Below are 72,089 nucleotides of genomic sequence, written 5' to 3'. Positions count from 1 at the left end.
GTGTCCAGTTCTGGGCACCACACTTTAAGAAGGATGCAGACAAACTGGAGAAGGTTCAGAGGAGGGCAACAAAGATGATCAGGGGACTGGAAACAAAGCCCTATGAAGAGAGACTCAAAGAACTGGGCATGTTTAGCCTTGAGAAGAGAAGACTGAGGGGATATATGATAGCACTCTTCAAGTATTTGAAAGGTTGTCACAGAGAAGAAGGCCAGGATCTCTTCTTGATCATCCCAGAGTGCAGGACACGGAATAATGGGCTCAAGTTACAGGAAGCCAGATTCCGGCTGAACATCAGGAAAAACTTCCTGACTGTAAGAGCAATACGACAATGGAACCGATTACCTGGGGAGGTGGTGGGCTCTCCCACACTGGAGGCCTTCAAGATGAGGCTGGACAGCCATTTGTCAGGGATGCTCTGACTTGGATTCCTGCATTGAGCAGGGGGTTGGACTCGATGGCCTTGTAGGCCCCTTCCAACCCTACTATTCTATGATTCTAAGGGAAGGGCATTTTCATACATGCAAAGAGTTCCAAGCCACCATTTTTGCATCTGCAACTCCACACTGCATGAGTTTTGGCAGAGTGTCGGGTTTGCCTCTGAGCAAATGGAACGTTAGAACAGTTCAGATTTTGAGAAAGAGCTGGGACACATGGGGCAGGACCTTTCTCAGGCTTCAGAAACACAGCTGGCCTTAGAGGTATCACAGGAGAGTGGGGGGCTCTTTCCCTTTCACCTCTTAAGTTAAGAGAATTTGCTGCCCCCCTTTTAAAGGGAAACTAACTTTCGTAGTTTCTCTTTGAACTTTTTGAAGGCTGTTTCCTTTGTAGTCTGTGAATCTCTAGAATTTGTATCTGTATGCTTCATTAGGGTAAATGAAATCAAAGCCTTGGAAATCATAGAATCATAGAATAGTAGGGTTGGAAGGGGCTTACAAGGCCATCGAGTCCAACCTCCTGCTCAGTGCAGGAATCCAAACCATTGCATCCCTGACAGATGGCTGTCTAGCCTCGTCTTGAATGCCTCCAGTGTGGGAGAGCCCACCACCTCCCTAGGTATTGGGTTCCATTGTCATATTGCTCTAACAGTTAGGACGTTTCTCCTGATGTTCAACTGGAATCCAGCTTCCTGTCACTTGAGCCTATTATTCCGTGTCCTGCACTCTGGAATGATGGAGAAGAGATCCTGGCCTTCCTCTCTGGGACAACCTTTCAAGTACTTGAAGAGTGCTATCAGATCTCCCCTCAGTCTTCTCTTCTCAAGGCTAAATATACCCAGTTCTTTCAGTCAAATGCAGCTTTTTGTCTGAGTGTTGAAATCAGAAATCAATGATTTGTGATTTCAATGATTTGTACACTGAGCTGATCACAAACAAACACACAATCTACAAGAACGGGAGTTTAAGGCTATGACAAGCCTCACAGTACTTTTTACGGCAAGTCTTTAACTGTCCAAAGTTCCAGTCCATGTGCAGAGTGCCTCTAACAAAGAAGGCTTTGGGCCATAAAGAAGGGATGTTTTTAACAAAAGCTTTGTGTCTCTTCATCAGTTCGAATGGGGAAGGTGTAACCTTACACCTCTTCTAGATTCCTCCACAGATAAGAACAGAGCAGTGCTGCTCAGCTTTCCAGCTGTGATGCTTTTCTTGGTTTTTTTTGTGCAAATCTCACTCTTTTGTCAGGTCCTCACAGACACCTTCCAGCCTCTCTGCTTGCTAAGGCTAAACCAGCCACGGCGAAGGGGGGTTAGGCAAGTCCCCCTTGGCTCTGCTCTGAGTAGGCTGACAGAGATAAGCTTACACAGACCCTGATATTTTGAGAACTTGCTCTGTCTTTGTTTCTTGATTTTGCCACAGTCTTTAAGATGTCAAACAAATCTCTTTCTTCAGAAGTTGCAACTTTTTCAACTGCTTTTGCTTCTTTTAACAAACTTGGATTCGGTGGCAGACAAACTGTTTCTGGAGGGCCCCCTCCCTCCCCCAACAACCTCTCCTCCCAACCTAACAGACTGAATAAGACCGGGGGAGCTCAGGGCACCTTGGGCAAGGTCTCCCAGTCTTCAAGCTCCTTCCGTGGGGCTTGAATCAGGGAGAACAGGGGCTTTGGGCTTCACCTCGGAGCATACCATCATGACTTTACAATATTGAACTTTATATTCAACCTTTTCTCGCCTTCAGTGCATTTTGGTTGGCACTTATCCAAATGCTGATAACCTCACTTTCCCTGAGGCAAATCTATCTCACTACTTGATTCAGACACCACCCGGGGTCTCTTGCCCCTGCGGTCCTTTGCCAGTAACACATTTACACATTTACACTTCTGTAACTAAGGGGGATTCTTTCCGCACCAATTCAACCAACCATCAATATAGGCGAATTGATCCCATTGCCCATTATTCACCACATTTTTATATACAGCATTTACAAGATTTACATCAAAGGATCCTATGTCTGGCCAACTAATTCCAAATGCTGCCCAGTCCAGTTGGCAAAAGAAGGTCAATTTACCCTTGGCCATCTTAATTCTAAAATCTCTTTTGAACTTCCTAAAGTTCCTGAGCATGCATCCCAAGGGAGTGGCAGAGCTTTTTAAATGGGAGCTACCCGACCCCATTGTGCCTACCTCTGTTTGAAACCATACACGGAGCCTGACAAACCTCCAACACTTACACGGAGTCTGACAAACCTCAGACGCTTACACAGAGTCTGAAAAACCTCAGACGCTCCGAAGGCAACTCAAACAGAAAGACAGAAGGGAAATCAAATACTTACTCTGCCCAGCACCCTAGTGCCGTCTCTTCAGACCCATTCAGCCTGGTTGACTCAATCAATGGAGTCCACGCCTGTAACCTCCTGGGTGTCTCTACCCCCATTCTCTGGTGCCGTGGCAGACCTCAAAGGCGGTCCGGCGCGCCCCACAGGCTCCTTCGCCGGTTCTGTCGTTTGACCCCGGGGTGGTCCAAGGGACTCCTGATGAAATCGCCAAATTGTTGCACAAAATGCTAGTTTCGCCCCCTGGAGGCTGGTCCAATTTGCCCCAAAGAGGAGAGTCAACTGCAGGCTGGGTCCAACTCGATTTTATTGTTTGCAAACAGTTCGACAAAGGAGCTCACGCTCAAAAGCAGAGTTGACCCTGGGCAACCCCCGCGCTACAGTTTTATCACTCAGTTTGCATTCCTCAGCCAGCGTGTTACTTTTGATTGGTTGCCAGCGGTTTGCCTAGCAACCTTATCTTAGGGTTACTGTCCGCTCATTCTAGGCATGCGCAGCTCTTACAATGCTGTGCCTGCTTAAGGCACATACAATGGCATTAGGTTACATCTTTTTACCACAATTCCCCCCTCAAGATGCTTTCTTCTTATAACACTTGATCTATTTCAGCCATCGCTAATCTCTGGTAATGTACAAACATTTCCCTGCTGACTACAGATTCTACCGTGTGTCTAACTAGGCTGCAATGCAGGGTAGTATGCAGGCTAATAAACACAAAATTAGCATAACTAAGCAGAAGATCATAAATTCAGTCTTTAACCAGTGAAAGTTTGGCAGCCACGAAGTCAGCCAGTCAGTACTCCACCCATTCCAGGTTTGTACTGGGACGTGAGTTACTTTTCTAATTCTGGTTGCGATATCTCTAAGGAGATCACCATTGTCGTCTATCTGTAAAATAAACAGTCTGTCCAACTGAACTTTTGACAAAGGCCCCCCTATGCTGCCAACACATAATCAAGTCCCATCCGATTTTGGGTGACAGCATTGCGGAGTTGGGTTAGCTGTGTGGCCGCTAAATCTATGGCCCTTGCAGTCTCATTTGCAAAGATCTCCACTATCGCCTGAAGCCAGATTATGCGGTTAGTGAGGTATGTGGGTTCTCTCCCCACCACGTTGGGTTCCCAAGTGGCAGGCCCATAATACCTCATTATCCTTTCTGCAGCCACTCGTCATTTCCCCATCTTTGTGTAGCAGGCAAGTCTTTCATGCTCAGGGATCTTTTATCTACCCCGTATAATCGGTGCAGCACTGAGGCCCTTTGAGGCAACAGTGTGAATGAGGGCCTTAATATCCCGGGATAGCACATGCCAGTCCAGTTGGCAGGCAACTGGGTATATGCATGAGTCCCACAGATCCAATAATGGCTGGTCAAAGCAGGCCAAGACTCGTCTGCTAGGCCATGTTTTTGGGGATCCAAATACTGATTATAATATCCCAAGTATAGGGTTGAATCTCCACGCGAGCTGAGAGTTCCATTCATATAGCAAGCTCTAGTATTTTGATCTTTTGTCTGATTTCGAATGCAATAGAACAAGGATTGGGAGCTACTATGAGGGATTGACCACTACACACATTTGTGGCCACTTATCACCCTTGAAACCTCGGGTCGAAGGGTGATAAAGTCTGCATATCCTGCACAAAAAGTTCTCTTTGAGGTGTGATTGTTGTGCCATGCACCTCCCTTTACTATATAATTCCTGCAGCTGCTATTTCCTACAAAGTGTGTATGTGTGTCAGGCCTGTTTTGCATGAAACACCATTCTCCTAACTGTGGCCGCACTTCCCATGATGGAGTTTGACTTAAGGTAAAGTCATCTTCCCAAGTAACATTGGTTTGTTTGTGTACTCTATAGTCAGTGTGTACTAATTCAGTCAGGTTTAGAGAATGAGGGATCCATGTGCCTACCTTTCCCTCATTCTCGGCCTGTATGCAAACCCAGCAGTTTGAGAGGTTCAAGTATCTGGCTACAGCTTCGGCTAGAAACAACATGCTGTTTTCTCCTGCAGCTAGGTTTAGCCTTAGGATTAACACTAACAGACACAGCTGTTGCATACTTAATCTTTGGTCCTCGTCTTATATAATTTTAATTTCAATTCTGTAATGGGATGACTGCCAGTTGTCTTTATCCCACTGCTTGCAGGCTTCTTCTTCCGAGAGGAGGTCAGCTTCCAGAGTGACCATGCTCTGGGAGCTGATGTCCTCACTTTGGTTGTACCTCTTTATTCGGGAACAATGAGTCCACCTGTCATTGCCGTTGAGCTTGACAGCCGTATGGGTTACCAGCAACACCTGGTATGGTCCCTCCTACTTCTCGGTTAGGGGCCCTTTTTCCACTTTTGGAGCAACACCTGGTCCCCCAGCTGGAGGTTATGGATCGGGGTGTCCAACGGGGTGTCTGGAATGGTGGAGCAAACCTGTGAAGGGATGACAAAACAGACTGCAAGGCAATAACATGTTCCCTAATTTCAGTTTTTCCTAAATCGACAGTGACTTGTTCCCTCCAACCTGCTGGCAAAACCCTGGGAGGCATTCCAAACATTAATTCAAAAGGCGACAATTTTATCCCTCTACGTGGAATGCTACGAATGCAAGTTAAAGCCAGTGGGAGTGCCTGGGGCCACTTTAAGTGAGGCTCAGTGCAAATTTTTGTTATCATTGCCTTTAACGTCCTATTCATGTGCTCCACCTGACCTGAACTCTGAGGCCTCCATGGGGTGTGGAGTCTCCATTCAATGCCTAAAGCTTTGGATATTTCTTGCACTATCTTTCCCACGAAGTGGCTCCCCTGATCTGATTCAATAGACTCAGGCAGCAGGAAACGGTGTATCAGTTTCTGGAGCAGGAAGCATGCCACTGTTGATGCTGTAGCTGTCCTTGTAGGGTAGGCCTCTACCCAGCCCGTTAGTTGGTCCACCAGTACTAGGGATGTACGAAAGTCACTTACCTTTAACGAAATTTGATTTGCGGTGGGGGGGAGGTGCTCCATCCCTCCCCCCCGAAATTCTGGCCGGGGGGGAGGTGCTCCGTCCTTCCACCCCCGAATCCTGGCCGGCCGGGCCGCCAATGGTGGCGGCCGTAGCCGCTGCCGTTTGCGTCCCTGCAGTCATCCGTGATAGGATACGAAAATGTTTACGTAGCCTATCACGGCTGAGTAAAAAAAAAAAAAAAGCGCGTACGCAAATGGCGGTGGACTACGTAGACTACGGCGAAAATAAGGGGAACGCAAATAGCGTAACGTCTACGCTATTTGCGTTCCCCTTATTTTCGCTGTAGTCTACGTAAATGTTTACATAGACTAGACGTGCCAAAATAAGGAACGCAAATGGCGGCGCCCATGGGCGCAGCCATTTGCATACGCGCCTTTTTTTTTTTACTCAGCCATGATAGGCTACATAAACATTTACGTAGCCTATCACGGTATTTTTTAAAAATCTAGCTGTGATAGGCTACGTAAATCTTTACGTAGCCTATCACATTTTATTGTTGTTGTTGTTTTTTTACTGGAAATGGCGGCGGCAGCAGCTGGTCGGAAGACTGGCCTCCGCAGCCGCCACTGCCAAACCGCTGCTGAACGGCCGCTGGAGCCGCCGCCACCAGGAGGATTCGCCCAAGGTAAGTCCCGTCCCGGGGGGGGCAGGCCATTTCGCCACCAATTTTGGGGGGCTGAATGCACTGGCATTCGGCCTCCCTGAGATTTGTGGTGAAATTCTCTGACATCCCTAGTACCAATAAATATCGGTGTCGGCCTGACCTCAGAAGTTCTGCGAAGTCAATCTGCCAGGCCTGTCCAGGATAATACGCCCACTGTCGTCCTCCCATTGGCAGTGGCGCTCGGGCCCCTTTTGGATTTACCTTCTGGCAGGTGGGGCATCTTGCTGCGACTCATTGGGCTTCTACATGCAGTCCTGGTGCTACAACCTGCCGAACTAGTAAGTCTCCCATTGCGGTGCCTCCCATGTGGGTCTTCGCATGAAGTTGTTTTACTACTTCTTCTGTCAGCCATCGGGGTAGCATGACTTTTCTGCCTGGGACTATCCACCACCCTTGGGGGTTTTTTGTGGCTTTATTTTCTTTGGCAGCTTTGTCATCAGCCTGGGTATATTTTGCTTTGTAATCTTCCAGGCGGAGGGATATCTCATGGGCTGGGCCTTGAAACACTGCTTCTCCTCCCATCTGCGCTGCTTCTTTGGCTGCCATGTCGGCCTTCGCTTTTCCCCTTCTCTGGCGCTCATCTGTGGCTTTGCCATGCGCTTTTACGTGCACCACGGCTACCTCCTTTGGCAGTTGGAGAACTTCCAGTAGTGCCACAATCTGTGGCCCATTTGCAAACTTCAGTCCAGAGGCCGTGATGAATCCACGTTCTTTCCACAGTAGTCCATGGGCATGTACAGTGGCAAAGGCATAGCGTGAGTCTGTAAAGATGTTCACTCTTTTATTCTTCCCCAATTCTAGCACGCGTGTCAAGGCAGTGAGCTCTGCTGCTTGCACTGACCAACTTGCAGGGAGTTTCTCTTTCCATATAGTCTCAGTCAGCGTTACCACGGTGCATCCTGTATGTCGTGTGCCATGGATTACATTGCTTGAGCCATCTACGAAGAATTCTTCTTCTGGATTTTCAAGCGGGTCATCTGTCAAGTCAGGTCGAATCAATACTACCTGAGTTAACACTTCTAGACAATCATGACCTGGGGGTCCTGGTTCTGGCAGAAGGATGGCTGGATTTAGGACAGTAGTATGTTTATAGGTGAGGCCTGGATTAGACGACAAAAAGATCTCATATCTAGATTGTCTGGAAGGGTTTAAGAACTTTCCTCCCTCTGCTCCGAGGATCTGGGGCACTCCATGTGGGCCATGTATCTCCATGTTGGCTCCCATGACAATCTTTTGAGCCTCCTCTACAAGGGTGGTGGTGGCCACAACAGCTCTCAGGAAAGCTGGCCATCCTTTTGCTACAGGGTCCAGGACCTTGGAGTAGTGGTCCACAGGCCTCCATGTCGAGCCCACTGGTTGAGTTAAGACTCCTGAGGCAACTCCCTTGTTCTCATGCACGTACAGTCTATAGGGCTTGTGCCCATTGGGAATCATGAGCGCTGGAGGCTGCGAGAGGGCAGTTTTCAATAGTTCAAATGCATGCTGGTTTTCTTTGGTCCATTTCCAACTTGCGAGGCCCTCTTTGGTAAGAGACTCATATAGGGGTTCAGCCTTTCCTGCATAATCAGGGATCCACATTCTGCAAAACCCCACTAGACCCAGAAAGGCTCGTAGCTCCTTTGGGCTTTTAGGAGCACGCATATTCTGTATAGCTTGAATTCGATCCTTGCTTAGGGCTCTTGGTCCCATTTCAGTCTCATAGCCTAAGAAGAAGACTTTTGGCTGGCATATTTGTAGGGATGGACGAAAGTCCCTTACCTAGTCCCGCAGCTTGCTTCGTGGTGGGGGGGAGGCGCTCCGTCCCTCCCCCTGAAATTCTGGGGGGGGAGGCGCCCCGTCCCTCCCCGCCGAAATTCTGGCCGGGGGGGAGGCGCCCTGTCCCTCCAGCTGTGAATCCTCCTGGCCGGCCGGGACGCAAATGGCGGCGGCTGTAGCCGCCGCCGTTTGCGTCCCTGCAGTCAGCCGTGATAGGCTACGTAAACATTTACGTAGCCTATCACGGTGTTTTTTGAAAATCTAGCCGTGATAGGCTATGTAAATCTTTACGTAGACTATCACGTTTGTGGGTGTGTGTTTTTTTTACTTGGAAATGGTGGCGTCGGCAGCCGGTCAGAAGACTGGCCGCCACCGCCACTGCCGCCACACCGCCACCGGGAGCAGCCGCTGCAAGGGACATTCGCGCAAGGTAGGTCCCATCCCGGGGGTGGCAAGGGGGTGGCGGAGAATTTCACCGCCAATTTCAGGGGTCCGAATGCATTGGCATTTGGCCTCCCTGAGACTCGGCGAGAAATTCTCTGCCATCCCTAAGGCTACGTAAGGATTTACGTAGCCTATCACAGCTGACTGCAGGGATGCAAACGGCGGCAGCTACGTCCGCCGCCATTTGCGTCCTGGCCGGCCAGGAGGATTTGCGGCTGAAGGGACAGGGCACCTCCCCCCCGGCCAGAATTTTGGTGGGGAGTGATGAGGTGCCTCCCCCCCGCCAAGAATTTTGGGGGGAGGAACGGAGCGCCTCCCCCCCACCACGAAGCAAGCTGCGGGACCAGGTAAGGGGCTTTCGTCCATCCCTATAACTGGATTTATGATATTCTGCTTAGTTATGCTAATGTTGTGTTTATTACGGAAAAGGTGGCTCCAGTATCTACCAGAGCCTCATAGTCTCTGCCACCTACCCTTATCTTTACCATGGGATTTTCCTGAGCATTTACTCATAGGGTGGTGGCTTTAGATCCCGGTCCCCTTCAGCTACATTCCTCAGAGGAGTCTGCCCTCAATTGGCATCCCTCCCCCTGGCTCTTCTCTTTCTGCCTTTTCAACAGGCAGTCTTTTTTCCAGTGACCCTTCTCTCAGCAATACACACACCCGTCAAACCTAGGGTGGCTCTTTCCCTTCTTCTGCCCCCCCTCTGGTCTCTGCTGAGGCTCTATGCGTCCTGCGCTGCCACCCAAGGCGGCTGCTACCATCGCCAACTGCTTTTTGCTGCACTTTGTCTCCCTTTTTTCTGCTACTTGCTCTTGATTGCCGTACACTTTATATGCAATCTCTACCAGCTCGGAGAGTGGCTTGCCCACGGCTCCTTCAGCTTTCTGTAGTTTCTTCCTTATATCTGGTGTTGTCTGCCCTATGAACATCGTATTTACAATACGCTGGTTTTCTGGAGCCTCAGGGTCTAGGTCACTAAACTTCCGAAATGCATCAAACAACCGTCCTAGGAACACAGAGGGATTTTCATCCTTCTCTTGGCAGACTTCATACAGCTTGGAAAAGTTAGTCACATGTGGCACAGCCTTCCCCAACACCTCCACTATTATTCCCAAATACTCCTGACTTCGCTGTCGGTCTCTGGGGTTGTTGGGACGCCACTCGGGGGCTACTTGGGGGCATAATTCACGGGGGTCCCTAGTAGTTCCCGCTACTCGCTCTTCAGCAATCCTATCAGCTGTGCCTTGCACTAGGCATCTTTCCTCGGATGTTAGCAGGGTTTGCAACATCATCTGCACGTCTGCCCATGTGGGTCAATGTGTCTGCTCCACAGATCAAAATAAACTTTGCATCTTATCAGGATCTTCCCTAAAGGAAGGATTTTGATTCTTCCAATTGAACAAATCAGCAGTGCTGAAGGGTACATACACAAATGCAGTCTGCCCTTGCCCCGTCATCACCTCTCGCATCGGGCACCTGTCTTGGGACTTGGTCAGAGGAGGAGTCAGCAGGGCACGAGGGAGTCACGTTGTATTCTTCATTATAGGACAGCAGCTGAGAGAGACTCTGCGGTGAGGACCCGGTTGGCCGGGGTTGTGGGGTTGTGGGTACCATTGGGGTGCTGTCTACTGGAGGCTGAGGTGGAACTGTGTGACCACAATCCTGCCCCCTCAAGCCTTGTGCTAAATCTATCTCATCATCTCCCTCTAAGATTGACCTCCCCTTCCCTCTTTTCTCTCTCTGAGGGTCTGCAGCCAGCATTTGTTTACACATCTCTCCTTTACATTGTTTCACCCAGGAGGGGTTGCTCAAAGCGCAACTCAACCATGAGTCTATGTAGGGATACTGATCCCAGTGTCCATCATTTACAACAGTATCGTGCACTTTTCTAATTGTGGCCTCATTAAAGGAGCCAATATCTGGCCAGTTGACTCCAAATGATGGCCATTCCAATTGACAGAATGTAACCAGCTTGCCTTTCGACATCTTAGTGCCATAATTATCTTTGGATTTACTAAAGTTCTTTAGCATGCATCCCAAGGGAGTGGCAGAGCTTTCTAAACGGGAGCTACCCGCCCCCATTTTGCCTACCTCTATTCGAAACCGTACATGGAGCCTGACAAACCTCAGACTCTCCGAAGGCAACTCAAACAGAAAGACACAAGGGAAACCAAATACTTACTCCACCCAGCACCCTGGCGCCGTCCCTTCGGACCCATTCGGCCTGGTTGACTCAGTCAATGGAGTCCGCGCCTTTAACCTCCCAGGTGTCTCGACCCCCATTCTCTGGTGCCATGGCAGATCTCAAAGGTGGTCCGGCACGCCCCACAGGCACCTTCGCCGGTCCTGTCATTTGACCACGGGGTGGTCCGAGGGGGGACTCCTGACTGCTCGCCAGATTGTTGCACAAAATGCTAGTTTCGCCCCCTGGAGGCTAGTCCAATTTGCCCCAAAGAGGAGAGTCAACTTCAGGCTGGGTCCAACTCGATTTTATTGTTTGCAAACAGTTCGACAAAGGAGCTCACGCTCAAAAGCAGAGTTGACCCTGGGTAACCCCCGCGCTACAGTTTTATCACTTAGCTTGCATTCCTCAGCCAGCGTGTTACTTTTGATTGGTTGCCAGCATTTTGCCTACCAACCTTATCTTAGGGTTACTGTCCACTCATTCCAGGCATGCGCAGCTCTTACAATGCTATGCCTGCTTGAGGCACATACAATGGCATTAGGTTACATCTTTTTACCACACACGTGCGGGAATGAGGTGGTCTACAGGGCAGTTGTGAGGGGGCTCTCGCAGGCGGGGTTCTCTCGCACTGCCCTGCAGGCCTGCACAGAGTTTGAGGCCTTGAAGGCCCATTTTTTCGAGGCCCTGGAGCAGCACTCAAGGCCGCCTCCTCCTGCAGCGGAGCCGCCTACTATAGGGAGCTGCATGTGCCATGGGTGCGTGCTGGGCAGCCAAGCCCCACTGACAGGCGCAGTGCAGGTCAGCCATGGGGTGTTTCCACAACTGTGTTTTTGGGGCTGCACCTATGGAATGTGTTGCAGGTGGGTGTCCCGGAAGGAGCAGGTCGTGGTCATCCCAGGAGTCGGGTTGGTGATGAGCCCAGGCAGGGCAATGATGGCCTGGGTTAAGCCGTGGGGCTGACTTTAGCTAAGCACGGTGATGTAAAAAGCCACTTGCCCACGTTTGACACAGTGGCACCCCTGGCCTGTGCAGACCCGGCGGCGCACCCCACTCTGCCACAGCCCGGATGGAAGCCTCCACTGTTCTGTCCCCACTGGGGGGGGGGCTCTGCCCGGGTACACCAGGCCAAGGAGGGGCAATGGGGAGTGGGAGCCAAGCTGCCCCTGCAGCAGCCAGCGCGGGGCAGGTCGCAGCCACCAGAAAGCTGGCAGGTAAGCCTGACAAGAGCGCCAGTGAATCTCTTCCTGGCATGGCCTTGTCCAGGGGACCCCACTCCTGGAGCAGTCCCCAGCCACCAATGCCACACAGACAGTGGAATTCATGTGGGGGAACACCCAGCTGCCCAGGAGTAGCCCTTTGCCATACACCACGGAAATGAGTGTAAAAGGAGTGTAAAACGCTGTCTCCGCACTCCGCTCACACTAGGGATGTACGAAAGTCACTTACCTTTTCGCAGGGGTGCTTCGCGGTAGGGGGGAGGCACTTCACTTCTCCCCCCGAAGTTCAGGCGAGGGGGGGAGCTGTCCCGCCTCACCCGGCCGAAATTCAGGCCGGAGGGGGAGGCTTCCCGCCTCGCCCGGCCGAAATTCAGGCCAGGGAGAAGCGCCCCGTCTCCCCGGCTGCGAAACAAAGTGTAAAAAACAAAACAAAACCCATGATAGGCTACGTAACGATTAATGTAGCCTATCACGGCTAGATTTCCAAAGTCAGCCGTGATAGGCTACGTAAATTGTTACGTAGCCTATCACGGGTGACTTTGAAAAAAAAAAGTGCGTACGCAAATGGCGGCGGCCTATGGGCGCCGCCATTTGCATTCCTTATTTGGTCGCGGTAGTCTACGTAAAGATTTACATAGACTACGGCGTAGTCTACGAAAATCTTTACGTAGACTACTGCGACCAAATAAGGAACGCAAATGGCGGCGCCCTATGGGCGCCACCATTTGCGTATGCCCTTTTTTTTCCCCCCAAAGTCACCCGTGATAGGCTATGTAACGATTTACGTAGCCTATCATGACTGACTTTGGAAAGCTAGCCGTGATAGGCTACGTTGATCGTTAAGTAGCCTACCATGGGTTTTTCTTTTTTTACACTTTGTAATGGCAGTGGTGGCAGCCGGTCAGAAGACCGGCTTCCGCCCCCGCCCCCGACAAAAGGCCGACAAACCACCGCCGGGACCCGCCGCCAGGAGGGATATTCGCCAAAGGTAAGTCCCATCCCGTGGGGGGCAGGGGGGTGGAGAATTTCACCACCAATTTCGGGGGCCGAATGCATTGGCGTTCGGCCCCCCAAAGATTCGGGGAGAAATTCTCCGCCATCCCTATCTCACACGCCAAATTCTGCCACCCACTGGTGTTGTATCACACCCTCTGTGGGCATCCTATCACTAGAGTCACACTCATGCCACTTTCCCTTCCCCCACCACAGGTGCCATCACTCAGGGGGCAGTGGGGCAGCCTGCCCCAAGATTTGCAGGGGCTGCTGTCGCGGGGCCTAGCGGAGCATCTGCAGCACAGCCGGGGACAACCACCACCATCCTAATCGTCACGTAGACTATCACGGGTGTGTATTTTTTTTTTTACTTTTTTATTTTGTAATGGTGGCGGCGGCCGTCGGTCGGGAGACCGGCCGCCACCCCCGCCCCCGCCGAACCGCCACCAAACCGCCACCGGGACCCGCCACTGAGAGGGACATTCGGTCATGGTAAGTCCCATCCCGGGGGGGTGGGGGGCCAGCGGAGAATTTCCCCAACACTTTCGGGGGGCCACATGCCTCGGCACTCAGCCTCCCGAAGATTCATGGAGAAATTCTCTGCCATCCCTAATTTTGAGAGACGGAGAGAAATAGCTCGCTATCCACATTCTCCACACCACGCGTCATTGTGTACACCTCTATCATTTCTCCCCTTAGGCACCTTTTTTTCAAATTTACACAGTCCCAGATGTTGCAACTTTCCTCATAAGATCCATTCTTCGTGGAAAGGCATCGAGACACGCAAGATGCTCTGGGGGGCACTGTGCATCCGGATCAGCGGAGGGCTTGTCACAGACACACTATTCTCCACCTGCCGCTCATTGCTCCACCATCCACATATTAGACGAAGTGGTTTCACCCGCTGGCAGGAGAGGGTGTGCTCTCCAGATGGACGGCTCCTGGTAATATCAGTCCAAAGTCCTCATGCATTCTTTCCTCCAGAATGGGATTTTGTGGAGGGAAAAACAAGACAGACACAGTGCTGGGAAACAAAAGAGTGTTACAAGTGGAAGATGGCGATGTCTGAAAACCTTCTCAAACCCTGTGAATGAGGCCAGGCAGTTGCGTACTGAAAGCCTTCTTGGGTGGCAGTTTGAAGACCCGGATTCAATAGAATTCGGTTCTCTTCATGGTTCTATCACTTTAAAGAGATAAGTCCTGTTGTTGATCTGTTCATTTGATAATATAAGATCGAGCTGTATTTTCAAATCTCCTCAAACCATTTTGATAAAGAGCAGTCTGGCTGGCTCAGATATGTCAGAATGTGATCTGCAGGCAATGTGGCTTTTATCTAACTCGTATTTATCTTGGTACCGTGTATGTGGGGTAAGAGTCAGAATGCAATAGCAGGTGGTCTGATGCCCAGGGAAACCAATAAGGGTAACAAGGGACAATCCTGTCTTCTCATTGGTTCTTTGTTCATTAAAATATCTGGTGCTGAATATACAGCTTTAACAAATTGGGATGCAGTTCCCATAACATGAAATAAACAACAAAGAAACAAAGAAACAAGAAAACACTCTACTCAGTCAAATGCCTTAAATTGTCTTAACAATTTCTTTATTAAAAAAAAAATTCTAGCAAGTGGTTAATGCATGTAATAAATTGGGCTGCAGCATTTTCATGTGCAGCCACTAGGGATGTACGAAACTCCCCTTACCTGGCTCCGCTGGGTTCTGCTGGGGGGGAGGTGCTCTGTCCCTCCTCCCGGAATCCTGGCCAGCCGGCTCCGCTCCACGGGGATTCCACAGAGCTGCTGGCCGGCTCCGGCAGCAGCTGGACATCTGGCCTCTGCCTAACAGGGACGCAAATGGCGACGGCCGTAGCTGCCACCATTAGCATCCCTGTGGTCAGCCCTGATAGGCTACGTAAGGACTTACGTAGCCTATCACATCTGGCTTAAAAAACAAACAAACACGCGTATACGCAAATGGCTGCTGATCAATGGCGATCCTGGGAGGCCCATACTTTCATATGTGTTGGATAACCCAGCTAGCTTTAGTGTTTTGCTCTTGAGATGTGTGCCTTGGTATCTGGCATTTCTGGTTTCACTTAGAGTTTTGTACCTTGCTTATAATGTCTTGTACAACCGACCACCTCTCCTTCTTCCTTCCTCTTTGTTCTTTCCCCCAAAAACATTTTTACCCAACTTCCAGTTGGTGTGGTGTGTCCTGAATAACTTCAGTGCTGAAAACAGTGCCTATTGGCTGGGAAGGGAGCTCCTGGGTTAATTTAGGGGAATCTGGTGGCTGTGTTGGGCCTGGTCTACCTTGCTGGGTTGTTGGGGTGAAACCAGCAATCCTTCACAATCCAAGAGAGAAAGCTCTTCAAAAAAGGATTAATTTGCCAATTCACAATGCATCGCCATCCAATAAAAAAACACAGATTGTAAATCATTTACAGCACAGCCTTATGTTGGAAACATCAACTCTAATCTATCACTAGAGGAGGCAAGTGCCACATTTGATCCCATAAAATGGATCTTCCTTTTTAAATATATATTCTCTTGGGGGGGGGCAGTATGTTAACTGCTGCTTGTATCTGCCCAGTGTTAGGACCTACTGACAAGGGCTTATCTCCCTGATCCTGAGCGACTAAATCCACTTCAGCCTTCATTAATGCTGTGCTACGTAGGTGGATAGCAGTTGTTTCAGGTGAACAAAATTCATTTAAATTTAAATATCTAAAGGCCTGCCAGTCTTCAGGGCTTTGTTGCTTTCACAGCAACAAAGCAGAGGGGGTTTTGGAGAAAAACCAGTTGACATCTTCAAATTAACTAGCTCCTTGGAGGACTGAAAGGTCTCCTGGTCTTGAATGTCAACTGAATGGCATGGAAACGTGGAGAGTGTCTAGCAGAAGGCAGATCTTGATGAACAACTAACGTTTGAAGCTTATTCCCCAGTGGTGAAAAAGAACTCAAAATCTTACTCTGTTTGGAGGTGGGCAAGAGATCATGATCTCCAGGACAACTGATTCATTTAGATTTTCTCATTTAAAAATAAGACATGTTATCTGTCAAGCTAGAATTGTAAAATGATACAACTAGCTGGAAAACAATGTTTCTAAAACGTTAAGACAATTATCAATATCAATAATGAGTAAAAATTGAAAACACAAGAAAAACTAAAAATCAGTATCTAAAAGCTCAGAAAAAAATTATTTTTACCAGCCCACCTCAAACATATTCAGACATTTTACATTCCAGCTCTGCCTATATGGGTGTCGCTGACATTCTTCATGACTGAACATAATGTGTTCTTGCTACTAGTATCACTCCCTCTAAAAGTGAGCTCTGGGGGCAAGTGCCAACAACAACCAAGCCACAATGGGGCTCCTGAGAAACAAGGGAGAAGGATGAGCATTCTGGAAGGAAACAGGTTTGGAGAAGTACTGAAACATGAACACAATTTATTTTATTCATTTTTATATTTTTATTTTTATCCCATCATGTTTCCTCTTTGAAGGAATTCAAGTTTCAAATGCCTCAACAGTGGCCAATAAAATGAAATGATATCCTCCCCAAGTCCAATCCAGTGAGGAGAACTGAGAATGGCATGGAGGAGAGAAGAATGTTCTCCTAAAAGGGGAAGTGAGATCCATACAATTTAGAGTATCTCTGAATTGACCCTAACCGAGTGTCGAAAGGATCCTGTAGCTTAAGGAATAACTCAGCACATTTAACAATGTTATTGGCCTTCTTACATGTGTACTTGACAGGAAACTAGAGTAGCAGGGCATGTTTCAAAGTGATAGACACCCTAAGTCCTTCTGCTGATTACATGACCTTTACAGTTGAGACTGGGCCTCAACACCATAATGTAGCATTTGGGGAGGAAGATGCAAGCCAGGAGACCAGCCCCAGAGGCCAAGATGGAGAAGACCTCCACAGCCACCATGGACTTCCCCTTGGTGCTCAGGTAGGTGGGCACAAAGGAGACCCAAACACTACAAAACACCAGCATGCTGAAGGTGATAAACTTGGCTTCGTTGAAGGTGTCAGGCAGTTTTCTGGCTAGGAAAGCCACCATGAAGCTGACGACAGCCAGAAAACCCATGTAACCCAGGACAGTGTAAAACATAGTGACTGAACCTTCATTACATTCGACGATGATTTCTCCAGCCAGGGAATGGAAGTCCAAGACTGGGAATGGGGGAGAGGTCACCAGCCAGAAAGCACAGATAACTGCTTGGATGAGAGGACAGGCCAGGACAATGGAGTTTGTTAGTTGTCTCCCCAAGAGTTTTCTAGCCATGTTTCCTGGCTTGGTGGCCATGAAGGCCAGAACCACTGTCACAGTTTTTGCCAGCACAGAAGAAATGGCAATGGAGAAAATGATGCCAAAAGCAGTTTGACGTAGAAGGCACATGACCTTTGTGGGGCGACCGATGAACAGAAAGCAGCAGAAGAAACAGAGCAAGAGAGAAAGGAGGAGGACATAGGTGAGGTCTCGGTTGTTGGCTTTGACGATGGGCGTGTCACGGTGTAGAATGAAGGTGGCAAACACTACAGATGTAATGAGAGAGAGGAAAAGAGCCAGAGAAGCTAAAATGAACCCCAGTGTCTCCTGATAGGAAAGGAAGTGGGCCTTCTTGGGGAAACAGTGGTCTTGGTTGCTGTTTGGATATTGATCTTCCGGGCATGGGTCACAGTGATCTGCATCTGGAATGAGCAAAAGTATCTCAAACATGGCATACATGTTCTTTTTGTACAGACAGTGCAGGCCACAAAGAAGGAGACAGAAATGTCAGTTCCCTAGCTTACTGTCCATATAAATGTGCAGCCTCCCTTTTCGTATTTTCTCTTTCCGTTTCAACAACATATTGCATAACAGCAGAGTCAGGAAGGGTACAAAACACTCCTTTTCACCTGTGTAGGATAGCCCATGCTAGCAGACCCATGTTCTATATTCTGCAAGAAGAAAAACCTGAAGTGTGTAACTAGAAATTGAAAACTGTTAAGGGTAAGAACATCACCACAGCCTGTCACGTGCAGTGCCTTCCAAATGGGCAAATAAATTCATAAATAAATAAATACGGCATTTGCTTCAGATGACACAATTTCTTCAGGGGAGATGTGTTGGTGCAGAGGCTGGGAAATAGCTGACAGGAATCAATATAGATTAAACAGCAGTTTCCTTGACATTGGAGTACCATGCTCCAGTCACTACAACAACTGATCACCATTCAGCTTCATGTTTAATGCCCAAACAACCGAGATTGGAAACATGATGTTGAAAACACTATGCATGGAAAGGTGAGCCAAGGCAGGTATTTAAGGATATTATTATTCTTTATTATTTAAATAGAACGTGTCTTCAGGAAATTGTGAATAGTCTGTAAAAGAGTAAACCACCGAGTTATGCAATCACCAATGGTTTTTATGGAGAAACTGTTCATAGGTTAAATGGCCGTGTCTTCTCCTTGCGCATGATCTTCCCCTGCTAACCCCGCTATGCTCTGCAATTGAACAAGGCTCTCAATGCTTGAGCTACCTGTATGGTTAGAAATGGTTCCTTCTGGGCAATGGTCACATCTGTAGCAACAAACCGGCTTCCCCTCTGGAACTTTTCTCTGGTGCCCTGGAGAGCACCGATCCACACACCTCGCATAGGGAGGCACCTAAAAGGGGAGACAGAAATAGTTGAGGTTTTGCATGCAATGGATGTTGCACCAAAATGGAACAGAGTTACTCAACAGAGTTTCCCAATACACAATGGATAGGATCACCAGTTTAGAAAGTCTGAATCTTTTCTGGATTTCTGCAGGTTATTTAGAATCAACGTAATGGAAGCTGATGGAGATATACATTCTCATACAAATGAAAAAACATGAAGCTGCTTCCTACTGCATCAGACCATTTCTCTGCCTCTCTAGGGATGCTGGAGAAATCCTCCACAGACCCCAGTGAGGGGTCCACTACACCACTTGCGTCCCTGCTATTTGACGTGATAGGCTATGTAAATCTTACATAGCCTATGGTATGAAAAAACAGGGACACAAACGGCGTATTTGCGTCCCAGCTCCAAAGTCCCGGCTGTGGTTTTGAAGCTGGCCGGCGGCTCCCCAGAGTCAATGCAGAGTGGAGCCAGCTGGCGAGGATTCCAGCGGGGGAGGAACAGATCGCTTCCCCTCTGGCAGCCCCCCATGTACAGCAAGTTAAGGGATTCGTACATCCCTATATCTCACCCATTATTGTCTGCACTGAGTAGAAGTCACTCTCCAAGCTTTAAGACTGGGGCCTTTTTGCAGCCATACCTGGAGATGCCAAGGACTCAACCTGGGAATTTGCATGCAAAGATGGTTCTTTCTCACTGGACAAGGACCCCTTCCTGCACTCAATAGGAATTTGGTCTCATCTAGAAAGACACCTTCGTTCTCAAGCCATAGAACTGCAGCATTCTTTATGGCCCCCATGACATTCACTTCAAACCCACCTCTGTAGCCCACACGATTGCATCAGCATGAATGGTGAAGTCCTGGTCAGGCGGAGCTTCTGGATCCACCTGTCCAACTTTGGTGTGAGCTAAAGATTCATTTGGGAAGAAAATCCAATTCACAATATCGTATCTCTCCCCCTTTTTAAAGAAAGAGACTTCATCTCCAGCACTGTTGTTAAACCGGACATTCCTCAAAGAGGCAAGAATCTGAAATGGAAGAGAGAATTATAAACAGGGTAATTGTGAGTGAGTTCTGGTGTCTTCTGACATTTTGTGACTGCCATCAAGTTAGAAACTTCTTCTTGTCTTTACTCCATTGTTTTGATGAACACTGAAGGTGCATTCAGATGGCTTCATTGGGCAATTGCTCAAAAATGCTTGGCCAGTGGTTTGCCCATTTTTCTTTGGTGGCTACTTGCTACAAGCCATGTTCCTCTCTTTGTGTGTGTACCAGAAGTAGTAGGGTGGTGCCATCAAGGCGAACAACACCTGAGGTGTCCTCATGCTGCCTGGCAAGAATGGACATGGGGCGGGGGAGCGGAGAAGCTGCCTGTTTTTTGCTCCTGGAGATGAGGGGTGGGGAGAAGAATAGTATGTATTTGGGGTGACAGCTTGCTTGATTCATCCTCCTCAGTAGCCACAGTTTTAAATACATGATTATCACAGAAGCACCATTGGTCTCCACTGCTTTTTATTCACTTCCTAGTGCTCCTTAAGGGAAATGATGGCCATGAAAGAATATCTATGGGGAATGTGTCTATTGGGAACTTTAGATTGGACAAACAGCCCTTCTCCTAGGCTCAACCTTTGCTTCCAGAATCAGACCACCGAGAAACCACCAAGGAAACTATTATAGAATTGTCAACTCTCAACGAGGACGCTACCTGCCATGGCTGAAGATTCAGCAGCCTCTTGCCTCCCCCTCTCAATGCATGTTTGGATCCAGATGAGGACACAGCATGTAACGTGTGTGCAATGGAATAGACAGCATTGTAGATACTGTAGCTGTAACTGGACATAGTCATTGCAAGGATATGGCTCTGCAGGTCCCGTACCTTCTCCTCCCCAGTGCAGTTCCTCCATCCCCACGGAGAGATTTCTCCTGGTTTCAGAAAGTCGCAGTTAAATGTGAGTCCCCACCATTGCTGTAGAAATACATCTCCTTGTGGTCGGTGTGGATTTAAGGCCCGGAGAAAATGTACGAATTCTGGCACATCCTTCCTGTGGACTCTGAAGTGCAAAGCACCATGGAAGTCTTTGGCCTTGGATAAATTTTGTCCTTCCGCAGAAGTTTCCCAATGGGCTGTCAGGATCCAAACCTTCCTAAATGGGATCTTGGTCTTTTCTTCGGGAATATCAAAGAACACTCTTAATATGAGTACAACGTTGGTGTCCCCAAAGACAATAATCACTTGGGGTTCAAACCAAGCACTAGGAATAGATCCAAGATATGCTTGTTGTACAAGGAGAGGGTTTGTTGGGTCGAACATGTCAGTGAAGGCCACACAGATGTCCTTCTGCTTGAGCATTGGTGTCAGTGTCTGGATGAAATTTTCACCTCTCTCCTCAGTTAAGGCAACCAGACCAATCCAGTTCCAATGGAAATGCAGGAGCAGCCGGACAAGGCCCACATATTGAGCAAGTTCGTTAGTATCAATCCGGTAGAAGGAAGGAAATTCTGTTTTTTCACCCTGAGCAGGGTCAGCCAAACCATAACCGAGCTGAAAGAAGGATTTTCTTGTTAGTCTACTGCAGTGAATTTTGTGCTCCTTTCAAGACTGACACATTTTTAATGGCATAATCTTCCATGGACTGCTACAGCCAGCTTCAGATGCATGAAGTGCTATCCAGAAGGAAGACATCCACTTGAAACATGGACATCTAATATGAAATGAAGCTCTCTTTAAGCCCCCCCCCCCCCCGTGGATATCAACCCAAAAGGCAGGGCTGCCCTGGAGGTAACCTTGGCACAGTTTCTAGCCATTGTCCTGAAGAGGCCCATGTCGCTATACTGAAGCAATAGGACACTTTCTAAGTGTGGTGGGGATTTAGAGTCCCAACCCAAATAGGATAGTTTGGTCAAACAGTTCCATTGTGTGTCAAAATCCATTAGGACACACAAAATGGAAAACGTGACATAATGATAGTGGGTCTTAATCAGAAAGCCCGTAAGTTCCTCTACTCCAAACACTTTTCATTTTCATCCCAAGATGTGTGGCTGAAAGAGAAGCTCTTTTATATGGAAATGTGTCCCAATACATACAACACTGACAAATGTTATATTATGGTGGGTTCAGGTTCCCACAATCACTGGAGGAATTAATGAAATGCATTAACTGACTGCAGCAACATCAAGAAGGAGTCTTGTGTCACCTTGTTCAAGAACATGCGTGAAGAAGAAGAGCCATCCTGCATCACACCAAAGGTCCATCAAGCCCACCATTCTTTTCCCACAGTGGCCAACTAGCTGTCAACCGGGAAGCCTCCAGGAGGACAGAAGTGCAACAGCACCGTCCCACCCATGTTTCTCAGCAACATGTCTACTTAGGCATACTGCTTCTGGTTCTGGACGTAGCACATAGCCATCAGGACTATGAGCCATTTCAGAGCCTTTTCCTCCAGGAATTCATCTTACCCCCTTTTAAAGCCATCCAAATTGGTGGCCATCACTATATCCTGTACTAGCAAATTCCATAGTTTCACTATGCACTCTGCGAAAGGGTCTTCCTTTTCTCTGTCCTGAGTCTCCAACCAATCAGCTTCATGGGATGACCCCAGGTTCTAATATTTTGAGAGAGGCAGAAAAATAGCTCCCTATCCACGTTCTCCACACCATGCAGAATTTTGTACACCCCTATCATGTCTCCCCTTACTCTCCTTTTTTCCAAGCTAAACAATCCCAGCTGTTGTATCCTTCCCTCATGGAGGACAGGGGAGATGCTCCAGCCCCTTGATCATCTTAGTTGCCCTTTTCTGCACTTTTCCCAGCTCTACAATATCCTTTATTGGCAGTTTTATTCTCAATTCCTTGTCCATATATGCCAAACATAGAGTTTGCCTTTTTTACAGCGGCCACACACTGGACTGACACTTTCATCAAGCTGTCCACCACAACCCCAAAACCATTTCCATGTTCAGTCACCACTAGCTCAGTTCCCATCAGGTTATACTTGAAGTTGGGATTTTTTGTCCCAGTGTGCATCACTTTGCATTTGCCTACATTGAACCTCATTTGCCATTTCAATGCCCATTCTCCCAGTTTGGAGAGATCCTTTTCGAGCTCCTCACAATCCCTCTTTGTTTTATCCACCCCAAATAATTTGCTGTCATCAGCAGGGATGGACACTTCACTGTATATTCCTAATTCCAGGTCATTTATGAAGAAGTTGAACAGCACTGGCCCAATACAGATCCCTGTGGTACCCCACTATTTGTATCCCTCCACTGGTAGAATTTACCATTTATTCCTACTCGCTGCTTTCTGTTATTTAACCAGTTACTGATCCATAAGAAGAGCCGTCCTCTTCTTCCATGACCGCTAAGTTTGCTCAGGAGTCTTTGATGAGGGACTTTGTCAAAAGCTTTTGGAAGTACATGCAGACAATGTCTAATGGGTCATTCTTGTCTACACGTCTATTGAAACTCTCAAAGAACTCTAAACGTTTACTGAGACAGGACTTACCTTTGCAGCAGCCATGCTGATTCTTTTCCAGCAGGGCTTGTCCTATTAGAGGCTCGCTAATTTTATCTTTCATAATGCTTTCAACCAACTTACCCAGAATAAACGTTAAGCTAACTGGCCTGAGATTTCCCGGATTGCCCCTGGATCCCGTTTTAAAAATTGGTGTTACATTGGCCATCATCCAGTCCTCTGGTACAAAGGCTGATCTTAGGGACATGTTGCATACTTTGGCTAAAAAATGAGCAATTTCATATTTCAATTCTTTGAGAACTCTAGCATGGACCCCATCTGGGGCCGGTGAATTTATTTGCTTTCAATTTATCAATAAGATTGAGAACTTCATCTCTGGTCACCACTATTTGTCTCATTTCCTCAGACTCCATTCTTGAAAACATCCGTTCAGGCACAGGCATCTGTCCTATATCTTCTGCAGTGAAGACAGATGAAAAGAATTCATGCAGCTTCTCTGAAATCTCCTTGTCCTCATTTATTTCTCCTTTAGGAGGAGGTTTGTTTGTGAATCTTTAAGGTATTGCAAGACTCCATTTTTACTCCCAATCCAAAGCTTTTTCTTAAGTAACAGACCCATTGCTGAGTGGGAATAGTCAAACAATAACCCCCTGAGATCCCTGGATATGACCAAGGCTATCTTGGGGCAGGTTAGCCAAAGTCAGAAGGCCTCCTACTCCTCCCATCCAAAGTCAAGGAAGCACACCCACTGCATGGGGGAAAATGGTTTCAGAGATTGGCCTCTCCATCTCAGAGTTCCTGAGGTCTGCAGATCCCCCACATCTCTTCCCAAATGAATCCTCTCACCTGTGGGATCTTGAAGGTGCCCATTAAGGAAGCAATCTCCCTTGAGGATTTGGAATCGAGACCCCCAATAACAGAGAGCAGCTCATTTTGCCTGTCACATTTATAATTAGGAAACATTTGCCCCCATGTGGAGAGCAGAGACAGGCTGTTCAAGTGGATCCATCTTGCGATGTTGCTGTGGTCATAGATGCGAAAGCCAAGGGTGTGGTTGGGGAGGAGAATTGTGTCCTTGTGGATCTCCTTCATGGCGAATGCCAAGGCCAAGACTTGCTGGTAGTGCTTGAATATCAACCTGCAATGATGGGAGTTACGTTGGGAGGTGAGTGAAGATACAATATATTTTAATATCAGGTGGGAAGGACATATTTGTTGCTGCTATGATTACCCAACTGCGAGTCAGAAATGTTTGCTCATCTACTTCAGCTCACCCAGAAATCAACCTTCCCCTCCCTTGTCTTACATGAAGGCTGTGGGGGGGTGGAAGGGTGGGCATTTCTTGGTCATTGTGAAACTCTTCACATGAACCACAATCATTGTTTCGCTCTGCCTACCTCCTTGCACCAAGCAGCCTCTAGGGGCAGGTCACCTGTTCTCCCAGTTCGCAAGGAAGTGGAGATATGATGGCCAGCCCTCCCCAGGTCACACCACCCTCCGCTCGATTCAGAGGAGGAGGAGACTGCAAAGCCAGCTTCTGGCTCAAGACTCTGAAAATTATTTATTCCAAACTCTGTTACAAGGAGGACACAATCCAGTGACTTCAGTGTTGGTGGAAGAAAGTATGAAGTGTCCTCCCAACCTATTGGTTGAATGCACAAATCCCAGCTTCCAAGTGCCCCTTCTCTGCCTTACACACACACACACAGACACACACACACACACACCTTTCCACATATTTCACCTTGCAGCAGTAGATGAAACAGCAGAGCTTGGCTCCCCCAGTCTCTGAACATTATAGTCCAATGGGTTTCTGTGTCACTACCATCACACCATCCATCTTGCCAGAAAGGGAAAGAGGAATTGTGCTCCAGCTTAGAATGGGACCATACATAGCTCAGTGCCACAGAGCACAACCTTTGCATCCTTTTCATGCACAAGGTCCCAGGTTCAATGCCCGGCTTCTCCAAAAAAGGCAGGAAAGCTTCCTGACTAAAACCCTGGAGAGCTGCTTCTGCCAGTCAGTGCTGACAATTCCGGGCTGGATGGACCAAGGGTCTGACTCGGTATACTGCAGCTTCCTATGTTGCCATGCAGCCGGAGAAGAACCCCCAGGTCTCTGCTTCTCATTACAGGTTGATGCCAAATTAGGATCAGCCTGGAAGGAGCCCTCTAACCTGCTAGCTAAGCAGGCAAACATCTGTCCCAGATCCCTCTTGTGGACACTTACAAACCAGAAGTATGGAGTTCTGGTGGTGCTAAACCACTAAAGTCCTGAGTCTCTTTATAATAATTCATGCCAACCGGTAAACTCCCTCCGACAATGAGGTCTCCAGGACTGTAATAGGCTTGCAGTTCCTTAGGCCTGGTCAAGAGGCAGGTGGCCCTCAGCATCCTTTGGGTGGCCTGAGGCACCATCCAGAGCAGCAGCAGCGAAATCATCAGCGGCACAAAGAGACCTTCCCTCCTAGGTCAGCGACCAGACAGACCCTGAAGAAGAGCTGAATATACAGGCCCCAGCAGGGGAATTCGAGCGTAGCCAGAAATGATCAGCCCTGAAGTCATCAGACACTGCCCCATCCCACATGGAAGGGCTCAGGACATCTTTATATGAAGCATGTTTTCTCCTGGATTTTGTTGTTCTTGGTTGGGTGGGTGGAAATCCATGGGGGTTCATCAAAAATTACTGTCATTTCCACAATTCCAGAGTGGCAAAATAGCCACAGCCCCACAGCACTGAGCTCCCTTTGCACAGTGGAGGGGGGGGGAGTTTCAATTGCTTCTCTGTGGGGCAGATGGACTCTGAGATTGGACTTGAGTTGTCAAGTTCTGGCCTTGGGCCTGTGTGGAGCTGAGGACCTAAATCCAAGATGGAGTCCGAGCTTGTGCCAAAGTTCATTAGCCCAGATAGGTGACTGGGGAAAGGGAGGAGCTGGGTGTGGCAGAGTCGTGCTCAGTGATGCTTGGAGCCACCATAGTATGTGAGCTTAAATGCATGTTTGTTTCTCTTGCAGGCCGGATGGAAGTTTCTCTGTTAGCTGAACAGTCCATCTGCTAGTTTCTTTTGACGGTGTATATATGATCGTTCAGATAACATATTGCTGTCTCGGGACTGATCTTTTCCCTCCCTGTTAAAAGATTGTCAAGTTCTTTACTAAAGTTTTCTTTTGTCTACTTCAGCTGCCTGTTCAAGTTACTGGCCCACAAGAAACAGCATGCAGTCAATTTGGAGCTCCATTTTCCATTTAAATCCTTGTAGCTATGGGGAAAATTGCCAGTAAAGAACCATCAAGGGAGTGTGTCAAACAAGGCATACAGATATAGAGTACATTAGCGACAGACTCTGAGATGGGCCCCCTCAGGGCCAGGGGGAAGGCGAGGCCGGAGGAGAGAGCCAGTCTCCTGTCTGAGGAGAAACTGCTCTGAGAGAGACTCTGAGGGAAGATTACAGAAGGCCACTGAAGCATGCTCATTCACCTGCAGAAGAGGCCTTAGCGCTAGGGATGGCGGAGAATTTCTCCCCGAAACTTCGGGGGGCCGAGCACCAACGTGTTCGGCCCCCTGAACAAGTTTAGGGAGAAATTCTCCGCACCCCCCCCCGCACCCCGCACCCCCCCCCCGGGACGGGACTTACCTTTGCCGAATGTCCCTCCCGGCGGTGGATCCGGCCGGCGGTTCGGCGGGTGTTCGTGCGGGGCGGGAGCTGCAGCCAGTCTTTCGACCAGCTGCCACCACCGCCATTCCAATGAAAGAAAGAAAAAATAACGCCCCCGTGATAGGCTATGTGACGATTAACGTAGCCTATCACTGCTAGATTTGCAAAGTCACCCGTGATAGGCTACGTAAATCATCACGTAGCCTATCATGGGTGACTTAAAAAAAAAAAAAAAGGCGTACGGATAATGGCGGCCCCCATAGGGAGCCGCCATTCCCATTCCTTATTTGGTCGCTGTAGTCTACGTAAAGCTTTACGTAGACTACGGCGAAAATAAGGGCAACGCTATTTGCGTTACCCTTATTTTCGCCGTAGTCTACGTAAATCTTTACGTAGACTACAGCGACCAAATAAGGAACGTGAATGGCGGCTCCCTATGGGGGCCGCCATTAGCGTACGCGCTTTTTTTTTAAAGTCACCCATGATAGGCTACGTGACGATTAACGTAGCCTATTACGGCTGACTTTGCAGATCTAGCCGTGATAGGCTACGTTAATCATCACGTAGCCTATCACGGGGGCGTTTTTTTTTTAAAAAAAAAACTTTGGAGTTCGCGGCCGGGCGAGGCGGGAAGCCTCCACCCCGGCCTGAATTTTGGCCGGGCAAGGCGGGAAGCCTCCCCCCCCGGCCTCAACTTCGCAGAGGGAGCAGCGAAATGCCTCCCCCCCACCGCGAACAAGCTTCGACGACAGGTAAGTGACTTTCGTCCACCCCTACTCAGCGCTGAGACACCAAAAGCCTAGCGCTGCTCTTCCGCCTTCTGTAATGGATCTCCCTCAGAAGGAGCAGTGGGAAAATACTGGGGAGTTGCAAGATAAAGACAACAATGTCTGGACCCCATGTAAAAATTCAGGGACTGAGGCAGGAGGAGGGCACAAGGAAAGCCTCATCAGGAACCCCCCTTCTCTGTTTTGCTTGGATTTTTTAAAAAGGGGACTGGCCCCCCTCACATTTTTCTGCCCTGAAGAGGAGGATTTTCCAGGTTAAAATGGAGAGACAGGTCAGGTCTTTGTGGCACAATTAGCGCAGAATGATCTGTTACAGGTGAAAGCACAGAGCTGTCGGCTCTCTTCACACCCGGCAGTTCATCCCACTACAAACAGGTCCTTTGGATTCTGGATCGTTTCCAGGATTTGGACTGGCCCTGTATACAGGCATCTCTCCGAGCATGTCCCTCTGCTCTGTCCCTTTTCATGGCTGCATGGAAAAATCAGGACAGAAGGCTGATCTGTGGATCCTTTGGATTCTGCAGCAGGAGGGAAGTCGGAAGCCCTTCTCTTGACCTTGAAGGTGGAGGGAGCCCACCTTCCAGATACATCTGCTTGGGTCCTCATTGTGCTGCCACAGGAGGCTTCCCATCTACTGGTTCCCCCCCTTCCCCTTTATTCTGGCTTCCCAAAGACCCTGCAAGGTGGGCTAGTAGAAGAGATAGCAGCTGGCTGGCTTCCCCATCGTATGGATGTTTTCACTGGTGTGTGTGTGAGAGCCTCCATTTCTGTTGTCAGTGGTCTCGCCAGCAAATCATGAAATGACCTCATGCCTGGTAATTCCCTGGACCCAAGTTTTAAAAGATGGTAACTTCCATCTCAAAAGCCCAAGGTGTTTGAAACCAGTCAGTCTATTCAAGAAAAGGGATTAAAGAGTTGTTCTCATTTTGGAGGACAAAGAAGTGAGATAAGCCTAGGGATGGTGGAGAACTCCTCCATGGATCTCAGTGAAGATGAATGCCAGTGCATTCAGCCCCCCAAAATCCGTGGCGGAACGAAGCCTCCTGCCCCACCACCCCGCGAAATGGGCCCAGAATGGAGCCCCCAAAACACTACAGGCACGCGAGATGGAGCACTTACCTGCTGTCGTCTGTGCTGACTAGAGAATGGTTCACATTTTGGAGGATAAAGGACTGAGATAAGATCATAAGAACATAAGAAGAGCCATGCTGGATCAGACCAAGGGTTCATCTAGTCTAGAATTCTGTTCAAATAGTGGCCATCCAGCTGTCGACCAGGTACCCACAAACAGGACAGGAGTGCAACAGCACCCTCCTGCCCATGTTCGCAGCCACTGGTGTACATAGGCTCACTGCCTCTCGTTCCGGAGGTAGCACGGAGCCCTCCAGACTGGTAGCCATTGATAGCCTTCCCTCCAGGAATTTCTCTAACCCCCTTTTAAAGCCATCCAACTTGGTGGCTATCACTACATCCTGTGGTCACAAATTCCATAGCTGAACTATGTGCTGTGTGAAGAAGTACTTCCTTCTATGTATCCTGAATCTCCCACCAATCAGCTTCACAGGATGACCCCGGGTTCTATTATTTTGAGAGACAGAGAAAAATGTCTCACCATCCATATTCTCCACACCATGCATAATTTGGTAGACCTCTATCATGTCTCTCCTTACCCTTCTTTTTTCCAAGCTAAACAATCCCAGCTACTGGAACCTTCTCTCACAGGGGCGATGCTCCAGCCCCTTGATCATGTTAGTTGCCCTTTTCTGCACTTTTTCCAGCACTACCATATCTTTCTTTAGGTGTGGTGACCAGAACTGTGCACAGTATTCCAAGTGTGGTTTAGCTAAGGCTAGATAAAATATTCAGGTTGCCTGGCAGGGTGCCAACTGCCCAGATGCTCTAGGGGCACTGTGCATCTGTATCAGTGGAGGGTTTGTCACAGACACACCATTCTCCACCTGCCCCTCATTGCTCCACCATCCACATATTAGACGAAGTGGTTTCACCCACTGGCAGGAGAGGTTGTGCTCTCCAGATGGACGGCTCCTGGCACCATCAGTCCAAAGGCCTCGTGCAGCTTTGGTGTTCGTGGAGGGAAAAACAAGACAGACACAGTGCTGGGAAACACAAGAGAGTGACAAGTGGAAGATGGCGATGTCTGAAAACCTTCTCAAACCCTGTGAATGAGGCCTGGCAATTGCGTACCGAAAGCCTTCTTGGGTGGCAGTTTGGAGACCCTGATTCAATAGAATTCGGTTCTCTTCATGGTCCTATCACTTTATAGAGATAAGTCCTGTTGTTGATCTGCTCATTTGATACTATAAGATGGAGCTGTATTTTCAAATCTCCTCAAACCATTTTGATAAAGAACGGTCAGGCTGGGTCAGATATGTCAGAACGTGATCTGCAGACAATGTGGCTTTTATCTGACTCGTATTTATCTTGGTACCATGTATGTGGGGTAAGTGGTGGAATGCAATAGCAGGTGGTCTGATGCCAAGGGAAACCAATAATGGTATAAGGGGACAATCCTGTCTTCTCATTGGTTCTTTGTTCATTAAAATATCTGGTGCTGAATATACAGTTTTAACAAATTGGGATGCAGTTCCCATAACATGAAATAAACCAACAAAGAAACAAGAAAACATTCCACTCAATCAAATGCCTTAAATTGTCTTTTAACAATTAACAAGTGGTTAATCCACTTAACAATTTGGGCTGCAGATTTTTATGTGCAGGCCCCCCAACTCTGAAGAGTGAGAAGTTTCAGGGGTTCCAGCACTTAGGCATGGTTCATTTTCCATAGAAAGAGACCTCTGTGATTGACATGTTATTTCTCCCAAAATACAGGGTGAGCATAAGGTGATGAACCACAACATTAGCACTCCAACAGGACCGTGTTCCTCTTCCATTGTCCAGGGGGCCCCCTGAGTCCAACAGGATTTACTTCAGAGAGCAAAGTCAACCCTCTACCTCCGTTTCAGATCCACTTATGGCACAAATTGTCCAAGACACACAGGAGCTTCGCTGATTTCTATTATCACGCCAAACGCAGTCAGGATATTCCTAAGGGAGAGAGAAAGAGAACAGTCACCCACATCCAGAAGAGTCCAGTGAGGGGAAAGAAAAGATGAGTCACGCCACCTCTGCCCACCAACAATGTCTTGACCCATCCCATCTCCCATGGAAACACAGCAACAGAAGGCTGTGGGCTATCATCTGTCCCTTGTCGTGTCTTTAAGAGGGGTTGCCTCCAGGCATCTACTCTGCCTAAGGAAATCTTAGAACCAAGACTTACACAGTTGGGTGGGATTTTGAATCTCTTTGCGCTCAGAGTCTTTGGTGATAAAGTACCCCCAAAAGTCATTCAGACCAACCCCAACCTGATAAATAATATTAAAGCCTTCCAGAACTTTAAGCTAACAGGAAAAAACACCATTCCTCCCAGTCAGTATAAAAATATACAGCAATACAGAAGGGAACTAGAAGGTTTTATTTTAAAATAAAACAAATTGGGATCACAATAAATCCTGTGAGAACAAATAGGAAGCTGAATTGTGAGTGACTGACTGGAAAATGAATTAGCAGGGAGTTTTTTTTAAAAAAACAATGTATTTTAAACACAGGTTCCTCTCCTTATTAGATAATCTTTACAAATGAGACTGGGCCTCAGGAGAATAACGTAACATTTGGGAAGGAAGATGCAACTGAGGAGACCAAACCAGAGGCCAAGATGGAGAAGATTTCCACAGCCACCATGGACTTCCCTTTGGTGCTCAAGTTGGTTGGCACAAAGGAGACCCAAACGCTGCAAAACTCCAGCATGCTGAAGGTGAGAAACTTGGCTTCATTGAAGCTGTTGGGAAGTTGCCTTGCTAGGAAAGCCACCATGAAGCTAACAAGAGACAGGAAACCCATGTAACCCAAGGCAGTGTAAAATATGGTGACTGAGCCTTCGTTGCATTCCACTATGATCTCTCCAGGCAGGGAATAGAAGTTTACATTTAGAAATGGTGGACAGGTCATCAGCCAGAAAGTGCAGATCACGGCTTGGATGAGGGGGCAGGCCAGGACAATGGAGTTTGTCAGTTGTCTGCCCAAGAGTTTTCTGGTCATGTTTCCTGGCTTGGTGGCCATGAAGGCCAGAACTACCATGACAGTTTTTGCCAAAATGAAAGAAATCGCAACAGATAAGATGATGCTGAAAACACTTTGTCGCGGAAGACAGGTGAGCTTTGTGGGTTGGCCAATGAACAGGAAGGAGCAGAGGAAGCAGAGCAGGAGGGAGATGAGCAGGACATAAGTGAGATCTCGGTGGTTGGCTTTGATGACTTGTGTGTTACGGTGTTGAATGAAGGTTGCTAGTACTAGAGATGTGATCAAGGAGAGGAAAAGAGCTAGAGAAGCTCAAATTTGCCCCAGTGTCTCTTGATAAGAAAGGAAGTGGATCTTCTTGGAGATACACTGGTCTTGGTTCTTGTTTGGGTGTTGATCTTCTGTGCATGAGGCACAGTGAGCTGCATCTGGAATGAGTAACAACGATTGAAATATCGCAATCATGACATGATGTTCATTATGTGGAACCTTGTTCAGCCCTCAAGGATAGGGATGGAAATAGCCATTCTCTAACTTACTGTACACCTTTGATCATTTTCCATTTAAGTTTTGGACATCAGAATACCAGAAACAGAAAAGGTACAAAATGCTTCTTTTTCTCCCCATATGATCCCCGACACCACCCCTAAGGATGTACAAATCCCCTACTTGCCAGTCCGGGGGGGGGGGGTCTGCATGGGGATGGATTCGACCCATTCCTCCCCCTATAATCCTCGCCAGCTGACTCCACTCCATGGTGACTCCACGGAGTACTCAGTGCCATGCCGTATCGCTGAGCACTCACTGCCGGAAGGGATCCAGCTGCAACTGGCATCTGCTACGCTATTTGCATCCCTGTTTTTCAGGCGATAGGCTACACATTTGTATTTACATAGATATTCGTGTAGCCTATCGTGTGAAAAAACAGGGATGCAAATGTCATCCACCATGTAAATGACATCCAGAACCCTTCCTGCAGTGAGTGCTCAGTGATACAGCACGGCAATGGTGGCTGGATCACTTGCTGTACGGAGCTGGCCAGAGAGGAGATTATTTTGGCATGTAGACTAGACGTGCCAAAATAAGGAACGCAAATGGCGGCGCCCATGGGCCGCCGCCATTTGCATACGCGCTTTTTTTTTTCCCCCAAAGTTATCCGTGATAGGCTACATGACAATTAACGTAGCCTATCACGGCTGAGTTTGGAAATCTAGCCGTGATAGGCTACGTTAATTGTTATGTAGCCTATCACGGGGTTTTTTTGTTTTGTTTTGTTTTTACTTTTTCTTTCGCGGCCAGGGAGACGGGGCGCTTCTCCCTGGCCTGAATTTCGGCCGGGCGAGGCAGGGCGCCTCCCCCCCGGCCTGAATTTGGCCGGGAGAGGCGGGACGCCTCCCCCCCCTCACCTGAACTTCGGGGGGAGAAGTGAAGCACCTCCCACCTCACCGCGAATCACCCCTGCGAAAAGGTAAGTGACTTTCGTACATCCCTAGTCTGTGGCGGAATATTCTGCCATCCCTACCCACCCACCACCCCTGTTCCTGTGGCATATGGCCTCGTTCAGAGGTTCTCTCAAGATATGTTCCCAGTATGAAGGCAATGCTGTGTTACCTGATGAACCACACATATACAGAACCCTCTCAAAACCATCTTAGAGCAAGCTTAATCCTTCACTCTCAAGATGGGTGATACCAGACTCTATGTCTGAAGCAACACTCTCAGACAAGATTTGTCTTTTTTTGTCTTTTTACTACAAAGTTATCAGTGTAACAACACTAAATACAGGAGTTTCTGCATGCATGAATTCAAACATTTCAAGTATCCAACATCAGGGGAACTACAGACCAGTCACTCTGACATCAATCCCTGGGTAGATGTGTACGAATCACTTACGTGGCTCCGCTGGGGGCATCTGTGGTGGTGGGTAGATGCTCCGTCCCTCCCCCCAGAATCCTCCCAAGCCAGCTCCACTTTGCAGCGACTCCACAGAGCTGCCGGCCAGGGCCAGTTGAAGCTGGACTTCCGGCTGTAGCCGGGCTGCTGTGGCCGCAAATGGCAGCCGTCGTAGCAGCTGCCATTTGCATCCCTGCAGTTGGCCATGATAGGTTACGTAAATACAGAAAAAGTACAAAATGCTACTTTTTCTCCCCATGTGATCCCACCCCCATTTCCCACCCCCAGGCCTGTGGCATATGCCCTGGTTCAGAGGTTCTCTCAAGATATGTTACCAGTCTGAAGGCAATGCTGTGTTACCTGATGAACCACACATATAGAGAAACCTCTCAAAACCATCTTAGAGCAGGCTTAATCCCTCACTCTCCAGATGGCTGATACCAGATTCTATTTCTTAAGAAACATCTCAGACAAGATTTGTCTTATTTTGTCTTTTTACTCCAAAGCTATCAGCATAACAGCACTAAATACAAGAGCTTCTGCATGCATGAATTCAAACATTTCAAGGATCCAACATCATGGGAACTACACACCAGGCAGCCTCACATCAATCCCTGGGAAAATTCTGGAGCAGATGATAAAGCAATCCATCTGTAAGCACCTTGAAAACAATGCAGTGATTACTCGAAGCCAACATGGATTTGCCAAGAACAAATCTTGCCAGATGAATCTGATCTCATTCTGTGATCCTGTAACCTCCCTTGTGGACTGTGGGAATACTGTGGACATCATATAACTCGACTTCAGCAAAGCTTTTGACAAAGTGCCCCATGATCTCCTGATGAGCAAACTAGCTCAAAGTGGGCTAGATGAAGCAGTGATAAGGTGGATCCACAGTTGGCTACAGGATCGGACTCAAAGAGTGCTTCTCAATGGGATCTTCTCCAACTGGGGAGAGGTCACGAGCAGGGTACCGCAGGGCTCAGTCCTGGCCCAGTGCTCTTCAACATTGTCATTAATGACTTGGAGGAGGAGGTGCAGGGAATGCTGATCAAATTGGCAGATGACACAAAATTGGGCCGGATAGCTAATACCCTGGAAGACAGGAACAGAATTCAAAGTGATCTTGGAAGATTTCTTGGATATCATCCTGTCCTGTGAACTTGTCTTCTTCTTACATATCTTGCTGTATTTATCATCTGGGATGAAGCATCTTGTCACTTATCTAATGGCCCATCTGGCCCAGTTATGCTACTAATTGTTTTATGGCCCTCACTTGAATGATGCTAATGAAACCCATGACTATACTTTTAACATGGGCACCTCCTTATCTGGATTCCTTCTTAATTGGTAAAAGGGTGCTAATGATCCCTCTCTAATTGCCTAGCACTGCTGTCTGTCATCTGGCAAACTCCAGAGATGAGACAACTTCACTCCTCATGAGTCAAAATGCTAAGCTGTGTTGCATTAGCCATTGGGATCTCATTTGTAATTCCAGAATTCTCTTGGAGGCATCTGATTGCAGAACTTCCTAACTGAGGTGACATGATGCAGGGCTGAGATGATGCAGAAAGGAGAGTTTTGCCTGATCTGCCACAGTACCAGACTTGTGCTCAATATTCGAAAAGGAAGAAAATATATTCCTAGGGGAAATGGTGGGCTCCTCTCTGTGACTATGATCTTCTCCTTGTCCCCACACCACTCTTGCCCCAGTAAGTTCTGCACTTTTATATGGCTCTCAAAGTCTGAAGTACCTGTCCAGTTAGAAATGGTCCCTTCCAGACAACGATCACATCTGTAGCATCAAACCGGCTTCCCCTCTGGAACTCTTCTCCGGTGCCCTGTAGAGCACCGCTCCACACACCTCACAATGGGCACCTTCTAAAAGGGAAAAGGCAAACAGCAGAGGATTTCCACATGGCAGTAATTGCACTAAATGTAGCTACTCAACAGAGTTTCCCATTACATGATGGAGGGGATTACGAGTCCAGGGAAATACGTGGTACCGCTACCTCTTATTAGAAAGGCAGTTTAGCAGAGAGAGGCAAAGCAGAACACGTTTGCCAGTCCCACATTCTGGTTTGCCAGTCCCACATTCACATGTATAGCCGCCATACTCTTCCTTTAGTTCCGGCCGCAGCCAGGCTTTTGCATCCTGCCAGGCTGCCATGATAGGCTACGTAAGTATTTACGTAGCCTATCATGGCAAAGAGCAGGGACGCAAATGGCGGCTACACTTTAATTATGCTAAATACTTATGTTGTCTATTACGGCAGCTTGGCAGGACGCAAATGGCGGCTGCATCAGCAGGACGAAAGACCATCTGCCGCCGGAGCAGCCGCCAGAGCTCCAGGTAAGTTTCATTTTGGGGGGATTCCGCAGGGTGGCAGGAGGTGGGAGGCGGTTCCGCCACAGGTTTCGGGGGGCCGAATGCCAGTACATTCGGCCTCACTGAAATCCGTGGTGGAATTCTCCGCCATCCCTAGCCGTGATAGGCTACATAAGTATTTACATAGCCTATCACGGCCATTCGAAAGACGCAAATGGCTGCTGCAGACGCGGCCGCCATTCAAGGAGCACTGGAACAGCCAACAAAGGTAGCCTCCGTACCGGGCCCATTTCACGGGAGGGGCAGGGGGCTTCGTTCTGCCACAGATTTCAGGGGGCCGAATGCACTGGCATTCAGCCCCACCCAGATCCGTGGAGGAATTCTGTGCCATGCCTATGTAGATACTTATGTAGCTTATCACAGCTTGACAGGGATGCAAATGGCGGCCAACGTAGGGGAGGTCCGGCTGTAGCTTGCAGCTCCGCAGCCTTGTCGCAGAGCGGAGCCGGCCGGGCAGGATTCCAGGGAGAGGGATCAATCGCCTCCCCCCCACTGCGGATGCCCCTGAGCAGAGCAAGGTAAGGGAATAGTACATCCCTACAGAGTATCAGAAACCATTTTCTTCCTCTGTGGAGAGTTTCACAGACCTCAGACAGAGAAGGGGCCACCATCTCTCCAGTCTGAGACAAGGGAGTTCCCTCCTAGCCTAGGACTTCCTGCCTTTCCCCTGAAGCTGCCATGACGGGGGGAGTAGTTCTGTCAGGAAGCGGCCTCTCTCTTCTGAACCCTGAGGGTCCAAGGGGAAGTCTCAAAGGACAACAGCAGAAGAGCCTGTTAGCTCCTTTAGAAAGAATAAAGGAGTAGAAAAATGAATAAGAATTCCTCGTGACACTCTGAGGCATCCCCGCGGTCCCCTGGTGAAGGCTCTGGAAGTTTCATTCTGGTTCCAAAGCTGTGGATGAAATGCAGGCTCAGCCTGAGCCATTAATTTTTCAACCAGTCTTTCAAGTCTGCATCCAGTCATGGAGGAGGGGAGGTTGGAGGAGCTGAGCTAGCAGGAGAGGCAGGCAGAGAAGGGCCGGAGTCCAGGGTATGGATGTCGGAGAATTTCTCCACGAATCTCCGGGAGGCCGAATGCCAATGCATTCGGCCCCCTCGAAATTAGTGGAGAAATTCTCCGACTCCCCCGCCCCCCCCGGGATGGGACTTACCTTGTGCGAATGTCCTTCCTGGTGGCGGTTTGGTGGCGGTTCGGCAGCAGCCGGTCTTCCGACCGGCTGCCGCCGCCACCATTTCCAAGTAAAAAAAAAAGTGATAGGCTATGTAAAGATTTATGTAGCCTATCACAGCTAGATTTTCCAAAAACACCGTGATAGGCTACATAAATCTTTACGTAGCCTATCACGGCTGACTTTGGGGGGAAAAAAAAGCACGTACGCAAATGACGGCACCCATGGGCGCCGCCATTTGCATTCCTTATTTTGGCACGGGTAGTCTACGTAAACATTTACGTAGACTACGGCGAAAATAAGGGCAACGCAAATAGCGTCAGCCGTGATAGGCTACGTAAAGATTTAGTCAGCCGTGATAGGCTACGTAAAGATTTACGTAGCCTATCATGGTGTTTTTGGGAAATCTAGCCGTGATAGGCTATGTAAATCTCTACGTAGCCTATCACTTTTTTTTTTTTAACTTTACTTTTTTCTTTCACGGCCGGAGAGGTGGGGCGCTCCCCCCCGGCCAGAATTTCGGCGGGGAGGGACGGGGCGCCCAGCCGCCAAGAATTTCGAGGGGAGAAACGGAGCACCCCCCCCCCGGAAAAAGTTGCGGGACCAGGTAAGGGACTTTCGTCCATCCCTAGTCCAGGGCTAGAGCACACAGTCTTCATGCAGAAAGTCCCAAAATTGATCCCCAGGAACTCCAGGTAGGGTTGGGAATGGCTCTTGCCTAAATTAGGGATGTTAGAGAATTCTGCCACGGATCCCAGGGAGGCCGAATTCCAGTGAATTTGGCCCCCTGGAATCCGTGGCGGAATGGAGCAACCCACCACAATGCCCTGCGAAAGCCCCATGAAACGGAGCCTACCTGGCTGCAAGTCCAGCAGCGGGGCTCCGGTGGCGGCCACAGTGGCTCTGGAGGCAGCGGCAGCTCTAGCCATTGCTGGGCTGCAGCTGAAATTGGTGGCCGCTACTCCGGGCGCCATTTGCGTCCCTGGCAAGTGGTGATAGGCTACATAAGTATCTACATAGCCTATCACGGCTTAGGGCAGGGACGCAAATGGCGTAGCTGCCACCATTTACATCCGTGTCTTTAGCCGTGATAGGCTACATATATATTTACATAGCCTATCACGCCTAAAGACAGGGACGCAAATGGTGGCGGCTACAGCTGCCGCCATTTGCGTCCCTGTGCAGCCCAGTGGCCAGATGTCCGGCTACGGGCAGCCCCAGCAGGCAGCTCCACAGTGTCGCCATGGAGCGGATCCATCTGGGGAGGATTCAGGAGGGAGGGACGGGGCACCTCCCCCCCCCATGGATTGCCCGGCGTGGAGCCAGGTAGGTGTTTTGTACATCCCTACACAAAACGGAGCCTACCTGGCTGCGGCTCTGGCGGTAGTGGCAGCTCCGGTGGCTCCAGCCGCTGCCGGGCTGCGGCTGCAAATGGCGGCCGCTATGCCAGCCGCCATTTGCATCCCTGGCAAGCTGTTATAGGCTATGTAACTATCTATGTAGCCTATCATGGCTCAGAGCAGTGCCGCAAATGGCGTAGCCGCCACCATTTGCTTCCCCACTTTTGCCGTGATAGGCTACGTAAATATCTATGTAGCCTATCACAGCTCAATGAAGGGACGCAAATGGCGGCCGCTATGCCGGCCACGATTTGTGTCCACAGACCTGCCATGCAGTTGCACCCGGCCGGCAGCTCCACAGAGTTGCCGCGGAGTGGAGCCAGCTGGGGTAGGATTTCGGGAGGAGGTATGGTGCGCCTCCCCCCCACTGCGAATGTCACCCTTCGAAAAGGAAAGTGACTTTCATACATCCCTAGTCTAAATCTCTGGAGAGTCACTGCCTGTCAGTGTGGACACATCCTCCCCAACCTGGTTCCCTCAATGAAATGCAGGGCAGGAGAAGCATGGTGGGATCATTCCTTCTTGCTTCTCCTGCCCTGCATTTGCAGCTAGACAGCTGATTTTGGGTCTCTCGCCGTGGGACCTCCGAGAGGGGGAATTGGCAGCTGGATGACACGTAGGATTTGTTATATCGGCATTTCTGACTTCTCTGCCCTGATACGTCCCCAGGAATGCCCTGTTTTGCTGCTCTGTACTTCTTTTCCAAATGCAGAGCACAGGGCCGCTCCCTGCTGCCTACGATGAAGCGTTGGAGGGGTTGGAGGTTGGTTATCAAGGAACCGACCTTGGAGTGTGGTCTATCCTATGGCCATCTAGCCCCTGACTACTTTAGATAGGATTGCGCCCTTGGTGACATCAGGATGTGGGCTAGGATAAAGTTCTGAATAAAATTGCACAAATTGATTACTGATCTGTATAGTCCCACAAACCAATGAATTTTGATTGTCTTTAATTGAGCAAATAACATTTCTTAGGTTGCGGTGTTTCAGCTCATAGGATAGCAATTTAGAGCTTCTATCCCCAATTACACAGTATTTTTGTTGAAGGCAAAGGAGTGATGTCGAAATCTTCCCTACTTCAAGGGCTTTAAGTTCCATTCTTGCTTGTGAAAGAAGACGGTAATTTCTTGCCCCAACTGATTTTTAGTGTCATTTCCAGAAGTTTTATTTCTGACAAAGGTCTTTGTTTTTTTATATTGAAATCTTCTGAATTGCTGTCAATTCACTTATACAGATACCCCTTTATAACAGATTTCATTGCATCCCATATTCTGCATTTGTCAATCCTACTTGCTCATTGTATGGAAATAATGTTCTATTTCACTTTTAATTGTCGCAACACAGAGTTGGTTTTATGGATGATAGGACTGAAGCACCATGGATCGGTTTAGAGGACTGGTGTAAACAAGGGTGTATGGTGAGACTTATAGCTGAATGATCTGATACCTTTTTTTGATAGATCTCTGTGCTTATGATGGAAGAGGCATGGGTCGAAGAAATGAAGAGATGGTCTATTCTAGTATATGTTTGATAGTGACGGGCAAAGTATGCATAATCTCAAGATCCTATCTTTAAGAAACTATTAATTTAATTTCAGCCAAAAGGTCCCTAAATGATGACATAGTGGTGTTCCTGCACTCATCCCCAAAGCAAGTTCTGTCCAGAGCTGGATCACTGACTATCTTCTAATCCCCCCTATAAATGTTTTTCCTTGTTGAAATACCACTAATTTCTGCAAAGTGTCATGTAAAAAACTGTGTTGATTTGGATTTGGGGAGTACAAAGTGGCTAATGTATACTATGAACCTCCTATGGCACCTTTCATAAATAGGTCTCTGCCACTGGGGTCTGCCATAGAAGTTTCTATGGATAGACGAAGGGAGGTTTCAAAAGGAATAGCCACACCACAGGCTTCTGAATAGCCTGAGATAGTAAATGGTTGTCCAAAATGTGGGTGTTTTAAGACTGCCTGATATCTCTTAGTTAGATGCGTCACTGGCAAAAATACGATGTCTAGAGCATGCTTTTTCATTTCTGCTGGAACACTTTTAATTTTAACAACTGTGACTAAAGCCCTGACAGAGAGGGAATAACATTTTAGATCACCCATTTATGTCATATTAGATACTTGTGACAACGTACCCTTGATATCTAAGAAAGTCCAAACTGGCTACAAGCAATGACAAAACAAGTAGTCTTGAAATAAATGACACTTGCAACAACAACACATAACTCTGTAACTTATACCAGAAATGATCCCTGTCAAGAAGAGCCTAATAGAGTAGGAGCCAGGAGGGCTGCTGGGGTGGTCACACATGCAGCAGCCCCCTGGAGGTTGGTTGTTTTCAGCTGTGTCTCAACCTGCAGCTCAAGGCCATGATTTGCCCTCCTAGTTGGGAAAATGATAACAGCCATGCCTGGTGGGAAGATGCAACCTCTTTAGAGGATGAGTTGGGTGTCCCAGGCCTGGGTTTGGATTGGGTGCTTTGAACTGGCCTTGGATTGCTAGGGCTGGGCAATTAAAAGGGGTCTAGTGAAGGGGCGGGAGTCTCTCCTTGGCCCTGACAGTACTCAGGTGTGCTGCTTGTCAAGGGTGATCCTGGGAGGCCCATCCTTTGGTGTGGATAGGATAGCCCAGCTAGCTTTACTGTTTTGCGTGTGGGAGTGTGTGCCTTGGTGTTTGGCGTTTCTGGTTTTGCTTAGAGTTTTGTACCTTGCTTGTAATTTCTTGTACACCCAACCACCTCTCCCTATTCCTTGCCCTTTGTTCCTTCCCCCTAATACATTTTTACCCAACTTCCAGTTGGTGTGGTGTGTCCTGAATAACTTCAGTGCTAAATACAGTGCCTATTGTCCAGGAAGGAACCTACTGAGTTAATTTAGGGAATCTTGGGGCTGAGTTTGGCCTGGTCTACCCTGCAGGGTTGTTGGGGAGAAACCAGCAATCCTTCACATGGTGTTAGTGCTGGGATCAGACACTGAAGTTGTCCAGGGTGCTTGAGAGCACTGAGGAACCAGGGAGAGGGAGACGACAAAGCCGGGGTCTTATACTCCCGAGGTTTGTTGTTTTGGCTAGTTAGGGACAATGCAGGCCCAAGTTAGGATTGGTTCCGACTGGGAGGAGGCGGTTTCCTTCCAGCTGCCTGGAGCAGAGGCCGTGAGTTTGGCCATCATTGAATGAGTTGTAGGTGCTTCTGCCTCTGGCTGGGGGAGAGTGGTGGAGTGCTTTCGTAACTCACCTCAGCCTGTATGAGTTTGTAGCTCTTCCATTTGGCCTGAAGGGGGCTTCAGGTATGTTTCAAAGGCTAACTAATGGGCTGCTGAATGGGCTGGGGGCTTCCACCTGTGCCTATCTGGATGATTTGGCCATTTTCAGGCAGACGTGGGAATCCCATCAGGAACATGTCTGCCAATATGCCATTTGGGCATATTCAGGAGGCTGGCCTGACCACGAAGGCCTCAAAATGTCAGTTTGGCCTAGGAGAGGTCACCTACTTAGGCCATCAGGTGGGAGGAGGCACCATTAAACCTCTTCATGCCAAAATCTGTTCCATCCGGAGTTGGCTCATGCCCAACCCCAAGAAGCAGGTTCAGTCCTTTTGGGGGTTGGCTGGATGTTATAGGTGATTTGTGCCCCATTTCAGTGACCTGGCTGCCCCCTGATGGACCTTTGTAAAAAGAAACAACCTGTACAAGTGACGTGGACAGCATTCTGTTAACAGGCTTTTGTTCAGCTGAAAGCTAAGTTGGTGGACTATCCCATTCTGCAGGCCCCTGATTTTGAGGCCCCTTTTGTCCTTCAGACAGATGCCTCACAGGAAGGGATGGGGGCCATCCTTCCGCAGGAAGGGCCAGACCAAGAACTCCACCCAGTAGTCTATTTGAGTAAAAAAAATATTGCCTTGAGATGGGAACCTGGCTACTGCGGAGAAGGAGTGTCTTGCCATTGTGTGGGCCTTAGGCAAGCTCCATCCTTATTTATGGGGCCAAAAGGTCCAGCCGAAAGCTCCAGCTTCCCCCCTGTGCTGGCTGGATCAAGTGAAAGGGTCAAACCAGAAGCTATTTTGCTGGAGCCTAGCTCTACAGGACTATGATTTTACTGCCTCTCACATCCAGGGCAAGAAGAACATTTTGGCTGACAGCCTCTCCCATGTTCATGATTTGAGCCAGGTGTCAGGAGAGGGGACTCCTGATCAGTGAGCCTAGGCTGTTGGGCTTCTCTGGAGGAGCCCGTGGGAGAGTTTTTGAATCTGGTTTTCATTTCTTTTCTGTAACATGTATTTTATTTACAATTTTAGATAAGGAGGGGGGAGATAGAGAATCGAGAAATTGTCTCCCAACTTCTCATCTTTTAAAAGGGGGATGTCAAGAATGTGTTACTAGAGTAGGAGCCATGAGGGCTGCTAGGGTATGCAGCAGCCCCCTGGAGGTTGGTTGTTTTCAGCTGTGTGTCATCCTGCAGCTCAAGGCCACAATTTCCCTGGCTATTTGGGAAAATGATAACAGCTGTGCCTGGTGGGAAGATGCAACCTCTTTGGAGGGTGGAGTGGAGTGTCCCAGGCCTGGGTTTGGATTGGGTGCCTTGAACCTGCCTTGGGTTGATAGGGCTGGGCAATGAAAGGAGAGCTAGAGAAGGGGCGGGTGTCTCTCCTTGGCCCTGATGGTACTAGGGTGTGCTGCTGGTCGATGGCTATCCTGGGAGGCCCATCCTTTGGTATGGATAGGATAGCCCAGCTAGCTTTCTTGTTTTGCACATGGGAGTGTGTGCCTTGGGGTTTGGCGTTTCTGGTTTCGCTTAGAGTTTTGCACCTTGCATGTAATTTCTTGTACAACCGACCACCTCTCCCTATTCCTTGCTCTTTGTTCCTTCTCCCTAATATATTTTTACCCAACCTCCAGTTGGTGTGATGCATCCTAGAATCATAGAATCATAGAATAGTAGGGTTGGAAGGGGCCTACAAGGCCATCGAGTCCAACCCCCTGCTCAATGCAGGAATCCAAGTCAGAGCATCCCTGACAAATGGCTGTCCAGCCTCGTCTTGAAGGCCTCCAGTGTGGGAGAGCCCACCACCTCCCCAGGTAATTGGTTCCATTGCCGTATTGCTCTGACACTCAGGAAGTTTTTCCTGATGTTCAGTCGGAATCTGGCTTCCTGTAACTTGAGCCCATTATTCCGTGTCCTGCACTCTGGGATGATCAAGAAGAGATCCTGGCCTTCTTCTCTGTGACAACCTTTCAAGTACTTGAAGAGCGCTATCATATCTCCCCTCAGTCTTCTCTTCTCAAGGCTAAACATGCCCAGTTCTTTCAGTCTCTCTTCATAGGGCTTTGTTTCCAGTCCCCTGATCATCTTTGTTGCCCTCCTTTGAACCCTCTCCAGCTTGTCTGCATCCTTCTTAAAGTGTGGTGCCCAGAAATGGACACAGTACTCCAGATGAGGCCTAACCAGTGCTGAGTAGAGGGGAACTAGTACTTCCCGGGATTTGGAAGCGATGCTTCTATGAATGCAGCCCAAAATAGCATTTGCCTTTTTTGCAGCCACATCACATTGTTGGCTCATATTCAGCTTGTGATCGACGACAATTCCAAGATCCTTCTCGCTCGTAGTGTGGTTGAGCCACGTATCCCCCATCTTGTAACTGTGCATTTGGTTTCTTTTTCCTAGGTGCAGAACTTGGCATTTGTCCCTATTAAATGCCATTCTGTTGTTTTCTGCCCAGCACTCCAGTCTATCCAGATCACTTTGAATTTTGTTTCTGTCTTCCAAAGTATTAGCTATCCCTCCCAATTTTGTGTCATCTGCAAATTTGATCAGCATTCCCTGCACCTCCTCCTCCAAGTCATTAATAAAAATATTGAAGAGCACTGGGCCCAGGACTGAGCCCTGCGGTACCCCACTCGTTACCTCTCCCCAGCTTGAGAAGGTCCCATTGATAAGCACTCTTTGAGTCCGATTCTGTAGCCAACTGTGGATCCACATGATCGTTGTTTCATCTAGCCCACTTCGAGCTAGTTTGCTCATCAGGATATCATGGGGAACTTTGTCAAAAGCTTTGCTGAAGTCGAGGTATATGATGTCTACAGCATTCCCACGGTCTACAAGGGAGGTGACTTGATCAAAAAATGAGATCAGATTTGTCTGGCAGGACTTGTTTTTGACAAATCCATGTTGGCTTCGAGTAATCACGGCATTGTTGTCAAGGTGCTTCCAGATGGATTGCTTTATGATCTGCTCCAGAATTTTCCCAGGGATTGATGTCAGACTGACTGGTCTGTAGTTCCCAGGTTCCTCCTTTTTACCCTTTTTGAAGATAGGGACAACGTTAGCCCTCCTCCAGTCATCTGGCACTTCCCCGGTCCTCCATGATTTCTCAAAGAGAATAGACAGCGGTTCTGAGAGTTCTTCTGCCAGTTCCTTTATGACTCTAGGATGCAGTTCATCTGGCCCTGGAGATTTGAACTCATTCAAAGTAATGAGGTGTTCCTTGACCATATGCCTGTCGATCTCAAGCTGCAATCCTGCCCCTTCAGCCTGTACTTCGCCTTTGCCAGGGGGGTCATAGACCCTCTTTTGGGAGAAGACTGAGCCAAAGTAGGAATTGAGCACCTCTGCCTTTTCTTTGTCCTCTGTTATCATTTTGCCATCCTTATTTAATAGCTGAACAACCATTTCTTTCCTCTGCCTTTTACTATGCACGTAGCTGAAGAAAGCCTTTTTGTTGTTTTTAGCATCCCTCGCTAACCTCACCTCGTTCTCCGCTTTAGCCTTCCTGACGCCATCCCTGCAATTCTGTGCTACCTGCCTGTACTCTTCCTTTGTTACTTGGCCTTCTTTCCACTTCCTATATGTGTCCTTTTTTGTTTTCAGGTCATCCCTAAGCTTTTTGTGAAGCCACATTGGCTTCTTTTGTTGTCATCCACCTTTTCTTCTTGTTGGAATTGTTTGTGATTGTGCCTTGAGAATTTCCTTTTTTAAAAGTTCCCACCCATCTTGGACTCCTTTTCTCACTAGCATTGCTTGCCATGGGACCTTACTGATCATTGTTCTGAGTTTATTAAAATCAGCTTTCCTAAAATCCAGGGTACGCGTTTGAGTACACTCGGCTTTTGCTTCCCTTAGAACCAAGAACTCAAGTACAACATGGTCGCTTTCCCCCAGAGTTCCTGTAACTGCTACTTTCTCCACTAAGTCATCTCTGTTGGTTAGGATCAAGTCAAGGATAGCCGATCCTCTAGTTCCTTCCTCTACTTTCTGTAGGAGGAAGTTATCCGCCACACAAGTCAGGAATTTCCTGGAGGGGCCATGTTTTGCAGAATTTGTCTCCCAACAAATATCGGGGAAATTGAAGTCCCCCATTACTACTACATCATGCTTCCTTAAAACATTGGCTATTTGCTTTTCAAAAGTTTCATCCTTGGCTTCTCCTTGATTGGGTGGCCGGTAGTAGACTCCGACCACCAGGTTCCTTTTATTCTTTGCTCCATTTATTTCAACCCAGATGCTCTCGATGGGGCTACCAAGCTCCTCCTCCTGTATTTCTGTGCAGAGATATGTATTTTTCACATACAGTGCAACCCCGCCTCCCTTTCTGTTCCTCCTGTTCTTTTTGAACAAGTTATATCCTTCAACTGCTGTATTCCAGTCATGAGAGTCATCCCACCAAGTCTCAGTTATACCTATCAAGTCATAATTTCCCTCCTGTATTAAGAGTTCAAGTTCGTTCTGTTTGTTTCCCATACTCTGGGCATTAGTATATAGACATCGAAGACCATGTGCTTCATAGTCTGGCTTTCTTCCTACATGTGTCTGAAGACTATTATTGGGCGCTATCAGAGCTGTTCTCTCCATTGCAGTGCATGCGCCTATGTCCATTGTTACCCCCAACATTACATCTCCCTTCCCCGTAGGATTCAGTTTAAAGCCCTCCTGATGAAGTTCTTCATGCTGTGGCCAAACACATTCTTCCCAGCCTTTGTGAGGTGCAACCCATCCCTAGCCAACAGCCCATCTTCCAGGAAGTATAGCCCGTGGTCCCAGAATCCAAATCTCTCTCGTCGGCACCACCTTCGTAGCCAGTCATTCACCCGGAGTATTTTTCGTTCCCTTTCTATCCCTCTTCTAACTACTGGAAGGATGGATGAGAAAACTATCTGGGCCCCAAAGTTCTTGAGTTTCCTTCCCAAAGCTTCAAAGTCTGACGTGATCTCTTCGTAGCTCCGCTTGGCGGTATCATTTGTTCCCACATGGATGAGAAGAAAGGGATACCTGTCAGTGGGCTTTATGAGTGCAGGCAACCTTTCAGTCACGTCTCTAATCTGTCCTCCCGGGAGACAACATACCTGGCGAGTCCACGGGTCTTCGCGACATACTTGGGTCTCGATCCCACGCAGCAAGGAGTCTCCCACTACTACCACTCTTCTCTTCTTCTTCTTGTAGGCCTGGGTTTCATCGCCTCTGTTTGACTGACCTTCAGCCTCTTGCTCACTCTCATGCAGGTTCCCCTGTGATTCTTCCTCTGCAGGCTGTCCTCCAGTCTCATCTGCAAGTACCTGGAATCGGTTCCACAGCTCCACCGCTTCCACTGGTGCAGAGTGGCGTCTAGTTCTTCTTCTCCTAACTGTCACCGTTTTCCAAGGAGTATCCTCTACTCCATTTTTCTTCACCTCAGCATTTCCCACTGCCTCATCTTGCTGTTGCTCTTCAAGCTTCTGGTCTGCCCTTTGCTGCTGTAGTTCCCCCATTCTGTCCAAGAACTCTTCGTGTTCTCTTATTCCCCGGAGGGTCGACAGTCGCCGCTCCAGTCCACTTACTTTTTCCTCCAGCAGCGTGATCAACTTGCACTTGTTGCAGGTGTAGGCCATGTTGTTCTCAGGCAAGAAAACAAACATTGCACACACCTTGCAGGTCACCACCACTGGAGAGTCTTGTCCTTCCATAGCCTCTTTTCCCTTTTTGTGTCTAGCTTTGTGATTGTTCTAGACTAGCCTGTGCCTGCTCCTCTACTCAGTAGAGGTTAAAAGCAGAGTCCCACTGGTGTGGAAGTGTCTGTTACAAGACAAATAAATGGAAAAAAGTTAGTTAAAATAAAAAATAAAAATAATTTAAAAAAATGTTAGGGGCCTCCCCCTTGACCTCCCCTGCCGAACTCCCCTGGCCAACTCCTGTTTGCTCCCCCTGGTTGCTCGCTCTGTTCGCTCGCTCTCTGGGAGCTTGCCTGCTTCTGTAGTCCCTGGACCAGCTGGAGCAGCTTGCTCTGCTCTGCTCTGCTCAGCTGGGAGGCGGGAAACAGACTGAAGCTTCCCGCCCAGTCAGCTGCTGGGAGTACTCAGGCCACACCCCTCCAATTCAGTTGGAGCTCTCAGAAGCTCCTGGTGAGCTCACAGCCAGTCAGAAGGATAAAGGGCAGCGCCCTGGGCTTCCTGCAACCCACTTACCTCTTAGCCTCTGTCTCCTTTGTCTCTTTTGTCTCTTCAACCACTGCAACTCCCCTGGCCAACTCCTGTTTGCTCCCCCTGTTCGCTCGCTCTGTTCGCTCGCTCTCTGGGAGCTTGCCTGCTTCTGTAGTCCCTGGACCAGCTGGAGCAGCTTGCTCTGCTCTGCTCTGCTCAGCTGGGAGGCGGGAAACAGCAATCCTGAATAACTTCAGTGCTGAATACAGAGCCTATTGGCCAGGAAGGGAGCTCCTGGGTTAATTTAGGGGAATCTTGTGGCCATGTTTGGCCTGGTCTACCTTGCTGGGTTGTTGGGGTGAAACCAGCAATCCTTCACAATCCCTGAGAGAAAACTACTCATAAAAGGATTAATTTACCAATCCACAATGCATCACCATCCTATAAAGAAACACAGATTTACAGCACAGCCTTATATTGGAGACATCAACTCTAATCTATCACTAGAGGAGGCAAGTGCCCCATTTGAACCGATACAATGGACCTTCCTTTTTAAATATATATTCTCTTGGGGGGGGGGGGCAGTATGTTAACTTCCGCCTGTATCTGCCTAGTGTGAGGACCTACTGACAAGGGGTTCTCTACCTGATCCTAAGCGACTAAATCCACTTCAACCTTCATCAATGCTGTGCTACGTAGGTGGATAGCATTTGTTTCAGGACAACAGAATTCATTTAAATTTAAATATCTAAAGGCCTGCCAGTCTTCAGGGCTTGGTTGCTTTGGAAGCAACAAAGCAGAGGGCTGAGGGGGGGGGGGTTGAAGCAAAACCAGTTGACATCTTCAAATTAACTAGCTCCTTGCAGGATTGAAAGGTCTCCTGGTCTTGAATGTCAACTGAATGGCTTGGAGAGTGCCTAGCAGAAGGCAGATCTTGATGAACAACTAACGGTCAAAGCTGATTCTCCAGTGGTGAAAAAGAACTCACTATCTTACTCTGTTTGGAGGTGGGCAAGAGATCATGATCTCCAGGGCGACTGATTCAGCAGTGCTGGATCCAACCTATAAGCGCGGTGGGGGACCTCTATGTAGACCCCAAGTGTAACTTTTCCAATAAAACTCCATAATTTGAGAGTCAACTGATGTGATGAAACTGTAGAGTTAGGTGTCAAGTGAGGTGATAAAAATGTTGAAATTAATTGAAGAATTAAAACAAATGGCGGCGCCCAAAATGAATGCTGTGTCAAGGGCTCCTTGGAGGTCTCTCTCAGTCTAATCCAGTAGCCAAGTCCAGACACAGACAAAGGAATTCCTTTCAAAGCTTTATTCTTCTTTTACAACTTAACAACTCTACAGGTAGCAACTAGATCTGAGAAGCAGAGTACCTCTGCCCTAAGTTGGAACAGTTGGTCCCCATTTGAAAGGGAATTACTGGCAGACCCCTGAACTTAAGGACTAGGGAGAGTCCCTCCCCTTTTCCCTTGGATCCTCTGGGCGCAGCTGTTGTTTGCTCACCAACCGGGCACTCCTCCTCCTTTCTGCACCCTCCATTTGGCACCACTCTCTGCGTCGGCGTCGTGCGTCCACCAAGTCTGCTATCTGCGCTCTGTCACTCCCTGGACTGCTATCTAAGCTAGGAATGCTGGTGGGAGGAATCTCCGTCAGCTGTTGGCCCTGGGAAAGAGGAGAGCGCTTCTCTCCCAGGAGCGACTGCTCTTCCTCAGAATCAGAACTACTCTGGGATTCTATGGGCTCAGTGTCCACCCTGTCACGCTGCTACTCATACACCATCTTCTTTTGTAACCAACTCTAACCAGCTCTCTTTCACACAATGAACTGAATGCAGGCTGCTCTCCCCCTCCTCCACCACTGTCACTGATCAGAGGCTACTGGGTTAAGTTCAGCTCCAATTTGGCAGCTAGAGCCTGAGGCAGTAAATTGTTGTCCAAACTATGGGTGTTTTAATATTGCCTTATATCACTTAGGTTGATGCATCTCTGGCAAAAAATACGACCTCTGGAGAGTGCTTTGTAAGTTCTGTTGTAACCCTTTTCCTTTCAACATCTGTGCCGCTTGACCACATTCACACACACACAGAGGTCCCGGAAACACACCACTTAGAATCTGCTGCTGCTTGGGCCTCTCCTCCATGGGGCAGGGATTCCCCTGCCCACCACACCCGCACATTCCGAGGTCCACATGATGAGACACCCACAGACTTGCATTATGCTAATAAAAAATATTTTTAAAATAAGGAAATTGCATTTAAAAAAAATGATTTCAATTTCCATCAACGACAGTGGAAAGGAATAGGAAAACATCAGTCTCTAAAATAAGGAGCCTATACTTTTGTTCACAAACGATGAGGACAAAAGGCAGCCAACACATGCTTTCAGGAACACGTTTGCATGACTAAGTTTTCTTCTTTTTTGCTGTTAACTGCCCTTTCTCCTGCAATATTTAACCAATCTCCCTGAAATTTTCTGGCGATGTAAAACTAGGGATGGCGAAGAATTTCTCCCCGAAACTTCGGGGGGCCGAGCGCCAACGTGTTTGGCCCCCTGAACAAGTTTCGGGGAGAAATTCTCCGCACCCCCCCACCCCCCGCACCCCCCCCGGGACGGGACTTACCTTTGGCGAATGTCCCTCCCGGCGGTGGGTCCGGCCGGCGGTTCGGCGGGTGTTCGTCTGGGGCAGGAGCGGCAGCCGGTCTTTTGACCGGCTGCCGCCGCCGCCATTCCAATAAAAGAAAAAAAAAACGCCCCCGTGATAGGCTACGTGACGATTAACGTAGCCTATCACGGCTAGATTTGCAAAGTCAGCCGTGATAGACTACGTAAATCGTCACGTAGCCTATCACGGGTGACTTTAAAAAAAATTTAAAAAGCGCGTACGGCTAATGGCGGCCCCCATAGGGAGCCACCATTCCTGTTCCTTATTTGGTTGCTGTAGTGTACGTAAAGATTACGTAGACTACGGAGAAAATAAGGGCAACGCTATTTGCGTTACCCTTATTTTCGCCGTAGTCTACGTAAAGGTTTACGTAGACTACAGTGACCAAATAAGGAACGCGAATGGCGGCTCCGTATGGGGGCCGCCATTTGCGTACGCGCTTTTTTTTTTTAAAGTCACCCGTGATAGGCTACGTGACGATTAACGTAGCCTATCATGGCTGACTTTGCAGATCTAGCTGTGATAGGCTACGTTAATCGTCACGCAGCCTATCACGGGGGCGTTTTTTTTTTTTAACTTTTTAGTTCGCGGCCGGGCAAGGTGAGGCGCCTCCTCCCCGGCCTGAATTTCGGCCGGGCGAGGCGGGAAGCCTCCTCCCCGGCCTGAATTTCAGCCAGGCGAGGCGGGAAGCCTCCCCCCCGGCCTGAAATTCGCGGGGGAGCAGCGAAGCACCTCCCCCCCACCGCGAAAAGCTTCGAGGACAGGTAAGTGACTTTCGTCCACCCCTATGTAAAACAAACCTGTCTTTCTGGCACCTGCAAATTTCACGAAGGTTGGTGAAATCTTCTCGATTTTATAAAGCTTAGAACAATCCACCTGCCTGATTTCCATTCAACATTATGGAACCCTGTTTTGTCCCTGACACCTTATCTAGCAGGAGCCACAACTGTGCCTGCTATAACAAAGAGGTGCATTGTTATTTTTCTAATATTCAATAAAAGGTCCCTGATTTTGAAGTAATCTGTTACACTGTTTCTCCTCTCGCACCCTAACTTTCCATTTTTCCACAACAGCATATTCATACATTTTACATTCCAGCTCTGCAAATATGTGTGTCGCTGACATTCTTCATGACTGAACATAATGTGTTCTTGCTGCTAGTATCACCCCTCTAACAGTGAGCTCAAGGGGCAAGTGCCAACAACAACCAAGCCACAATTGGGCTCCTGAGAAACAAGGGAGAAGGATGAGCATTCTGGAAGGAAACAGGTTTGGAGAAGTACTGAAACATGAACACAATTTATTTTATTCATTTTTTTTTTAGTATTACTTTTATATCCTGCCATGTTTCCTCTTCGAAGGAACTCAAGTTCCAAATGCCTCAACCGTGGCTAATAAAATAAAATACCCCCCCCTCCCCAAGACCAATCCAGTGAGAAGAATAGAGAATGGCATGGAGGAGAGAAGAATGTTCTCCTTATAGGGGAAATGAGATCTATACAATTTGCAGTATCTCCGAAGTGAGCCTAACCCTGAACAATACTGCAACTTTCTGTTGTACCTATTATTAGGGATGGCAGAGAATTCCGCCATGGATTCCAGGAATGGTCCACTGCCCCCCCCCCGCCCCCCTGCAGAATCCCCAGGGTCGGAACTTACCTGGGGCAGATGCGGCAGTTCCTCCTGCAGCAGAGGCTCCAGCGGCGAAGGCGGCTCCGGCGGCTCCGGCAGCGGCTTCAGCGGCTGGTCTCCTGGCCGGCCGTGGGCGGGCTGCTGCGGTCGCCATTGGCGTCCTTGCAGCTGTGATAGGCTACATAGTATGTACGTACGTAGCCTATCATGGCTAACCCCCCCCTCAAAAAAAACAGCGTACGCAAATGGCGGTGGCTACGGAGGACACCATTTGCATTCCCTATTTTTTGCCGTTCTAGCCTACGTAAATATTTGCACTGGAAATGGAAATACGGCAAGGCTGCGGAGTCTGAGGTTGCCGGGTGCTTGAGGCGCTGCCCCTGCTGCCCACACACCCAAGCCTGGCTGCACAAGCCCTGGGCCAGGACTGCCCTGCAGCTGCCCACTCCCCCATGTGAGCCACCATTTTGATGCAAGACGGGGGCTATAGTTTCCACATATCTAGTGTTGTACAGAACGGTGGCTGTAAAGGGCCATTTTCACAACCAGACAAGCCTCTAAATTTGTGGAAATGGCCCTTTCCAGCCACGATTGTTTGCAACATGAGATATCCGAAAGACTAGAGTCCACATCCTACACTAAAATGGCAGTTCGCTTGGAGGACAGGAAGCCCCCAGGAACAAGCAGATGGGTCCGGCACATCTCAGGGGCTCGCCAAGCCAGGTTTGGGGGCAAGTGGAGTGGGGGGAGTACAACAGACTCCCAGACCCAGTTGGACACCCACAGTATGCCTGCATTGGAGTAACGTCCTCCAGTTGACATAAAGATGACCAATCACCTGTCCTGGTCAATGTTCTGCACCAAACACTTCAGGTCTGATGCCAAAACAACCGAGGTTGGGAATATGGTTCTAAAATAAATACACATGAAAAGTGGAGCCAGGACAGATTCTGTATTTGCAAGTATTAGTAATTTCCTGGGAATCCTTATTTTATTATTTGAATAGGTTTCTTGAGGAAGCATGAATACTTTGCACAGAAGTAAACAACAGAGGTTTGTTCAGTCGTTAAGTCATGTCCAACTCTTCGTGACCCCATGGACCATAGCATGCCAGGCCTAGGGATGGCAGAGAATTCTGCCACGGATCTCGGGGAGACCCAATGCCAGTGCATTCGGGCCCCCAAAATCTGTGGTGGAACGGCCTGCCACCCCCCCGTGCCCCTCGCAGATCCCCCCAGGATGAGACTTACCTGGGGTGGATCTTCTGGGCGGTGGAGGCTCCAGCGGTGGCTTCAGCGGCAGCGGCAGCAGCGGCTGGTCTTCCGACTGGCTGACACCGCTGCCATTTGCAGTTTGTTTGGTTTTTTTTTTTTACACACATGTGATAGACTACGCAAGTTTTTACGAAGCCTAAAACGTCTGGGTAAAAAAAAAAAAAAAAAGGCGTACGCAAATGGCGGCGGCTATGGCCGCCGCCATTTGCATTACTTATTTTGAGCCGTCTTAGTCTACATAAATAATTACATAGACTAAGACGTCGAAAATAAGGGGAATGCAAATAGCGTCCACTATGCTATTTGCGTTCCCCTTATTTTCGCCGTCTTAGTCTACGTAAATATTTACTTAGATTAAGTCGTCAAAAATAAGGAATGCAAATGGCAGCGGCCATAGCCGCCGCCATTTGCGTACGCGGCTTTGTTTTGTTTTTTTTGCCAGAGCCCTCCGCGGCCGGAAACATGTCTGCGGATGGCTCTGGCCTGGCTGGGCCTGGCCGGCTGCTCTGCGGAGCTCCTGTGGAACACAGCCAGCCGTGGAGGATTCCGGGGGGGAGAAACAGAGCACCTCCCCCCATCCAGGATTCCGGGGGGAGGGACGGAACGCCTCCCCCCCACCATAAACATAATCCGCGAACAGGTAAGTGATTTTTGTACATCCCTAGGCTGAAGGCCAGTGCATTCGCCCCCCCGAACTCCGTGGCGGAACGGCCTGCCACCACCCCGCCCCCCTACGGATCCCCCCCCCGGGATGAGACGCACCTGGGGTGGACCTTCCGGGTGGCAGCAGCTCTGGCAGCGGCAGCAGCGGCGGCTGCGGCGGCCAGTCTTCTGACCAGCTGCTGCCGCTACCATTTCCACTCCTGTAAAAAAGAAAAAGAAAGAAAAAGAAAGACGTGATAGGCTACGTAAAGATATACGTAGCCTATCATGACTAGGTTTTAAAAAAAACACGATGTGATAGGCTACATAAATCTTTACATAGCCTATCATGGCTGGGTAGGTTAAAAAAAAAAAAAAAGCATGTGCAAATGGCAGCGGCTACGGCCACCGCCAATTGCGTTCCTTATTTTTGCCCTCTTAATCTACATACATATTTACATAGGCTATGACGGCGAAAATAAAGGGGAACACAAATAGCGTAGCCGGCACTATTTGCATCCCTTTTTGATTCCCCATTTTAGCCTACGTAAATATTTACGTAGGCTAAAACGGGGAATCAAAAACAGACGCAAATAGCGCCCGCTACGCTATTTGCGTTCCCCTTTATTTTCACCGTCATAGCCTACATAAATATTTACGTAGATTAAGAGGGCAAAAACAAGGAATGCAAATGGCGGTGGTCGTAGCCGCCGCCATTTGCGTACGCGTTTTTTGGGGGGTTTTTTACCCAGAGCTCTCTGCAGCCAGGAATCCAGCTGCAGATCGCTCTGGCCTGGCCAGGCCTGGCTGGCTGCTCTGCGGAGCTGCCGCAGAGCACAGCCGGCCACAGAGGATTCCGGAGGGGAGGAATGGAGCGCCTCCCCCCCCGGCGAGGATTCCGGGGGGAGGGACGGAACGCCTCCCCCCCACCATAAAAATAATCTGCGAACAGGTAAGTGACTTTCGTAAATCCCTAGCCAGACCTTCCTGCCTCCGCTCTGTCCCGGAGTGTGCTCAAGTTCATATTCATTGCATGGGTGATGCATTCATCCATCTCATCCTCTGCCATTCCCTTCTCCTTTTGCCTTCAATCTTTCCCAGCATCAGGGCCTTTTCCAGTGAGTTTTCTTTTTGCATTAGGTGGCCAAAATATTTGAGCTTCAGCTTCAGAATCTGTCCTTCCAATGAGCAGTCAGGGCTGATTTCCTTTAGGATTGACTGATTGGACCTCCTTGCAGTCCAGGGGACTTGTAAGAGTCTTCTCCAGCACCACAGTTCAAAAGCATCAATTCTTCGGCGCTCAGCCTTCCTTATAGTCCAGCTCTCACAGCCATACATTACTACTGGGAAAACCATAGCTTTGATTAGACAGACCTTTGTCGGCAAGGTGATGACTCTGCTTCTTACTATGCTGTCTAGTTTTGCCATAGCTTTCCTCCCAAGGAGCAAGCATCTTTTGATTTCATGGCTACAGCCACTGTCTGCGGTGATCTTGGAGCCCAAGAAAGTAACATCTGTCACTGCTTCCATTTCTTCCCCTTCTATATGCCAGGAATTGATGGGGCCAGATGCCATGATCTTAGTTTTTCTAATGTTGAGTTTCAGAGCAGCTTTTGCACTCTCCACTTTCACCCCCAACAAGAGGCTCTTTACATCCTCTTCACTTTCTGCCATTAGGGGGTATCATCTGCATATCTGAGATTGTTGAGAATTCTCCCAGCAATCTTAATTCCGACCTGTTAGGGATGTCAGAGAATTCCACCATGGATCTTGGTGAGGCCGAATGCCAGTGCATTCGGCCCCCCGAAATCTGTGGCAGAATGAAGCCCCCCCGCCCCCCTGCCCCGTGAAATTGGCCCGGAACAGAGCACCTACCTGCTGCCATCCGCGATGACTTGCGAATGGCGGCCACATCTGCGGCTGCCATTCACCTCTTCCATATAGCCGTGATAGGCTATGTAAATACTTATGTAGCCTATCACGACTAATGCAGGGACACCATTTGCATCCCTGCGGAAGCCGTGATAGGCTACATAAGTATTTATGTAGGCTATCATGGCTTAACTAAGGGAACGCAAATGGTGGCGACTACGGCGGCAGCCATTTGCATTGGCTTTTTTTTTTTTTTTGCCGTTTTAGCCTATGTAAATATTTACGTAGGCTATTAGGGGGAAAAAAAGGAATGCAAATGACGTAGTGGCCATTTGCATTCCTAGGTGTGTTTTTTGCCGTAATAGCCTACATAAATACTTACGTAAGCTAAAACGGCAAAAAAGGGGGAACGCAAATGCCGGCCGCCGTAGCTGCTGCCATTTACGTTCGCTGTTTTTTTGTGGGGTTTTTTTGCCGTGATAGGCTACGTAAGTATCAATGTAGCCTATCACGGCAAAATACAGGGACACAAATGGCGGCGGCTATGGCCGCCACCATTTGCGTCCCTGCAGGCTGCCCAGCGGCTGGATGTTCACCTACGGGAGACCCCGGCCAGCGGCTCAGCAGAATCTCCATGGAGCAGAGCTGGCCGGAGAGAATTTCAGGGGGAAGGGATGGAGCGCCTTCCCCCCACCGCAAATGTCACCCTTTGAAAAGGTAAGTGACTTTCATACATCCCTACGACCTGTGATTCATCGAACCTGGAGTCTCTCATGATGTACTCTGCATATAAGTTAAATAAGCAGGGTGACAATATACAGCTTTGTCATACCCCTTTCCCAATTTTGAACCAATCGGTTGTTCCATGTCCAGTTCTTACTTTTGCTAGGGATGTATGAAAGTCACTTACCTTTCGCGGATTATGTTGATGGTGGCGAGGGAGGCATTCCGTCCATCCCCCCCAGAATCATGGCCAGGGGGGGAGGCGCTCCGTTCCTCCCCCCGGAATTCTCGAACGGCTGGCTGTGCTCTGCAGCAGCTCTGCGGAGCAGCTGGCCAGGCCCGGCCCGGCCAGGCCAGAGCCGTCTGCAGCCGGATTTCCAGCCGCGGAGGGCTCTGGGTAAAACAAACAAACAAAACCAGCCGCATATGCAAATGTTGGCGGCTACGGCCACCGCCATTTGCGTTCCTTCTTTTTGGCCATCTTAATCTACTTAAATATTTACGTAGGCTAAAATGGCGAATCAAAAGGGGATGCATATAGCGCCTGCTACGCTATTTGTGTTCCCCTTTATTTTCGCCGTCAAAGTCTACGTAAATATTTACGTAGATTAAGACGGTAAAAAGAAGGAATGCAAATGGCGGCGGCCATAGCCGCCGCCATTTGCGTATGCGTTTTTTTTAAAAACCCACCCAACCATGATAGGCTACGTAAAGATTTACGTAGCCTATCACGTCTTTTTTTTTTTTTTTTTTACACACAAGCCTGGAAATGGCGGCAGCCAGTCGGAAGACCGGCCGCTACTGCGGCCGGAGCCACCGCCAGAACCGCCACCGGAGCTGCCGCCGGAGCTGCCGCCGGAGCCGCCGCTGGAACTGCCGCCACCCGGAAGATCCGCCCCAGGTGAGTCTCGTCCTGGGGGGGATCCGCGGGGGTCAGGGGGGTGGCAGACCATTCCGCCACGGAGATCGGGGGGCAGAATTCACTGGCATTCGGCCTCATGGAGATCCGTGACGGAATTCTCTGACATCCCTAACTGTTGCTTCTTGACCCTCACAGCTTTCTCAGGAGACAGGTAAGGTGGTCTGGTACTCCCATCTCTTAAAGAATTTGCTAGGGCTGTACGAAAGTCAATACCTTTTTGCAGGGGTGATTCGTGGTGGGGGGGAGGCGCTCCGCACCTCCCCCTGAAATCCTAACCCAGCCAGATCCACTCCATGGCAACTCCGCGGAGCCGCTGGCCGGGTGCATTCACAGTCGTCTGGAGCCTGCCGATGCAAATGGCGGCCGCTATGGTGACCACCATTTGCGTTCCTGTTTTTGGTCGTGATAGGCGACATAAATATTTACGGAAAAAAAAAACAGAAATGGGATACTCTGTTGAGTAGCTACATTTGGTGCAGTTGTTGCCATGTGGAAATCCTCTACCATTTGCCTTTTCCCTTTTAGAAGGTGCCTGTCGCTAGGGGGGTGGAGCGGTGATCTCCAGGGCACCGGAGAAGAGTTCCAGAGGGGAAGCCGGTTTGCTGCTACACATGGGACCATTTTCCAGAAGGGACAATGTCTCACTCCACATGTACCTCCGACTTTGAGAGCCACATAAAAGTGCAGACCATACTGGCGTAAGAGTGAAGTGGGGACAGGGGGAGATCATCGACAAGGGGACATGTGCCTTTTCCCCTAAGAATATTTTCTCTATAAATACAATTTTGGATGGTGTAGCCTTAGAATGTGTTGATCACAACAAACTGTGGCAAATTCTAGGGATGTCAGAGAATTCCTCCAAGGATCTCAGTGAAGGCGAATGGCAGTGCATTCGGCCCCCCGAAATCCGTGGCAGAATGAAGCCCCACCACCCACCACCCCGCGAAAGGCACGCGAAACGGAGCACTTACCTGGTGCCATTCGTGCTGCTTTGTGAAATACATGGCATCGCGGCCTCTTATTCAAAAGGCAGTTTAGCAGAGAGAGGCAAAGCAGAATGCGGGTTTGCCAGTCCCGCATTCACATAAAGGCTAAAGAACATATAGTGGCCACACTCTTCCTTTAGTTAAGAAATAGAAAAGCTTTGCTCACATGTCATCTTGCGTGAAATGCATGCACAGCTTGCAGTTTCAAAACAAGAGATGGTTCAGTCAATTTCTCTGTGTTCAGGCAGGAGGGAGAGCAAGCCAGGTGCACGCCCAGCAACAGCGAAAGGTGGTGGGGTAGGGGAGGAAGAAACAGGAGGCCGCGGTGGACTATAGAGTCCTAAGGCCAGCTATGCCCATGCTTTAACTAGCTAAATGCCGAACTTCCCACTTCCTTTAACTTGCAGACGAGGTTGCAATATCCCCAACAGGAGGGCCAAATCTCTCAGAACCATCGTAAGAGAAGCTCCTCTGGGAGACACCAATTCTAATGCCAGATCCAGCTGTATCCTGATGAGGCTAAGGGGACAGGGAGCCTCCACCCAGCAAATCCCTTCCCTTGCCCATTATATCAGGGAGTTCGTCCTATCCACTTTCCCCCTCAGTGCAGACGGAGAGAGAGACGGAGCTCTATAATTCTCTCTGCACAGAGAAAGTGACCTCGTCCTGCAGCTCTGTCTGAGCTTGGTGCTGCTGTCCTGCCACGTTCATGTTCCAACTGAGGTGTAAGGCGGACCCCGGAACATTCCCTTCAACCCCACCTCTGTCGCCCACGTAATCGCCTCAGGGTGAATGGTGAAGTCTTGGCCTGGGGGAGCCCCTGAGTCCACTCCCCCAACTTTCACAGAATAAAAAGATCCATTTCGGAAGAAGATCCAGTTCAGGATATCCCATCTCTCGCCATTTTCCGTGAAAGAGACTTCATCTCCAGCACTGTTGTTAAAGCGGATGCTCCTCAAAGAGGCAAGAATCTGAAAAGCAAGAGACACTTAGAAAATGGGGGAAATTGTGAATGAGTTCTGGCATCTTCTAACACTCTGTAACTGCCATTAGGTTAGGAGACTGTTTTTTTTCCTGGACTTCATTAGTAAATTTAATGCTTAAGATGCATCTTATTTTGGCATATCTGCTAGGCTATGCTGTGCAATGGTTCAGGCTTTTTTGGCTGGTGCCTACTTGCTACAGCACTCCCTCCTATCTTCGAGTGGGAGCTGGAGGGGCTTTACTCATAGCAGCAAAGAGAGCAACCTCTGGGGTTCTTCAGCTGGCTGTCAAGATGGAACCTAGATGGAGGGGGGAGCTGCCTGCTCTTTGCTTCTCAGGAGTGGGCTGGGGAACGATGCCACTTTATGGATAAGAACTATTTGTCAGGCTGGGGCCTCGCAGCATTCCTCCCTCCTCACTAGTCTTATTTATGCAATAATGCACAATTAACTGTTTGACTAGTAACTATCCCGTAGGAAGCTTATTTAGTAACATCACTTAGTAACAGGAGAAAGCTACTTGTAAAAATCCTACCACGCTCAAATCCTGTGTAATACATATGTAACTTATTTATAATGGCTGCAAAATATTTAATTGGTGCAGTCAGCCTGCAAGGCAATGGACAGAAAACAGAAGCAACAGCTCTTTTCCCAAAGGTCTTGCTGTCTACGGGATAAGGAATACTAGACAAGGGAGGAAAGGAAGTGAGGTTTTGATGAAGGAGTGGTGAGGGTGAGGATGGGGTGAAAAGTTTTCCATGGGTCAAGAAAGAGTTTACACTTGCCTAGGGATGTCGGATAATTTCTCCACGAATCTCCGGGAGGCTGAATGCCAATGCATTCGGCCCCCCGAAATTGGTGGAGAAATGGTCCATCCCCCGCCCCCCCCGGGATGGGACTTACCTTGGCCGAATGTCCCTGGCAGTGGCAGCTCCCGGCTTCCGACCAGCTGCTGCTGCCGCCATTTCCAAGTGTAAAACAACAACAACAACAAACATGATAGGCTATGTAAAGATTTACGTAGCCTATCACGGCTAGATTTTCAAAAAACACCATGATAGGCTACGTAAATCCTTACGTAGCCTATCATGGCTGACTTTGGGGAAAAAAAAGCGCATACGCAAAAGGCGGCGCCCATGGGCGCCGCCATTTGCGTTCCTTATTTGGGCACGTGTAGTCTATGTAAACATTTACGTAGACTACGGTGAAAATAAGGGCAACGCTAAAACTCTATGCCATTTGCGACCTGGCAGGAGCAGAGGATTCATGGGCAGAGGGACGGGGCGCCTCCCCCTCAGCCAGAATTTTGGCCGGAGGGATGGGGCGCCTCCCCCCCGGCCAGAATTTTGGCAGGGAGGAACAGAGTGCCTCCTCCCCACTGCGAAGCAAGCTGCGGGACCAGGTAAGGGACTTTCGTCCATCCCTACACTTGCCACAAATTAACTAAAACCATGCAGTACTAGACAGACTACAATGAACAACAGAACTGCAGATTTTATTATTGTACAAGTCCGGATAACCAAGTTGGAAGGTCTGAAGTTGACCATTATATTTTAATGCTTTCAACTATATGAAAGGAATTGGAGATCTGTCCTGGTTTATAGTGAATAGGCACAAGCCCCTTTATTCCGAAATTGTTTCAGCTGTCAGGATTCCCAACCTTTTGGGGCTCGTAGGCACATTTGAGATTTTGAGCGAGTGTCGTGGGCACTCTGACAAAATGGCTGTCGGGGGGGTATTTCCCATTCACAAAATGGCTGCCTTGGTGGGTGTGGACAGTCACAAAACAAGCATTCCCAGGAGGTAAACTAGTGAGGCTAAAAGAAAAGTAGCTTGCCCAAGAATCTAAGTGAAAGATAGAGGTGGTGTGTGAGCTTGAAAACATGAAACCACTCATTTTGAACCCATGGTTTTCTATTCTAACACCCATTTCACAGACGGCAAACAGATGAGGCTTAGAGACAAGTAACATGCTGAAGAAACTGAGAACAAGGGAGATGGGGTGTGAACCCCAAATGCCAAATCATATCTCCTCTATCCCGGACTCACTTTCCAGTGCTCTTTAATGGAAAGGATGGCCATGGAAGCATTTCCATGGGGACATGTCCTTCTTCAGAGCTTTAGAAAGGCTAACACCCCTTCTCCCAGGCCCCCCATTTGCTTCTACGATCAGACCACTGAGAAATCACTGAGGTGCTTTCATATGCTTGCCCAGGGTGAAGGAGGATGTTACCTACCATGGCTGGATGTCCAGGAGCCTCCTGCCTCCCCCCGTCAGTCCACGTTTGGATCCAGACACAGCATGTGCCACAGAATAAACACCATTGTAGATCCTGTAGCTGTGACTTGTCATGCTCATTTTGAACTTGGAATGTGGCAAGTCCTCTGCCTTCTCCTTCCCAGTACAGCTTCTCTTTCCTCGTGGAGAGGTTTGGCCTGATTTCAGAAACTGACAGCTAAATGCCCTTTCCCACCAGAAATGGAGAAGGACAAACTCTTGTGGTCGGAGTGGATCTAACGTCCCAAGAAAATGCTTGAATCCCAGCACATCCCTTGTGTGGACTTTGAAGTGCAAAGCACCATACAAGATTTTTAGATACCACCCACCTGAGGTATCCTATTTCCCAATAAGATGTCATGATCCAAACCTTCTAAAATGGGGTCCTGGTCTTTCTTTCATGATTCCTCAACAACAGTGTTAATTGTGACATAGCACTGGAGTCTCCAAAGAAAACTACCACTTGGGGCTCAAACCAAGACCGAGGAATAGATTCACTTTCTATCTGATGCTGATAAAGTGGGTCCGCTGGATTGAACATTTCAGAGATGGCCACACAGATGTCATTCTGCTTGAGCATTGGGGACAGTGTCTGGATGAAATGTTCAATGCTGTCATCCTCAGGAGCAAGGAGCCCAATCCAGTTCCACTGGAAATACAGGAGCAGCCGGACTAAGCCCACATACTGAGGAATTTCACTGGGATCAATCCAATTGAAGGCAGGGAATGGCCCTCCCCCTCCCTGAGCAGGGTCCAAAAAGCCATAACCAAGCTGAAGGAAGGAATTTCCTATGAGTCTGTTGTAGCAGAACGTTTGGGCATCTAGCACAGTATTAATGGTATGAGCTTCCATGGACTTTCCAAAGTTGACTTTGGATGCATAAAGTGCTCCCCAGAAGGAAGATGGACATTTTAAAAATACATATCTAAATATAAAGTGAAGCAATGAGATGTTGTTAAGTGTCCCCCATGTGTGGATATCACCCCCAAAACTCAGTGTGACCATGCATGTAACCTGAAAGAATGTCTTAGCATTCCAGTGACTGGGCTCTTGTGTCTAAATTCTAGAAATGTATTGGGGGCTTTCTGGCCCTCCCCATATACGTATAATCAATTGGTCATAGCAACGTAAGAAGAGTCCTGCTGAATCAGACCAAGGGTCCATCTCATCCAGCATTCTGTTCCCAGAGCTGCAAACCAGATGCTCGTGGGAAACTCACAGGCAGGACATGAGTGCAAGAGCACGTCCTGCCCATGATCCCCACAACTGGCATACAGACGCATCGTCTCTACGATACTGAAGGCAGCATACAGGCATCAGGACTGCTAGCCAGTAATAGCCTTCTCCTCCAGGAATGTGTCCAATCCCCTCATAAAGCCATCCCAATTGGTGGCCATCACTGCATGTTGCAGAAGTGAGTTCCACAGTTCAACTATGTGCTGTGTGAGGAAGTCCTTCCCTTTATCTCTCCTGAATTTCCCACTATTCATCCTCATGGGATGACCCCAGGTTCGAGTATTATGAGAGATGGAGAAAATGCCACCCTAGCCACTTTCTCCACGCCATGCGTCATTGTGTACACCTCTATCGTTTCTCCCCTTACTCACCTTTTTTTCCAAGATAAACAATCCCAGACATTGTAACACTCCTCATGGGGAGTTGTTCCAGCCCCTGATCATTTTAGTTGCCCTTTTCTGCACTTTTGCCACCTCTGCCATGTCCTTCCTTGGTGTGGTGACCAGAACTGTACACAGGATTCTCAGTGTGGTTGCACCATAGATTTGTATCAGTGGAGTTAGATGGAGTTAGTGGAAGTTTTATTTTCAGCTCCTTTGCTAATTATGCCAAACATGGAATTTTCCTTTTTCACAGCAGCCACACACCAGGATGACATTTTGATTGAGCTGTCCACCGCAACCCCAAGACCTCTTTCATGGTCAGTCACTGCTGGCTCAGATCACATCAGCTTGTAGGTGAAATTGGGATTTTTTGCCCCAACTTGCATCACATTACACTTGCTTACACTGAACGACATTTGATCAAACTGGATCCATTCTTCATGGATAGGCATCGAGACACACAAGATAGAAAATGAGAGGCAATGTTAGTGGGGCTGAAAAAGACATCCCTGAAGTGCCCCCACTCCACACACTTTCTGTTGACATCCTATGGTGTGTGGCTGAAACATGGGCCTTTTTAAATGGAAATCAGAAAATAAGAAGAGCCCTGCTGGAACAGACCAAAGGTCCATCGAGTCCAGCATTCTGTTCACACAGTGGCCAACCAGCTGCCTGTGGGAAGCCCACAATCACAGCGTGATTTCCTTATGCACCCCCATGGTCATGTTCCCCTCCAACTGGTGTACATTGGCATGCTGCCTCTGATATTGCTGGAGGTCGCACGTCTCCCTCAGGACTAGTAGGCATCGATAGCCCTATACATAAAAGTCAGACAAATGTTACATTGTCATTGGAGTGGGGCCTCCCCCAAGCTGCCTTAGTTGGTCGCAGCAAGAACAACACGGAGTCTTGAGGCACCTTGTTCTTTTATGATTCCTGAAGGTGTCTAGAGAATCTGTCTGATTTCTCCCAGTCCACACACTTTTTCTGACAGAACAGGCCCTCTGCTGGGTGGGACTAATCATGCAGTAGCCATCTGGGATTCCTGGCTACCACCAAGGAATGGCAGCTTAGCCAGGGCCCCCAACCCCTCCAATCCAGAATAAAGGCAACTCAGACACTGCAGGGACAAATCTGTTTCAGAGATTGCCCTGTACGTCTTGGTGATCCTGAGCTCTGCAGGCCTCTCATATCCATCCCCTGATGGATTCCTCACCTGTGGGATCTTGTAGATGCCTGTTAGGGATGCTATTTCTCTCGAAGATTTGGAGTCAAGACCCCCAATAATGGGGAGCAGTTTATCCTGCCAGTCACATTTATAATTGGGCATCATTCACCCCAAGTGGAAAGCAGAGAGAGGCTGTTCCAATGCATCCATCTGGCAAGGTCCTTGTGTTCATACATGCGGAAGCCAAGCGTTGTGTTGGGAAGGAGAGCCCGATCCTTGTTGAGCTCTGTGATGGCAAACGCCAAGGCCAGGAAGTGCTGGAAGTTCGAGACTATCGACCTGTAATGGAGAGAGGGACATTGGGAGGTGGGTGAGGATCCCAACAGAACTGGTGAGAAGTGCAGTGTTAAAACAGCTTCTGCGTTAAACTTGCCCAGTATTCGGAACCATGAGGACTCGAACACTGTATTATTCTTAGAGGAAGGAGCATAATTCCATAATCTGCCTTGGCCAGAACTTTCTCACTATTTTCGTAATTATTTACGTATTTTTTTTCGTTGCTGCCCAAAATGTTTCCCGCCCTCTGTGCGCTCCCCTGCTGTCTTGTTTTCTCGGATAGGGACTATGATTTTATTAATTTCTGTGTATTTGTGCTTGATGATCCTCGCGTTTACTGGTCATGTTGACCTAACCGCCTCACAAATAAAAAAAAACGGGGCTGCAGCTCCGCTTCGGCAAAATCTGTCGTCAACTTCCTGCTAACTTCCTGAATGTCGTCTGCATTTGTGCTTGCATTTGCGTGATAATTTGTGGGTGGAGTTCTGTTGTGTGGTGGTGGTGGTGTGTTAGTGGTGGTGCTTAGTGGATTTCCTTGTATCAGTGTTGTTTGTGCATTGTGGTGATTTTGTCTGGTCTGTGTGTGTGTGTGTGTGTGTAGTTGTGCATTGTGGTGTTTTTGTCTGGTTTGGTCTGTGTGTGTGTAGTTAAGTGGTGGTTGTGCATGGCTGTCTTGGTGTGTGTGTGTTTGTGTGTAGTAGTAGTGTGGCGGCTCTAAAATGGCTGCACCAGTGCGTGGCAGGAGGTGGGACCATGAGGAGACCAAGGCCCTCCTCATCAACATTAAGCACAGCGAGGAGGTGGCAGTGCTGTTTGCCAGCTGCTCCTGCCGCAATGAACTTTATTGGGCCCGGATAAAGAGGAGGATGGAGCGAGCAGGCCACCATCGCACAATTCAACAATTAAGGTCCAAATGGAAGGCACTAAAGCAGTCCTTCATCAGAGAGGGGATTGCTGCTGCCGAGCGGAGGGCACCACTGTCCAACCCCCCCGCCTACTACTGGCACATCCACAGAGTGTGGGTCAAAGCAGGCCAGCCCCCATTTTCGCAGAGGTATATGCCTGGTAAGTTATAGTTATCCCATCGTCAAGCTCAACTAAATATGAAGGCAAGGATGTATACCAAAAATGAAGCTATCTCTTTGTGGTCTTATGTGGAAACAAACAAATCCTGACATTTAGCCTGCAATCCTATGCTTGGTATACTTGGACAGAAAAAGGTCCCAGCATCTTCCGGCCACTTTGGCTGGTTGAAGAAGGGATGCTGGGAACTGCATTGCTTTTTCCTGTACAACCACATCCATAGGATTATGCGGGCCTGGCTACAACTCATATTACACACTGACACGCTGTCCATTTCCAGGGAAGTGCTGCTGCTGCCGGTCTCTGCACAGTGCACACAGGGGGACTGGCACCAGCCCAGGAGCAACAGGGCCAGCCTCTCGGTGTCATTTTCCTTCTTCATATAGTGATTGCTGAATTTTTGCACCCCACCCACCCCACCTTTCTACCAAGACATCGGCACTCAAGTCAACTCATGAGCAAGTGTTCATCTGAGAGCTTGGAGATCTGGGTATAGTCCACTCAGCCATGGAAGCTTGCTGGGTGACTCTGGCCCAGTCAGAAAGCCCCAGCCTACTACCTCAGTGTTGTTGTTGTCAGCGTTAATGGAGAGGAAGAGGCTAATGTGAGCCGCCTTGGGTTCCTTGCGCTAGGAAAAAAGGTGGCATTTATGCAATGCATCACTTGAATGAACAGATATCATGGTATTGCAAATGTAGAAATGGGGTGACTAGAAGTGCAATCCTGTGCATGTTTACAGAAGCCCAACAGTCTCCATCACACCCAAACTGTCAGTACTGTATAATTGGCCTCCCTAATTATCCCCTCATCATTAGACCTTGTGGTGGGAGGACAGAATCAGTGGTCCTTATGGTAGTGGGGATGGTGATAGACAGATCAGTGACTGTGGTTTTGTTCATTCACCACACATATAAATGCATTCATTCTGTTCCTGTGACATCCCACAGCTGCGCATTGTGCCTTGCTGGTGGAGGAGGCACTGAGGGCCGAGGAGAGGGAGGATAGAGGAGGAGGAGGAGGAGGAAGAGGAAGAAGAGGAGGAGGAAGAGGAGGAGGAGGAGATCAAAGAGCCAGCAGCAAGAGGAGCAGCATCTGTGGAGGAAGGCCACCCTTCTTCCACAGATGGAGCCCCTCCTCTTGTGCTCCTGATGGGTCTGATGAGAGATGTCCAGAGGCTCAGCAGGACCTGTAAGGAGTACTACAGAATGGCACCTGAGCTAACAACTCTGCCTGCAAGATGCATATTACCACTGTGCTTTATTCTTCTCTTTCTACATACAGGTGATGACCATCAAAGAAGGGTGGAGGCCATGGAGTGGGAACTGCATCCTCCTATGAATTGAGGCCTTCAGTCAGCCAGTGCCCAGCCCAAAGTTACAATTGTTTCTTTGTTTTGTTTTGATCTGTTCTGTTTGTATATAAAGTTCTTTCTAAAAAAAAAGGTAACAATTCCTTGGTTCAAGTCCACAGCTATAATTTTTTAAATCTAGATCATTGTACACAGTGATCTCTGTGTTTGCTTACTGTTAACCACAAAAAGAATGCTTTCCCAGCCAAACAAGCCCAGTTGCTGTAAGCTTCCCTCATGGGGAGATGGTCAGTCACCATCCCTGATGTTATGAATGAATGCATTAGGGATGTCAGAGAATTTTGCCACGAATCTCAGGGAGGCCGAATGCCAGCGCATTCGCCCCCCCGAAATTGGTGGCAAAACAGTCTCCCCCCCCCACCCCCCGGGATGGGACTTACCTTGGGCGAATCTCCCTGGCGGTGGCAGCGGCTCCGGCGGCGGTGCGGCGGCGGCGGCCAGTCTTCCGACCGGCTGCCATGGCCGCCATTTCCAGTAAAAAAAAAAAAAAAGGGATAGGCTACATAAAGATTTACATAGCCTATCATGGCTAGATTTTAAAAAAATACCGTGATAGGCTACGTAAATGTTTACGTAGCCTATCACGGCTAGATTTTAAAAAAATACCGTGATAGGCCACGTAAATGTTTACGTAGCCTATCACGGAAGAGTAAAACAACAACAACAAAAAAGGGCGTACGCAAACGGCGGCGCCTATGGGTGCCGCCATTTGCGTATGCATGTGTGTGTTTTTTAACTCAGCCGTGGTAGGCTACGTAAACATTTATGTAGCCTATCTTGGCTGACTGCAGGGACGCAAACGGCGGCGGCTATGGCCGCCGCCATTTGCAGACCCAGCTGGCCAGGATTCGCGGCGGGAGGGATGGGGCACCTCCCCCCAGCCTGAATTTTGGGGGGGAGGGATGGGGTGCCTCCCCCCCGGCCAGAATTTTGGGGGGAGAGACGGAGCGCCTCCCCCCCACCGCAAATCAATTTCATCATAAGGTAAGTGACTTTCGTACATCCCTAAGAAGTGAGCCTAACCATGAACCATACTGCAACTTTCTGTTGTACCTACAATTAAGGGTATATAACACTAATTTATTATTAATGTGTAATTAATAAATAATTATAAGACTGAAGGATGTCTATGGGGAATATAATGCCATACAGACAACCTTTGAATCCACTTCCAGTTGAGTGGGAAAGAGCAAAAGCCCAGTGTGGACAGGACCCTGGTGTTCAAGGAATAACTCGGCACATTTAACAATGTTATTGGTCTTCTTATACATGTACTTGATAGGAAACTAGAGTAGCAGGACATGTTTCAAAGTGATAGACACCTTAAGGCCTTCTCCTTATTAGATGATCTTTAGAATTGAGATTGGGCCTCAGCACTATAATGTAGCATTTGGGGAGGAAGATGCAAGCCAGGAGACCAGCCCCAGAGGCGAAGATGGAGAAGACCTCCACAGCCACCATGGACTTTCCCTTGGTGCTCAGGTAGGTGGGCACAAAGGAGACCCAAACACTACAAAACACCAGCATGCTGAAGGTGATAAACTTGGCTTCGTTGAAGGCATCAGGCAGTTTTCTGGCTAAGAAAGCCACCATGAAGCTGATGACAGCCAGAAAACCCATGTAACCCAAGACAGTGTAAAACATAGTGACTGAGCCTTCATTACATTCGACGATGATTTCTTCAGCCAGGGAATGAAAGTCCAAGATTGGGAATGGGGGGGGAGGTCACCAGCCAATGAGCACAGATAATAGCTTGGATGAGGGGACAGGCCAAGACAATGGAGTTTGGTAGTTGTCTCCCCAAGAGTTTTCTGGCCATGTTTTCTGGCTTGGTGGCCATGAAGGCCAGAACCACTGTGACAGTTTTTGCCAGCACAGAAGCAATGGCAACTGCAAAGATGATGCCAAAAGCAGTTTGACGAAGAAGACACGTGACCTTTGTGGGCCGACCGATGAACAGAACGGAGCAGAAGAAACAGAGCAGGAGAGAAAGGAGGAGGACATAGGTGAGGTCTCGGTTGTTAGCTTTGACGATGGGCATGTCACGGTGTAGAATGAAGGTCGCCAACACTACAGATGTAATCAGAGAGAGGAAAAGAGCCAGAGAAGCTAAAATGAACCCCAGCGTCTCTTGATAGGAAAGGAAGTGGGTCTTCTTGGGGAAACAGCGGTCTTGGTTGCTGTTTGGATGTTGATTCTCTGGGCATGGGTCACAATGATCTGCATCTGGAATGAGCATAAGTATCTCAAACATGGCATAGATTTTTTTTATGTGCGCACAGTGCAGCTGACAAAGAAGGAGACGGAGATATCAGTTCCCTAGCTTACTGTACATACAAGCGTGCAACGTCCCTTTTAGTATTTTCTCTTTACATTTCAACAACATATTCCATAAGACCAGAGTCAGGAAAAGTACAAGATGCTCCTTTTCACCTGTGTAGGATAGCCCATGCTAGCAGATCCGTGTTCAATATTATGCAAGAAGAAAAACCTCAAGTCTGTATCTAGAAATTAAAAACTGTTAAGTCTAAGAACATCACCACAGCCTGTCACCTGCAGTGCCTTCTGAATGGGCAAATACATACATACATACATACATACATACGTACATACAGAATTCTCTGTCATTTGCTTCAGATGACGCACTTTCTTCAGCGGAGATGTGTTGGTGCAGAAGCTGGAAAATAGGTGACAGTTGCTACAACAACTGATCACCATTCAGCTTCATGTCTAATGCCCAAACAACCGAGATTGGAAACATGGTGTTTAAAATGCTGTGCATAAAATGGTGAGCCAATGCAAGTATCTAAGGATATTATTATTCTTTATTATTTAAATAGAAGGTTTCTTCAGGAAATTGTGAAAAGTCTGCAAAACAGTAAACCACCGAGTTATGCAATCCCCACTGGTTCCTATGGAGAAAATAAGCATAGGTTAACCGGCCATGTCTTCTCCTTGCCCATGATCTTCCCATGCGAACCCCAGTTTGCTCTGCACTTTGACAAGCTACCTGTCCGGTTAGAAATCGTCCCTTCTGGGCAACGGTCACATCTGTAGCAGCAAACCAGCTTCCCCTCTGGAACTTTTCTCTGGTGCCCTGAAGAGCAACACTCCACACACCTTGCAGAGGGAGAAACCTAAAAGGGAAGAGAGAAATAGTTGAGGTTTTACATGCAGTGGATATTGCATAAAAATAGGACAGAGTTACTCAATAGAATTCCCCAATGGATAGGATTACCAATTTAGAAAGTCTGAATCTTTTCTGCAGTTTACTTAGGATCATCCTAATGGAAGCTGATGTGGATATATATGCTCATACAGACACAAAAACATGAAGCTGCCTCCTCCTCCATCAGACCCTTTCCCTACCTCGCCCACTATTGTCTGTAGTGAGTGGAGGGGGCTCTCCAAGCTTTAAGACTGGGGCCTTTTCCAGCCATACCTGGAGATTCCAAGGACTCAACCTGGGACTTCTGCATGCAAAGATGGTTCTTCCTTTTTTTTTTTTTTTACAAAAAAAAATGGTTTTTACAAAATTGAGCGGGATAGCTAATACTTTGGAAGACAGAAACAAAATTCAAAGTGATCTGGATAGACTGGAGTGCTGGGCAGAAAACAATAGAATGAGATTTAATAGGGATAAATGCCAAGTTCTACACCTAGGAAAAGGAAACCAAATGCACAGTTACAAGATGGGGGATATGTGGCTCAACCACACTACAAGCGAGAAAGATCTTGGAATTGTTGTCGATCACAAGCTGAATATGAGCCAACAATGTGATGTGGCTGCAAAAAAGGCAAATGCTCTTTTGGGCTGCATTAATAGAAGCATAGCTTCCAAATCCTGGGAAGTACTAGTTCCCCTCTACTCAGCACTGGTTAGGCCTCATCTGGAGTACTGTGTCCAGTTCTGGGCACCACACTTTAAGAAGGATGCAGACAAACTGGAGAGGGTGCAGAGGAGGGCAACAAAGATGATCAGGGGACTGGAAACAAAGCCCAATGAGGAGAGATTGAGAGAACTGGGCATGTTTAGCCTTGAGAAGAGGAGACTGAGGGGAGATATGATAGTGCTCTTCAAGTACTTGAAAGGTTGTCACAGACAGGAAGGCCAGGATCTCTTCTCGATCATCCCAGAGTGCAGGACACGGAATAATGGGCTCAAGTGACAGGAAGCCGGATTCCGGCTGAACATCAGGAAAAACGTCCAGACTGTTAAAGCAATGCGACAATGGAACCAATGACCTAGGGAGGTGGTGGGCTCTCCCACACTGGTGGCATTCAAGATGAGGCTGGACAGCCATCTGTCAGGGATGCTCTGACTAGGATTCCTGCATTGAGCAGGGGGTTGGACGCGATGGCCTTGTAAGCCCCTTCCAGCCCTACTATTCTATGAATCTATGATTCTATGATTCGATGATTCTATGATTCCTCACTGGACAAGGGCCCCTTCCTGGGCTCAATAGGCCTTTGGTCTCATCTAGAAAGACACTTTCTGTTCTCAAGCCATAGAACTACAACATTCTTTATTGCCCCCATGAGTTTCACTTCAAACCCACCTCTGTAGCGCACGCGATTGCATCGGCATGAATGGTGAAG

General features: G+C 48.5%; 1 long non-coding RNA gene across 1 annotated transcript; it reads left to right on the top strand.

Annotated features, from left to right (window-relative positions):
• Positions 1 to 11,546: 11,546 nt before the first annotated feature.
• On the top strand, positions 11,547 to 67,553 carry LOC146340980 (uncharacterized). Its single transcript, XR_014783802.1, has 4 exons — positions 11,547 to 11,670; positions 13,237 to 13,512; positions 31,238 to 31,426; positions 67,403 to 67,553. It is a non-coding gene; the product is annotated as an uncharacterized LOC146340980 (long non-coding RNA).
• Positions 67,554 to 72,089: the final 4,536 nt, after the last annotated feature.

This window comes from Heloderma suspectum, chromosome 6 (genome assembly GCF_057233095.1).
Source record: "Heloderma suspectum isolate Gila_16-S chromosome 6, 16-S_ref, whole genome shotgun sequence".
NCBI classification, from domain to species: Eukaryota; Metazoa; Chordata; class Lepidosauria; order Squamata; family Helodermatidae; genus Heloderma; species Heloderma suspectum.
Note: the sequence above shows the minus strand (reverse complement) of the source record. Positions and strands in the feature narration are given on the sequence as shown.